This window comes from Stegastes partitus, unplaced genomic scaffold (genome assembly GCF_000690725.1).
Source record: "Stegastes partitus isolate 25-593 unplaced genomic scaffold, Stegastes_partitus-1.0.2 Scaffold609, whole genome shotgun sequence".
Lineage (NCBI taxonomy): Eukaryota > Metazoa > Chordata > Actinopteri > Pomacentridae > Stegastes > Stegastes partitus.
The window spans coordinates 204,084-274,829 of NW_007578340.1; the positions used below are offsets into that span (position 1 = coordinate 204,084).

At 40.9% G+C, this 70,746-nt stretch overlaps 4 protein-coding genes across 7 annotated transcripts in view; 3 read left to right on the forward strand and 1 right to left on the reverse strand.

Moving 5' to 3' along the window:
* Positions 1 to 19,451, forward strand: part of tmem94 (transmembrane protein 94) — a 51,142-nt gene extending 31,691 nt beyond the window's left edge. Inside the window, exons 13-32 of the mRNA XM_008289362.1 lie at positions 145 to 318; positions 1,308 to 1,529; positions 2,146 to 2,458; positions 2,896 to 3,069; positions 3,269 to 3,371; positions 3,493 to 3,701; positions 3,798 to 3,979; positions 4,618 to 4,750; positions 5,959 to 6,074; positions 7,835 to 7,934; positions 8,267 to 8,375; positions 9,814 to 10,003; positions 10,086 to 10,163; positions 12,678 to 12,763; positions 12,854 to 12,935; positions 13,579 to 13,742; positions 13,945 to 14,039; positions 14,126 to 14,219; positions 15,512 to 15,682; positions 15,974 to 19,451. Coding sequence (XP_008287584.1) covers positions 145 to 318; positions 1,308 to 1,529; positions 2,146 to 2,458; positions 2,896 to 3,069; positions 3,269 to 3,371; positions 3,493 to 3,701; positions 3,798 to 3,979; positions 4,618 to 4,750; positions 5,959 to 6,074; positions 7,835 to 7,934; positions 8,267 to 8,375; positions 9,814 to 10,003; positions 10,086 to 10,163; positions 12,678 to 12,763; positions 12,854 to 12,935; positions 13,579 to 13,742; positions 13,945 to 14,039; positions 14,126 to 14,219; positions 15,512 to 15,682; positions 15,974 to 16,046 — 2,868 coding nt within the window. The 3' untranslated portion in view covers positions 16,047 to 19,451. The remainder of the gene's footprint in view (positions 1 to 144; positions 319 to 1,307; positions 1,530 to 2,145; positions 2,459 to 2,895; positions 3,070 to 3,268; positions 3,372 to 3,492; positions 3,702 to 3,797; positions 3,980 to 4,617; positions 4,751 to 5,958; positions 6,075 to 7,834; positions 7,935 to 8,266; positions 8,376 to 9,813; positions 10,004 to 10,085; positions 10,164 to 12,677; positions 12,764 to 12,853; positions 12,936 to 13,578; positions 13,743 to 13,944; positions 14,040 to 14,125; positions 14,220 to 15,511; positions 15,683 to 15,973) is intronic.
* Positions 19,452 to 27,138: 7,687 nt separating this feature from the next.
* Positions 27,139 to 40,810, forward strand: tdrkh (tudor and KH domain containing). Of its 3 annotated transcripts, XM_008289364.1 has the most exons (14): positions 27,140 to 27,243; positions 28,585 to 28,745; positions 28,843 to 28,937; positions 30,726 to 30,927; positions 32,396 to 32,535; positions 32,622 to 32,946; positions 33,055 to 33,221; positions 33,332 to 33,507; positions 34,173 to 34,237; positions 34,377 to 34,528; positions 34,637 to 34,747; positions 35,231 to 35,285; positions 39,974 to 40,055; positions 40,176 to 40,810. In XM_008289364.1, exons 1-13 carry the CDS (start codon positions 27,179 to 27,181, stop codon positions 40,027 to 40,029), a joined length of 1,770 nt encoding a protein of 589 aa, XP_008287586.1. In that variant the 5' UTR covers positions 27,140 to 27,178; the 3' UTR covers positions 40,030 to 40,055; positions 40,176 to 40,810. The 3 variants fall into 3 exon arrangements, with proteins under 3 accessions (XP_008287585.1, XP_008287587.1, XP_008287586.1); XM_008289363.1 differs by having other exon boundaries at positions 27,139 to 27,243; positions 39,974 to 40,810; XM_008289365.1 differs by having other exon boundaries at positions 27,139 to 27,243; positions 28,846 to 28,937; positions 39,974 to 40,810.
* Positions 40,811 to 41,242: 432 nt separating this feature from the next.
* On the forward strand, positions 41,243 to 57,751 carry mbtd1 (mbt domain containing 1). Of its 2 annotated transcripts, XM_008289366.1 has the most exons (17): positions 41,243 to 41,344; positions 42,397 to 42,601; positions 42,747 to 42,880; positions 42,966 to 43,080; positions 43,176 to 43,258; positions 43,343 to 43,460; positions 45,464 to 45,598; positions 45,704 to 45,792; positions 46,230 to 46,464; positions 48,282 to 48,337; positions 49,985 to 50,089; positions 50,217 to 50,364; positions 50,515 to 50,597; positions 50,857 to 51,091; positions 55,391 to 55,462; positions 56,820 to 56,975; positions 57,470 to 57,751. In XM_008289366.1, exons 1-17 carry the CDS (start codon positions 41,324 to 41,326, stop codon positions 57,586 to 57,588), a joined length of 2,109 nt encoding a protein of 702 aa, XP_008287588.1. In that variant the 5' UTR covers positions 41,243 to 41,323; the 3' UTR covers positions 57,589 to 57,751. The 2 variants fall into 2 exon arrangements, with proteins under 2 accessions (XP_008287588.1, XP_008287589.1); XM_008289367.1 differs by lacking the exon at positions 56,820 to 56,975 and having other exon boundaries at positions 41,244 to 41,344.
* An 8,535-nt stretch (positions 57,752 to 66,286) lies between these two features.
* Positions 66,287 to 70,746, reverse strand: part of LOC103362858 (nucleoside diphosphate kinase A2-like) — a 4,833-nt gene continuing 373 nt past the window's right edge. Inside the window, exons 2-5 of the mRNA XM_008289369.1 lie at positions 69,065 to 69,197; positions 66,908 to 67,009; positions 66,610 to 66,722; positions 66,287 to 66,462 (exon numbers count right to left, since the gene is read on the reverse strand). Coding sequence (XP_008287591.1) covers positions 66,348 to 66,462; positions 66,610 to 66,722; positions 66,908 to 67,009; positions 69,065 to 69,193 — 459 coding nt within the window. The 5' untranslated portion in view covers positions 69,194 to 69,197 and the 3' untranslated portion in view covers positions 66,287 to 66,347. The remainder of the gene's footprint in view (positions 66,463 to 66,609; positions 66,723 to 66,907; positions 67,010 to 69,064; positions 69,198 to 70,746) is intronic.

Here is a 70,746-nt window from a genome sequence, read left to right on the forward strand (position 1 = left end):
GTAGAAAATGTAATTTAATGTCAGACAGTGACAAAAAAAGGTTGTGTCTTTTTATACAGTGTATGTGACCTGTAGCCATGTACTTAAAAACCATTTTATATACTAGTTGGTGTGTGTAGGCTCTAATCCTCTTTGCATGTGTAGGTCCTATGTTGTGTGGACAAGCAAGGTATCTTGTCGTGGCCTAACCCCAGTCCGGAGACTGTGCTGTTCTTTAGTGGACGAGTGGAACCCCCTCATAACAGCCAGGATGATCTCAGAGACGACCTGTCTGTCAACTCCTACTGCCGAATGGAGACGGATGATGATAGGGATGAGGTAAATATCTGTGTGTGTTCTCTTAAGTCATTTTTAGGCTCAACAGCGCTTTCTGTATCATTATTTTTCTTTAGAACGGTTTCTGGCTGATCTGACATGCATAGCTAAATCACACCAACATTACAACTAGTTTTTCTGGTTTGAGCAGTGTCATAGGTGAGTTGGTGTGCTCGTTCTACAGGTGAGCAAGGAGGGTGGGTGGAGATAGACCATAGACTGTACAAAAGATGGACGTAGCTACCATGACGTCACCCGTTGGTTTCTGCAGTGAGAAAATGAAGCCAGGGTTTTGCTACTTCCTGGTTGACATCTTGGATTTTTGGAGCCCGTGATGCAAAAATCGTCAGGGGGGCGGAGCCATAGGAGCAGCGATTGGTCAGACGGATTGAGAGGCGGGCCCTCTCTGCCCGTCCACATTTACCGCCTTCTGCTCGCTTCGTCTGTATGGTCGCTGCCGACTGTCAATCAAGCCAGCCACGCCCCTTGCCCCGCAAAATTTTGACGATTTTTTAAAAATTCTGTATTGATGTATTTTCAGATTGGCCACCCAATCTCTGAATTTGACTATGAAAACTAATAAGAAAAAAATCCTGAGCTGTAGGAATGCAGTATTTCGTGATCTGTGATCACTTCTTTTCCAATTCAAGTCTATGGGAGCCAGGGCTTTTTGGAGCCAGCAGCTAGCGGATGTAGGTTTTTGACACTTCCGGGTTGGCTTCATTTTTCAGGGCCGGTTGCTACGTCCATCTTTTATACAGTCTATGAGATAGACGCAGGGATCATCTTGTGTATTTAGGAATCCACAAAATTACATTAAGTCATTTTAAAGCTTGGAAGGAGTATTTTCAGGGAAGACAGCAAAACAACTAAGCTTGATGTATTGGCATTTTTTGGCTAGAAACTGCCCATGGCTAACTAAAACTCAGTTATTCATCACCTGATAATTCACAGTGTTGCATCCAGTCCTGACTATTGTACCTGCTGTACAGGCTCAGGAGGCAGAGGCTCTGCTCTGTCTACCAGCAGAGTCCTCCGCCCAGCTGGGGGAGGGACCCGAGCCCAGCGAGACGTCACATGACACAGCTCGTTCGTCTGACACACTCCGACTTCGGCGCTCCTGCCAGCCTGCACACACTCGCATCAAACACCACTCTGGATCCAATGTGAGCTTCAGCCACGACACAGAGGGAGGCGAGGACGAGCAGACACAGGTAAGAACTGGAAAGACAACTCAGGCCTATGTAGTAGTGATGTAAGATGGGAAAATGTTGTCTAAAGACCTCTTTACAATGTGGGGTTTTGGGTTGTTGATATGCAAGTTGACAGTCATGATAGAAATGTGGTAAAATCTATATTATACCAAAGTCCCTGAGCTGTGGTAACCAAAGACATGCTGCTTTACACAGAGACAGAATATTGTGTTTGAATTCTCACAATGGGACTGCTGCTGTGTGCCATGTCTCCATAGAAAGCAATTAGAGTACAACATAAGATGATGCAGAATACACTAAGCAGCACATTATGAATACAGTTTGGAAAATCAAAAACAACCAACATGGCAGAGGGTAAATGAGCAAAAAATGACTGACAAAAAGGAAAACCTGGCAGTGCTGCATCTTTAAAACATAAGTGTCGCAGCTATGTTTTACCACACATTTATTGTACACTCTGATGACCTCAAATAGATAGGGTCTGACACAGACTTAGAAGAAGCACAGTGTAAATTAAAATAATGTATTTAAAATATTGTTGTCATAAAGTCTAAAGGTCCCTTGAAATGATATTGACTTCACAGACTGTGCTGTGATGTTTGTCATTTGTCTCCAGGAGTTTGCGATGGGCTGCCCAGAAGCAGAGGCTGAGGACTTTGTGTGTGACTACCACCTGGAGATGCTGAGCCTCTCGCAGGACCAGCAGAACCCAGCCAGCATCCAGTTCGATGACCTTTCCTGGCAGTGCCACCTGCCCTCCCTCAAGCCTCTGGGCCTCAACATCATGCTGAACCTATGCAATGCCAGCGTCACCCAGCTGCTCTGCCGCTTCTCTGACCACCTGTCCAACTTGGCTTTGCAGGAGAGCCATGGCACGGTGTTGCCCGTATACGTCCCCTGGGGGCTCTGTGAGCTCTCCAGGCTCATAGGTGAGTGTGGACTGATGGCAATTCTATACCTTTTTGGTTTAAAGCTGCTGTTTTTATTCAGTGGCCTGGTTCGCCTCCTAGTTTAGACTTTTAGGTCATATGAGGACAGCAGTCAGACAGATCTTATTTTGCCTGGCACTTTAATTTCCACCTCGAAGTTTTCTTCAGACAAAAGCCTGACTGACTCATGTCACAGCTTATAATACAGACGAAGTTCTAGCCCTGAAGAAAGTCCTTAAATAAAACGAAGGTCTGAGCCTAGAGAGCAACGATCTACTCCTGACGTGGTTTTAAGAAAAAGTAAGACCACAAGTTGTTGTGTTGATGATACCGATACATTGGAATGAGAGAATTTCACCAGGCATCTCCCTGGACTGAACATAGTAAGGTGAAGGTTTAACAGTTTTTGTGTGTTTGTCTGTGTGTCTCTGTGTCAGGGTTCACTCCGGGTGCGAGGGAGCTGTTTAAACAGGAGAACCACTTGGCTCTATACCAGCTACCAACGGGAGAGAAAACCAAGGAGTTCACCTCTCGGCGCCTGCATTATTTCACCAAACGCCAGCCTCCCATCTCCCACCTCATCTCCCTGTTCGTACGAGACTCTTCTTCCAGTGAGTTGGCACACTGATTCCGTCAGTTTGTCTTTCCTTTCTATTTTGTCTTCCTTTCCAGTTTTTAACTACATTATTATACCTATCTTATGCATTTTGCTCTATGTGGTCCCATCTCCCTATCTTCTCTCTTTGCCCAAATATTCAAGGACAATTTTTTTGTTTTTGATGCTTACTAATGTTCTTCACGCTGTTGTAGATAATGTCCAGATGTTATCACATGGTTCAGCCGATCTTATCCTGGAGGCCTGCACTGACTTCTGGGATGGAACTGATATCTACCCCCTCTCAGGTTCAGACAGGTATCTATCAAACCCTTTTTATCTTGTTTTACATCATTAGTATCAAAGTACCTCTGTCATTACAGGTGAAATTCTTCCATTTAAACCTTTTTTATTTCAACATTCTGTTCACGTGTAACAGAAAAAAGGTTCTGGACTTCTACCAGCGTGCCTGTCTGTCAGGTTACTGCTCAGCCTTTGCCTACAAACCCATGCAAGTATCTCTGTCCTGCCAACTGAATGGAAAGTGTGTGGAGCTGGCCCCAGGTCCCTGCCTCTTCTCTGGGGTGGAGCTGCCCTCCACCACCCCTATTAAACACAACTCATGCAGGAACAGCTGGAGCTCAGACGGTACATATTCATAACAGAGGGATAAAAAGTTATAATGCAATAATACTGTAGTACTTTTATTGTTTCTCATCCTGTGTTTCCCTGGTCTGCCTGCAGAGGGTATAGGTGAGGGTGTAGAGCGTGAGGACTGTGTTCAGGCCCTGAGCGGGCAGATCTTCATGGGCATGGTGTCATCCCAGTTCCAGGCAAGGTTGGACACAGTCCGTCTCATTGATGCCCTGGTCACTGCTTGCATCCGCTTTGTTTACTTTTCCATGGAGGATGAACTCCGCAGCAAGGTGAACACATACAAGCGTATATGAACATTTGAAAGCTAGTTTATCTATTTAATGTGAATTTCCCAGTATGCAGTTGATTTTACGCCACAGTAGGTGAAAAAGCAGGCACACCTGCTTGTAATTATTGCTGTCATTTTAGTAGTGAATGTAATAAAGATGAAAGCTAATTTAGTATAGTTTGTACAGAATTAGTAGTAGAGCCATGTATCGTAGTTAAAATGCTCACATCCCATTCCATATACAACATAGTACTACTTAAAAAATGTGATCGCATTGAGAAACTGACATTTTTTCAGGCATGGTGTAAAAAAAAAACTGATGTCTTGCTGCGCGGTACATTTGTATAACAACAAAATGTTCTGGTGGTAAAATTGGAGGAAGAAATGAATTGATTGTAAATCAATCTTCTGTCATGCTAGCAGCAGCAGCAGCAGTAGTACATATTGGAGCAGAAAAATGCATAAATTATAATATAAAAGGTGCAATGTGAAAATGTGTACACAATGTCAAGTTCAGTATACTGCTATATACAGTATAGTATAATACAGTATGCTACTGTATTCCAACAGAAAAGTGTCTGTGGGGAATACTGGTTAAAAGAACTCATGCTGATGTGTGTAGTTTTTGTGCCTGCACAGGTGTTTGCAGAGAAGATGGGTTTAGAGACAGGCTGGAACTGTCACATCTCTCTGACTCCAAACGGAGACAGTCCCTGTGACGGAGCACCATCCAGCCCCAGCCAGGGCTCACTGCACGAAGACCTGAACCAAGGTACCTGTGCTTGTACAATCTTAGGTTATTGTTCATTTTATTGTTGTAGAGTGGTTGTTATTGTACCTTCGATTTAGGAGTAGAAACTTTGCATTTAAATTCAACAGTTCCTTTTTTCTATTCATGAAGGTCTACAGAAGGTTTAATCTTTTAATGCAATGCACTTCTGTCATCTTGCCATGGATTTCCTCCTCATTTTTCTGCATCACTTGGTAGCAAACTAACTGAATGTTGATACAGAATCGAAGCACCAAGCCCCAACTCACTTTATCCATTTCCAGTAAAAATTGCTCCAAAAGAAGAAGAAAGAAGATGCATCCTCAGTGAAAAAGAGAGAATGGTAGTGTTACTCTGTGCAAACTCAAACTGCACTGTTGTAATTGTCATTTAGATATAATTATGACTGTGCTGCACTCGTCTTAAAGGTTATCTGTCATTCAGAACCACCAACATGTGTCAGAGAGCAAAACAAATGGGCACAGCAGCCTCACTTCCCCCTCCCTTCCCTTTCATTTATAACCAGTAAGGTTGTTTACACAAGCGCCAACACAAAAATAATCCATCCACAACCACTAGCCCATGCTTGTATTGTAAAATACATGGTTGTAGCGTGTTGTTAGCTCGAGTAACATTGTCTTCAGCTCACCTGTCTCTCATTTTCTCTGCGTGTATCTGCTCAGCTCCATTTGTGTCAGCTTCTATACACAGGTCCGCTCTGGTCCGTCAAAGAGTAAACCCAGTCAATCCATAGCTTGCCTTTGCCCCGACTCTAGAAACAGACACATAAGGTAGCAGCAGAGAAGCAGAGTGGAGCCTCAAATTACCAAAAGGGACTATCATGCTGAGCTAAAATGAAACTAGTGCACAAAAATTAGGTAAATAACATTGGTAAACTACTTCAAATTCTTTGGAATTTTTGTGGCCCTGGCTGAACCCTGAACTGCACTTTTCCAGTGTGGTGTGAACAGTCGCTTTTGTTGTGTTTATGAATGCAAATATGTTACATAGCAGATAGCTGTTGCTGTGATCATAATCTACGTTTACGTTCATGCATATTGCACCTTGAATTGATACGAACTAAGGAACGCTCTTGAATGAGAGGAAAAATGTCTTTAAGAACCAGAAAGAGAAATCTAGTTGATTTTTACCGAAACTCTTAGGAAAAATTTTACAATGTGGAAGTTGTTCTTGTCTCTTGTCTAACATAGATTCTCGGGATGAAGCAGAAGGTCCGCTGCTGCCAGAGGAGGAAGCCCACTCGGATCTGGCCAGTTTCCAGCCCACAGACAGCGATGTGCCCAGCTTTCTGGAGGACTGCAACAGGGTAAATAAAGAAGCTACTGCTCTCCTCTCACTACAGTGGAGGAAGAATGTGAAGAAGTGTGTGTACCCAGATTTTTCAGTCTTTTGCTTTAAAATGATGTATTGCTTCTGTCTGGACTTTTAACTAGATCATTTTCTGTACTGCTCATAAATATTTATGTGGAACTTACAGTAATTTAATTTAGTATGAATACAGTCAGGTCCATAAATATTTGGACATTGACATAGTTTTCAGCATTTCGGTTCTGTACACCACCACAGTGGAGTTCAAATCCAGCCACACCTGGCCATGGAACACATGGAACTGTGTTATTCCCTCATTATTTCATTTACAAAGAGCGGATGAAAGGTTTAGAGTTTTTTTAAGCGTGGTATTTGCGTTTGGAATCTGGTGAGGTCAACTCTCAAAATGAAGCAAGCCAATATGCACCCTGACATCTCTACGGAAAAAAGTGATTATTTAAGTGATTTCTTGATTGAACAGGTCTGGAGGTAAACAGGCTTGGATGTGGTCAGTGAAATTGAACTCAACTTTCCAAAAAATGTGATTAGCCACAGTTAATTCATGATTTAACGAGGGGGACAATTACTTTCTCACACAGGGCCAGGTAGGTTTGCAGCTTTTTTCCCTTAAAACATTGAATCATCATTTAAAAACTGCATTTTGTGTTTGTTTTGGTTATCTTTGTCTGATGTTTAAATTTGTTTGATTGTCCTAAACATTTAAGTGGGGGAAATTGGAAAGAAAAAAAAAAAAAAGAATTTGAGAAGGGGGCAAGTACGTTTTCATGGCACTGTTAATACAGTCATGACTATGTCTGATAGCAAGACTGTCAGATTGTCAAGACGGACGTCGAGATACAAGGAGGGATTGATGAAGGGTAATTTGTTGTTGATATTTATTGTTTATAGTTGTTATAATAACTAGTGTATTGTTAGAACACTACGCATCGCTGGATTTCACGTCTAAATGACCGATGCGATTGTGCACATTACGGCCAATTCCATCCTGTCGGAGCACTCCTCCAGGGTGGAAGTGGCCGGAACGCACAGGCAGTACCTGACTGCTGATGCCAGTTTAGTTACTGATCACGGTTCTGTTTCCACCATTGGTGGCGGCGGCAGGGGAGTGGCGGGCAAGATACGCTCCATGTTACCATCCGTGTTTACTTCTGCAAGCACTGAGCGTGCTCGCTGCGTGTGAGGTCGTTGTGTCCTCTTCTGTGCATGTGGAACACTTTTGGGTCGTATGAAGTTCACACAGGAGATCACATGTAAGTCACATTTAATTGGAAATGTGAACGAACTCGCAAAAAATTAGATTTCACAAAAAAAATCTGAATTAAGCATTAAGTCCTGCAGCATGAATGTCGCCAATCTGTCGGATTAAGTCAGATAATACGCTGTTATCCTTATTTGTGACATAAGATGTCATGTCGAAGTCGAAATCCAAGGCTGTTGGTATGTTAAAGGCTATTTTTCATGGGTTCTGTTCGTTTTTCCTAAAAACCTGTCTGATAGCAAGGTTTTTGCATTTTTTTAAGGGTCGGTTTATCGAGTCACGACTGTACCCTCAAACTAAAGCTGAAAGTCTGCATTTTAAAGTACATCTTGATTTTTTCATTTCAAATCAATTGTTGGGGGTGTACAGAGCTGAAATGTTGAAAATTGTGCCAGTGTCCAAATATTTATGGCTCTGACTGTATGTTGTCATTGAATTTTTACGGTTCCTGTTATGCTGCTCCTCCTGCTGTATTCCAGGCCAAGTTACCTCGTGGGATCCACCAGGTTCGTCCTCATTTGAAGAATATTGATAATGTGCCTCTCTTGGTGCCACTCTTCACTGACTGCACCCCTGACAGTGAGTTTTTGTTATGTGTTTTTTATATACTTTAGTTAAGATGTCCTGTCTTTATCTGCCACTCAGGAGTAAAGCAGACTTCTAAGCAAAAATAACAAACAAGCAATAATTCATACAGTACCAGTCAAAAATTGGTCTTCTTCCTCTCTGAGTAGCCTTTCAGCACATGTCAGTAATCCTAACTGACCTAAAACAGGAAAAGTTTAGTCTGATTTAATGTCAGATGGTGAGAATAAAAGGTTATATGTCTTTTTATGCAGTGTGTGTAAAGTTCTAGTTTCAACTGTATTTAGGAGTGAAATTGACAATCACAGTGTTTTTTTTCTTGGCAGCCATGTGTGAGATGATGAAGATCATGCAGGAGAACAAGGAGGTGACCTGCTGTCTGGGAAGCTCTGCTAATTTCCGCAATAGTCGCCTGTTCGTACAGAGTGACCTCAGGTATACAGATAATAAGCCCTAAACATGTTTTTGATTTGTAAATTACAATAATTATAATTTGGGTTTGACCAGTGTTGTTTTGTAACTTCAATAGTAATTTAGTTTTTATCACCAAACATTAGCAGTACAAATTTTGATCCCTAATGTTGTGAGAAAGAATTATTAAAAGTTGCCTCTAGTGGTGTCTCCTCAAACAGTAGCAACAGAAACAATGATGCTGTTGCTGTCTGTTGTCCACCGCTAAATTCATGGTTCATATTTGCTGTTGTTTTTATAATATTATTCATATTTAGTATCTCCTGTTGCAACAGTCTGAAGAAAAAGCACAGATAACACTTTTAAAGGTGGTGGTGTATTGACTCGTGTTTTTACATGAGCTATATGCGTTGGAATACGAACCAAAACAACTTCAGGCATGCTAATGTATTCTTCTATTTTCCTGCATTAAGTACACAAAGACTATCTGTAAGCCTGGATTGTAGCAGAGGTAGGTGAGAAAATGAATTTTTGGAACTTGGATGTACTCACCCGAGTATTAACTTATCATATAATAATGTAATCACACAAACTGCTTCATATTTTCTATATGCACCTACTACAGACAGCATTCAGACTCCTTTACTTTTTGAACCCTTTACTGTGTTTCGAATAAAATTTTAATCCAAAATAAAACTTGCATTTTAATGACAAAGAGAAAGCTTTTTTTTTGTAAAGTTGTGATTTAAGTTATTAAAATTCTAAACTGAAATCTGTCATTCACAAATGTATTCAGACTCCACATTGTGGTCAGTTGTCTTCTGTTTTCTTTACTTGAGTTCAAGTCACTTCTTATGCATAAGTAGAGTGCCCCTGTGGACAGCTGGATGTGTTGGGCAGCTTATTCAAGTTCATACTTGTAAGCTATATAAGGTCCCACAATTGGCAATCCATGTCAGGACAAAAACCAAGTCCAAGATACTCTCTGTAGGTCTTCATAATGAAAGTGTTGTGAGGCATAGATTAGGGTAATATGTGTAAAACCATTTCTAAAGCTGTTATCAGGAACACAGTGGCATCCATCATTGTGATATGGAAGTACAAACCTACCAAAATTTCCTCTAGAGTTGGCATTCTGGCCAAATTGAGTAACCCAGCAAGAGGAGCTTTGGTCAGTGAGGTGATCCCAGCAGTCACTTTGACTCGTCGACTGTAAGATGCGGGCGTAAGCTACTGTTTATTTTAGGTGTTTTTTCCCTAATAATTTCTACCTCTGCAAGGTACTATATTAAGGTTCTGAGTACTTTCATGAATAACAATGTTTTTGTTTTGTTTTTTAAGTTTAATGCATGTATGGAAGTATGGAAAAACTGAAGGGATCTGAATACTTCCTGAAGAGGCAGTAACAACAGAATAATCCTAATTGGCCCAAATGTAAATTTTCAATCTCTTGGGTTCACAGCATTGCTTTGGACCCTCTGTACCCATCTCAGTGTTCATGGGAGACTTTTGGCTACGCCACCGGAGGAGGATTTAATGGAGATGCTGAGGGACTGTCTCCTCTGAGACTGTCCGGACAGCTCAACAGTATGGGCTGCTCTGTCACCTTCCACCAAGGAGAGAGCGTCAGCATAGTCAAGCTCATAGAGCAGGTTAGGTGCACAAGGCACTCATACACAAAGTGCAAGAGAGACGCTACTTTTCTTGATCTGTCTTTGTGTGATTGTGTTCCAGGCACGACACACAACCTACGGAATCCGCAAGTGCTTTCTCTTCCTGCTGCAGTGTCAACTGAGTCTGGTCATCATCCAGGTGAGAGAGGAAACTTCATAAGCTCTGAACTTATGGCTGTCTACAAGGTGTTTCAGAGAAGTTTCAGGACTGGTGATACAAAAGCTATGCATTCGGGACTTGAAAATCCAACCCATGACAATCCGAAAACCTTGCTATCCGACAGGTTTTTAGGAAAAATGAAAAGAATAGCCTTATCATATCGACAGCCTTGGATTCCAACTCCGACATGACATTTTATGTCACAAATAAGGATAACGTCGTATTATCTTACTTAACAATCCGACTGCAGGACTTAAAGCTCAATTCAGAATTTTTTGTAAAAGCCGATTTCTTTGCGAGTTCGTTCGCATTTCGTATGAACTTCATACGACCCCAAAAGTGTCCCACATGCGCAGAAGAGGACACAACGGCCTCACACGCAGCGAACCTGCTCAGTTTTTGCGGAAGTAAACACAGATGGTATCGGTGGAGCGTAACTGCCACTCCCCCGCCGCCGCCGCCACCACTGATGGTGGAAGCAGAACTGTAACCGCTAACTAAACTGGCATCAGCAGCCAAGTACTGCCTGTGCGTTCCCACCACTTCCACCCCATCGGAGCGCACCCCTGGGATGGGGGATATTCATCGTTAATTGGATCTGTGTTGTTCAGACTGTCATGAAAAGACCAGTTACAAGGCGCATTAGAGAAAAAAACAAAATCAGATTTGGGGCACTTCGACCTGCTGTCTGAATGTATTTACCTTTGATATCAACCGACCGGCCCGTACACAAGTGCACCAGTCAATCAGGCGTGAAATCAGCAATGCGTAGTGCTCTAACAATATACTAGTTACAGTGGGTTGCAAAAGTATTCACACCCATGACCAAAACTCAATTTCTCAGAACAGAACAAAGCAAAAGTGAGTTTCACCTGTTCATATGAAAGNGAGTCTGGTCATCATCCAGGTGAGAAAGGAGACTTCATAAGCTCTGAATTTATGGCTGTCTACAAGGTGTTTCAGAGAAGTTTCAGGACTGGTGACACAAAAGCTATACATTCGGGACTTGAAAATCCGACCCATGACAATCCGAAAACCTTGCTATCCAACAGGTTTTTAGGAAAAATGAAAAGAATAGCCTGATCATATCGACAGCCTTGGATTCCGACTCTGACATGACATTTTATGTCACAAATAAGGATAACGGCGTATTATCTGACTTAATAATCCGACTGCAGGACTTGATGCTCAATTTGAAAATTTTTTGTGAAATCCGATTTTTTTGCGCGTTCGTTCACATTTCGTATGTGATTCGCTGTGTAAACTTCATACGACCCCAAAAGTGTCCCATATGCGCAGAAGAGGACACAACGACCTCACACACAGCGAACCTGCTCAGTGTTTACGGAAGTAAACACAGATGGTAGCGATGGAGCGTAACTGCCGCTCCTCCGCTGCCGCCACCACCGATGGTGGAAACAGAACTGTGACCACTAACTAAACTGGCATTAGCAGCCAAGTACTGCCTGTGCGTTCTGGCCACTTCCACCCCATAGGAGCGCACCCCCGGGATGGAAGTGGTTCAGATATTCATCATTAATTGGATCTGTGTTGTTCAGACTGTCATGAAAAGACCAGATACAAGGCGCATTAGAGAAAAAAACAAAATCAGATTTGGGGCACTTCGACCTGCTGTCTGAATGTATTTACCTTCTGTGTCAACCGACCGGCCCGTACACAAGTGCACCAGTCAATCAGGCGTGAAATCAGCAATGCGTAGTGATCTAATAATATACTAGTTATTATGCTAACTATAAACAATAAATATTAACAAATTGCCCTTCAAGCATCAATCCCTCTTTGTATCTCGACCTCTGTTTTGACAAACCGAAGCCTTGCTATCCGACATGAAAAAAGGTTTTACATTTAGTGTTGGATAATTGAGTCACGACTGTTTTTCAAATCCAAACTACAAACCCAACTACAAGTTTTCCCCTTCGAAGTAATCCCTCTGGAGTCTAAGGCACTTTTCTAGCCTTCTCTGCCACGCCGCCATGCACTCTTAGAAGGATTCTTCCAGGATCCTCCTCAGCTCCGTCATCACAGCCATGTTGATGTCATCCACGTTTTCAAAAGGGTCCCCTTGATGACCCCCAAGAGGAAAAAATCCCATGGAGCCAGGTCAGTGAGTAGGGAGGTTGCTCCAGCACGACGATGTTTTTCTCAGCCAGGAACTGTCGGATGCTCAGGGCATTGTGAGTAGGCGCGTTGTCATGGTGAAGCAGCCACCACTTGTCCTGCCACAACTCTCACCTCTTCTTGCGCACTGCACGAAGCAAATGCCGCAGGATCTCTTTGTAGACGTGTTGATTGATCGTCTAAAGGGGAAAACTCCTAGTTTGTAGTTTGGGTTTGAAATATATCTTTCGTGACACCAGTCCTGAAACTTTTCGGACACATCTCAGACGTTGCCTATTACGCTGTCCTATTTTCTGCAACATAGAGACATTCATGACATTAACTAACTAAAGTGCCTCTGATGTTTGTGTGCAGTTCTTAGCCTGTCTAGCTCAGCTTCCTCCTCCCATGAATACCACTGACATCCTTTGGGTGTCCTGCTTCAGCTGCCCTCTACTAAGGTACACACATACTGTACAAACTGGAAATGCAGAAATTCATACTGTCCATTTTGGAGTTTGATTGTATGTGGGTTTGTATTGTGTTGGCAGTGTGTCACTGTTGGGGAAGCCACCTGACTGTTCTGTTATGACAGTTGCCACAGGGAAGAACCTGGATGCAATCCCAAGGAAGGTAGGGTCTCAGAATTGCAGGAGCTGTTACAGGATCATATCATACGAAATATACTTATTTAAACAGTGTAATACACTGCACACACTACGTAGTGTTAGAAAACTCTTTTTGTGTTTTTTTTTGTTTGTTTTGTTTTACCTGATTTGTGAAGTTTCACAATTCGATTGGTTGGTTCTATTCCATGTGGAGTCCTGATGCAGACATGCATATAGACACAGCTCATAGGTCCAAAACTGAGAAGGTTCTGCTATCATTTTATAACCATGTTCATTCATTTAGACTAGTTGGAAATCACAAGTGTACTTAGTTAACTTTAGTGATCCCTGGTCCATTCACCGTTGCTGCACTGAGTTTCTAATGTGGGGCCTGTATTTTCAAAAGAATTTGTTTTTTAAAGAGGAAACACTTGTCAGTTTAGAAGTACTGCAATTACTGAGGTGTTTGAATTTTCAGTCATTTGATACTTACGTGATATTGCACAGGAGGTGTACTTAGGAAGCATCTGAATGCACAGTACAACAATGTCATTGGTAGTAAGTAAATAATAAGTTTGTGTCATCACTGCATCTTTTTTAAAATTTTGACAAAAACTGCCTCTAGTTTTGATGAGCCTGACTGTTCTCATGTTGCTGTCTTTGACCAGACTCAGAACTACTTCCTTGGCTGTTTCCTGCTAAAGTTTGGTGTGACTGTGTGTGCCTACCTGTTGGCCTTTGGGTTCACCCTCCACGCCGTCTGCCCCCAAGGCACTAACTTGACCTTCACTGACAACACCACTGTCACCTGTAGCTGCATATTTACAACCAGGTATAACGAGCTCTGCCTGCAACAGTCCACCAGCTGGTCCATTCATAGGGTTATTTGGGACAGTAATTGCAACCTATCACTGTTAGTTTGACCAGGATGTTGTTGGCAAAATGACAGCAGGATAGTGCTCTCACTGATAAGAGAAATAGAGGGGAAAAGCCAGATTTCATGTTTCATTAATACTTCTTCTGTGTGAATGCAGTTCTTCAGATGAGGCTCTTCAATGGTTTAATGAGCTTTCTAATGGCCTGCTGCTCACTCAGAAGGTCATGGCAGGGTTCCTCGTCTTACACACAGGTGGGCACTTGTTCAGCATAAAGAGAAATCAGATTCCCATGCTTTGTTCTGAAAATCAAGCCTGTCATTGTTTTGTCTCGTTTCAGTGGTGATCTCTCTCAGCTATGTCCACCGTTCCCAGCCTCTGTGGAGAAAGAGCCCGTTCAGCAATACCTGGTGGTGTCTCACTGTACCTGTGGTGTAAGTTGTCACGTCCTTTGGATAGATACTATCGGTTGGTCTTTTGTATGCTCTACAGATTTACTGTTCACCTGTCTTTATCTCTGATATCATTGAAATCAACATAGATGCCTCGCAGCTGTTAGCAGCTGCTTCCCAAACAGAAAGACGCAGCTGTTTAAATGGTCTGCACTCATAGGCTGAGGCAGTGTTTACACTTGATGGATAACGGCAGTCTTGCTGTAGATATTGTACCTACAACAGGTTTATTTAGCACTTCTGTGACAGATTTAATCCACTGATCAAAGGATGCATAGTATGTTATCGTACTTAATTGTACTTTGATAGTGTGGTTTCATAGTGTACATTTGCCAGAGATCCAGTCATTCCTATGGGAGCCTCTGTGATCTAGCAAAGTCCCCCTTCTGTCTTTTTTTGCAGTCCTGAATATGCTTATTTTAAATATTTTATATTTGAATTAAAATATATATTTTTGGGCTGCAGGGTGGCGCAGTTGGTAGCACTGTTGCCTCGCAGCAAGAAGGTTGCCGGTTCGCGTCCCGGTGGGGACACCGGGATCTTTCTGCGTGGAGTTTGCATGTTCTCCCCGTGCAGCATGGGTTCTCTCCGGGTTCTCCAGCTTCCTCCCACACAGTCCAAAAACATGCCGAGGTTAATTGGTGATTCTAAATTGTCCGTAGGTGTGAATGTGAGTGTGCTTGGTTGTCTGTCTCTAAATGTAGCCCTGTGATAGACTGGCGACCTGTCCAGGGTGTCCCCTGCCTTCGCCCTAAGTCGGCTGGGATAGACTCCAGCCCCCCCGTGACCCTAATGAGGATTAAGCGGTGTATAGATGATGGATGGATGGATTTTTGAAGGCTATATGCCACGTTTTTTGTAATGCTTATATTTTGTCATGTATTTAATACTCCATGACATTTTATTATTTGCATTTTTTCCATGTATCAGACAGCTGGGCACTGCAGTAGAAATGCTGATGCCACTGTAGTCTGACTTGACGTATGCAGACTTCTGCTATAAGTCTGTCATTTCCTGTGCACATTTTGTGTCACTCTTTTCTCCGATTATACTGCCGCGCATCGTCCCCTCCAAACGCAGACTCTGAGCAAGGACAAACCTTGCATTGTTTTATCTGATGTTGTGGTATAGCGACTCATAAAATTTCATTGGCATGGGCACTGACGATCAGATTCTGGTATCGTGACATCCCCAGTTTATTCTAAAGTTAACTGCCTTACTGTTGGAGCTTTCCTGTTGTTTGTTACTGTTAACTCTTACTCTGTTCTCACCAGACTGCTCAGCCAGATTGTACAGGCCACCGTGGATTTTCAGTTATGGCGCAATCAGGACAGTCTCCTGAACTTTACCCTGGGAAACATCCCGCTGGAAGCCTGGCTGCTGGTCTCTCTGTCCCCTTTACTGGTGATGGTGGTCAATGAAGTGGTGAAGCTGCACGAAATTCGGTATGAAACAAAGAAAGCTGTTCTGGATGGACTAGTAGTGATGAAAGAGAGGAATATTTTAAATGGACATAACCCATGAGCATGCCAATGCTGGGCAAATGATAGAGAGAGGCACAAGCAGATATTGCAGTGAAAGCAGCTGGGAGCAATGTGGGATTATTTACAGGTCAGATCAGTCCTTGATTTTCTCTCATCTTCTGCAGAGCAGGGACGTATTGTGAAGCTGGAAAAACCCAGAAGACTGCATCTCTGTTTTAATCATGAGCTCTTATTTTATCCTTTTCATTACAGCGTGCGAGTTCGTTACCAGAAGAGACAGAAGCTGCAGTTTGAAACAAAGCTTGGGATGAACTCTCCGTTCTGAGGAATTCCCTCTAAGGAAGTTGGTGTCTTGGCAATACTGGGAACTAGTCGGGGCCCTTCAGGAAACCGTGAAAGGGCTGGGTGCACACGCTGTCGTACCAACTGTCACCACCTCAGCCCTCCTGCGCTGTAACTATGAGACGGAGCAAATGTCCAGCAGATGTTCCAGTGCGGGCTCGTGTTTACGCACCAGGGTGTATTTTCTTAAAGCTGTCCATCAGTTATGTGAAGGGCGGGGAAAAGGAAGATTCCAAAGCATTCATTTCCACTGAATAGAAAAAGAGCCAAAATAGGCAACTACTTGTTGACTGGTTTCAGTTTTACAGGCATGAGGAATGTTTCTAAAGAGATTGATTGCTTCCTCACTCGTCAATGCAGTTCTTCACCACTGAGAAAATTGTGCATGGTTTCTCTCATCTCCAGGATTGCCCCAGGTACCAAACAGTCCACAAAATACTGCTTCACTTTCAACTTATTTTGATGTGAAGTTAATTTTCATTTCATCCAAAGACATGATTGAATTGTGACATATAATCTAACCAGTCCAACGTTGACTCATTTAAACATAATGTCAATGTGTCTTCTTTAAAGGGAAACACATAGGGCTGAAAAGAAAAAGGCACTGTGTAACTATGGAACCCCAAAGTGTGCAATAATCCTGAAATATGTGTAGATACAGCATTCATTTGTGAAACAGCTTAAGAAGCACTTAAACTGTCTTACTGTTAGACATCTGAAAATAGCTTTGACATTTTCATAATAACAGAGTTAAAATGTCTTTTAATGATGGCACCCTGCTTCGCTTGAACTTGCAGCCTATCACATTGAGTCGATTAGCTCCTTTTAGCTAGAGTGTCTAGCATGTCTTTGTTTTCCACGAGCTTAAAAAGGCTGCATATGCTTCCTGACTTGCTCGGCAGGGTTCATTACTCAGTATCAAAATGAAGAAACAGCAGCCATTCACATTAGCTAAGTCAGCATTACCTTCGCTGTTGATCATAAAGATGTTCCTCAGAAATAAATAGTTGGCTGACTGACAGTTACTTGCTCTACCTAACAGGACTCGAAATCTGGTAGCAGTTGTTCAGCTTGCTGATGTAAGATAGGAAGGTGGCCGAAAGGTATGACAGGTAATGTTAGGCAATAAACAGGACATTTTTTATTTGCTAATGTTCTCTCTTTTCATCTAACGTTGCACATATTGTGGTTCCATATGTAACACAGGACAGGGTGTTAAAACTACCTCTGAAAAAAATGTGACAGAAGCTTTTCTGAGCGCTCTTTCTGTTCCTTTCTGTAATTCACCCCAAGCCACACTTTACTCTTCAGTATGGTAGCCTGTCAGACCAAGCTCAATATTTTATTTTACAATAAATGCTCTTTGTTATAACTCAATTCCTGAGCTAAGCCTGAGTCAGACCTACAGCAAAACAATAAGGAACGAAGAATTAAATTGGATCATTTTGTACGCACGCATCTCCAGTCGTCTTAGCAAGTCCTTTCCCAAGTGTTGGGCTTACTCATCTCCTAGGAAGAAACCTCCTTCTGGTTTGCTAACATAACAGGATCTTCTGAAAGGTGCTTTATATCATTCAGTTGCCTTCCTTCTTAGCCTTTGTGCTTCTTTCATCTGTCTAAATCTCAACAGATAGGAGCTCAGGATACTGTTTCAAGTAGAAAAGATTGAATGATTGAGTCGAGTTCTTCAACAGATTTGTTAAGATTACCCCAGATTTCATATTTGACCTGCTTGGCTGACCAACCTATCCTAGAGGTGTCACTCATAAACCTCTTTGAGTTTTCCAGCTAATCTGTGGCTATCTCTACATTTACTGTCAGACCTGTTGATTAATGTGGTTTGTGTGCAGCAGCAGATGTCTGTATCATTGATGATCAGTCAGACCAGCCTTGTGTGTTGTGCTGTCATTATTGCAGATGAATGCTTTTTTTAAAGATTGCAGCTGTACACTGGCAGTGCACTATTTCAGAACTAAATACCTACTTTTTCACATCAGGACAAGGAAAGTCATTCTGTCTTTCTTGTCAGGGCCACACTACCCTGCTTGGAGGCCTAGAGACCCGAAGTAATCAATTTCACAAATTATTTTCAGGAAGATGTATTACACCCATATATATAAAAATGAAATATTTTCTTTTTTCATCCTTAACATTTACATATTACATGTCACAGGTATTCATATATTTTTCAAATATTCTTCACTGTAAGAAGCAATTGTGACAGAGGATTTATCCACTATTTCTAAACCGATTTGCAGTCAGTCAGATGAACACAAACAGTTGCCCCAAAAGTTGTGAGTCGTGTTGGTAATCCAGCCTTATTTCCTGTCCACTTGTGGTGTCTCCTAATCTAAGACTGCATCAAACATGGCATCTGGGGTTTCACATCAGGGCTGTAGCTACCATTGATGACGCTGAGGTCTTGTCATTTATCTGGGAATTTTGAGGTTTTATCATTTTCATTCTGTTTTTGTACGTTTTGTTAATCCTTTTATTCTGTAGTTAAACACTGACTCTTGGGAGATACTTTACATGCTGACTTCACAGTAAGTGTGTTTAAATCTGACTGCTTTTAGGCCAACAATAAATAAATAAAAGGAAATCAGCATTTCCCCATCTGTTTCTCATGATGTGGAGAAGGCTTTAAAACTAAATATAAACACATTTATTTATGTATTTTTTTGTGTGTCAGCAGTGGGGGCTTGATTTATGACCTCAGCATCTAAAATCCTGGCTGCAGCCCTGCTCAACCTGTGCTTTCTTTTTACACATGTGCCTGTCTGTAGTTATTCCATAGCTAAAAAGGCTACTTCAGGTTCCATTTAAGGTGGGGGTGTATGTGAGTGGGTCAAAGTAATGATGTGCAAAAGCACAGTCTAATTTACTGGTTGTATGGCACTAAAGTAGTAGTGATCACTTGTGGATGGACAAAGTAGTCGGCATGAAACTACTGAGAATGGATTTAAGACAAACAATACAATGCAACAAGAAAATATACACGATTGCATTTTGTTTGGATTGCCCTGTTTTATACTTTGCTCTTTTCTATCATGACAAATGTATAGACTATGCTGCATGAATACGATCCTGTGAATGCTCTGTCTTGATCAATGTACACATTCTCTATAGTTCTACTGTTCGGTTCACAGCACAAATGAACTCAGTCAGCATGGACTTCATACTGTGTGTCAGCAGGCCTCTGGTTCAGTTACTGTCACGCACACGCTTGGTTTGCAGGTTCAGGGTGTGGGCTCATGGACAATGGTGTAGTTGTTCACACGACAAACAAATGGAAATTTTGTACTTTTTAAAGTCTGTATGTTCAGGACTTTTGACAGTTTTGTGTATTGATTGTCATGTTAATAAATATGCTCTTTTATTTATACAAGTATTGTGCCAGAAAAATAATTCTGGAAATTAAGTGCATTTACTCAACTGCTGTACTTTAGTACAACTTTAAGGTACTTGTGCTTGAAGAATTAAGTAATTTTCTACTTTCTTCTTCTACTTCATTACCTTTCAGAGTGAGACATCGTACTTTCTACGCCACTACATTTACCTGACAGCTGTTTTAAACCTGTGTTTTCCAACACTTTCACGTGCTTGCAAAGAACAGTGTGTCTGTATGATGCCTAGAAGGTATTACCCAAATAGTGATCCAATATCTCAGCAAAAAATCAAAGAATAGAGAAAAAAATGAAGCCAATCTGTGTCAGGTCTTAAGTTTCTTCTTTCCTCTTCCATTCATGATGTTGTATCAGAGTTATCTGCTGTCCTTGCATATAAAACTGAGTTTAAAGTAGTTTAAAGTAGCTCAACCTGCAGCAGCTGGTTCTTCATTACTCCTAATCAAATCATATTTATAATAATAGACCAAAGCAAGACCTTAAAAAATAAAAATGGCTTCCAGTTGCTGCCCGCATCAAATTTAAAACCCTGACACTTGCTTACAAAACCACAACGGGAACAGCTCCCTCCTACCTGAACTCTCTCATTCAGATCTACACTCCCTCTCGCTCATTATGCTCGACCAACAAAAACTGAGGTCGATAGCTAGACTCTTCCCCTCTGTGGAACGAGTTACCAAACTCTGTTCAATCTGCTGACTCCCTCTCAGTCTTAAGAAAAGACTAAAGACCCAGCTCTTCACTGAACACCTTTGCACTTGACTGCCCGAAAACAAGCATTAAACAAAAAAATCCTATTACTTCCCACACAGCCTGCTATTGGCATCAACGCCCTATTACACTCTATGGCACTTATCTAGATTGTTTTCTCCTGACTAGATCCTTGCTTGTGTTGTATCTGCTCTCAGATGTATGTCGCTTTGGATAAAAGCGTCTGCTAAATGAAATTGTAGAATTGTAGAAAAATATCAATTCAACTCTTTAACAACATTCTGCCAATTCTTTTACTGAAGTAGGATTTTTCAGGCAGGACTTTTACTGGTGGAGCTGCAAAGTGGATCGGTGGTTAACTCCGTTGCCTCACAGCTAGAAGATCCCCAGTTTGTCCCACTAGGATGCCTGGGATCTTTCTGTGTGGAGTCTCCATGTTCTCTCCGTGCAACGTGGGCTCTCTCCAGGTTCTCCGGCTTCCTCCCACAGTCCAGAAACATGCTGAGGTTAATTGGTGATTCCAAATTCTCCGTAGGGGAGAATGTGAGTGTGTTTGGTTGTCTATCTCGAAGTATAGCCCTGTGATAGACTGGCTACCTGTCCAGGTGAACCTGCCTGGGAGTCCAGTGATCTTAGAGCAGACCTTGAAAGTGGCCTGCAGGCGTGTCCTGTTTTCCAGGCTGATGGAGTGGAACCAGCAGGTGGTAGAGGCTGTAATGACACTACCAGTGAAGGAAAGGTAACAAGTCCTGAGGACGTTCCTGCGGACAGCAAAAGTGTTGAGCTTCCTCAGTAGATGCTGCCGCTGCTGACATTTTCTGAGGCTCTCCTCAGTGTTGGAGACACAGCTCCACGTTGAGCACCAGTGTGTGTTTCCATAGAGATGCGCCAACACTGTGGTGTTTTCCAGTGTGCTCAGTGTCTCTGTTATGTCTTAAGGGGGAGGCCATCAATGTGCAGCATGTCATTACTGTCCTTATTTAACCACGTTTACATAAATGCAGGAATTGAGGCAGTCCTATATTCTTGCATGTGGTTAACTACTGCGAAATGCAGCAGAAAGTCTCTGCTGTAGATGATTGAGTTCACTGTAGTTCTCCGATATATAAACTCCACAAAAATCCAAAACAGCAGTAAAAACAGCCGAGAACATTCCCAGTGGTCTAATGAGGGATGCACTGGTGAAAGTTGAAATTTCAAAATTCCGATAAAAAGAGAAAAAAAAGGCAGCTGGACACAAATGTTTGGTGTCCGGCTGAGAAAACATAGACACGGAACATACACAGATAGAAAACAAGGAGCTGCTCTAGGTGTCTGGTCAACTGGATTACTACATAGATAGATAGATGTGAAAAAGTTTGGGCACCCCTGACAATTTCCATTATTTCCATTTATAAATCACTGGTTGTTTGGAGGACTGCAAGGTGGATCAGTGGTTAGCACCGCTGCCTCGCAGCTAGAAGGTCGCCAGTTTGCGTCCCGGTCAGGACACCCGGGATCTTTGTCTGTCTCTAAGTGTGGCCCTGGGAAAGACTGGCAGCCTGTCCAATGTGTCCCCTACCTTCGCCCTAAGTCAGCTGGGATCGGCTCCAGCCCCCCATGACCCAAGTGAGGATTAAGTGGTGTATAGATGATGGATGGATGGATGGCTGTTTGGATCAGCAACTTAATTTTGATCTATCAAAAAACTGATGGACAGTAATATTTCAGTAGTGAAACTAGGTTTACTGGACAAGCAGAAGATGTGCAATATGCATCAAAACAAAATTAGACAGGTGCAAACATTTGGGGACCCTTGTCATTTTGTTGATTTGAATACCTGTAACTACTTAGTACTGATTAATTGAAAGACAAAATTGGCTTGGTGAGCTCATCAAGTCTTGAACTTCACAAACGAGAAAAGGTTTCGGTGGCCGATTGCATGTTGTGTTTCTCTTTGAATCTCCAGTGAAGAGTGGCAACATGGGGGGCCTCAAAACAACTCGCAAATGACCTGAAAGAAAAGATTGTTCAACATCATGGTTTAGGGGAAGGCTACAAAAAGCTATCTCAGAGATTTCAGCTGTCAGTTTCCACTGTGAGGAACATAGTGAGGAAATGGAAGACTGCAAACACAATTCTTGTTAAGGCCAGAAGTGGCAGGCCAAGAAAAAGGCAAAGGCGAAGGATGGTGAGAATGGTCAAAGATAGCCCACAGACCACCACCAAGGAACTACAACATCATCTTGCTGCAGATGGTGTCACTGTGCATTGCTCAACAATTCAGGGCACTTTGCACGAGGAGAAGCTGTACGGGAGAGTGATGCAGAAGAAGCCTTTTCTGCACACATGCCACAAACAGAATCACTTGAGGTATGCAAAAGCACATTTGGACAAGCTAGCTTCATTTTGGAATAAGGTGCTGTGGACTGATGAAACAAAGATTGAGTTATTTAGTCATAACAAGGGCCGTTATGCATGGTGGCGAAAGAACACAGCATTCCAAGAAAAACACTTGTAACCCACAATAAAATTTGGTGGAGGATCCATCATGCTGTGGGGCTGCGTGGCCAGTCCTGGTACTGGGGATCTTGTTAAAGTTGAGGGTTACATGGATTCCACTCAATATCAGCAAATTCTTGAGAATAACGTTCAACAATCAGTTACAAAATTGAAGTTATGCCGGAGCTGCTCAAAATCTAATCTGGCATTCATGCAAAGGAGCAAGTACAATGTTCTAGGATGTCCATCCCAGTCCCCAGACCTGAATATCTTTGAAAATCTGTGGGATTATTTGAAGCAGGCTGTCCATGCTGTGCAACCATCAAACTTAACTGAACTGGAGATGTTTTGTAATGAGGAATGGCCCAAAACACCTCCATCCAGAGTCCTGACACTTATTACAGGCTATAGGAAGTTTCTAGAAGCTGGTTTTATTTTTATTTTTATTTTTTTGGCTAAAGGAGCTCTACTAAATTTTGATATGATTTTTTTCTGTTGGGGTGTTTGCACCTGTCTAATTTTGTTTTGATGCATATTGCACATCGTCTGTTAGTCCAACAAACCTCGCTTTACTACTGAATTATTACTGTCTATCAGTTTTTTTGATAGATCAAAATGAAGTTGCTGATCCAAACACCCACTGATTTATAAATGGAGATAATGAGGCTGTCTGGAGGCAGCAGCCGCAGAGGACGAGCCTCCTGAATGAAGTGATGTAGGACCACAGAGGATGTCGTGACTGAAGTGTCAAGTTAAATGCAATGAATAGGCACACTTCCGTATGAGTGTACACATTAAAACCTTGTACTTAATGCTATTTAATCACTTGTAACTGCGTTTCAAGGTATTAAATTCCCCCACAGACTGTGTGCTGGATGTCAGTCGCCCTCCTGCTGCCCTCTCAGTGTCCCAACTGGAGAGCGTTTTAACAGGGACCTGTTCAACACATGTCGGTGGACTGACGTTTCCTCCGGCAGCTTGACGGTTGTTGCAGTCAGGGTCGAGCCAGAAGAAAGTCGGACTCTGTAAGTGTCATTTATTCTAATATGTGTTTACCATTAATTTTGAACCTCGTTACACCTTGAAAACATACAAAGGCTTGTAGTCCAGGTGTGCTACCTGGGAATGCTGAGTGGCCTGCATGTATGAACGGCAGCTAGCTTAGCTCATGCTAGCTTGTTTGGCTAGGTCAGAGGAGGAGTTCGCGGTCGTTTCAACAGCTCATCACAAATAATAAATATAGTCTGAACACTTCGAGTTTATTGTGTCTGGCGGCGTGTTGTCAGTAACGTCTGGGTCCACATGTGGCAGGAGGACACAAGGACAGAGGCAGGTTAGTTAGCTAGCTAGCGAGCTGGCTAGCTGGTTTCATCCCCGTCAGATGAGCACCGTTTGAATCTCTTCTGTTGAATTATGTCGTCTGTATGTGACGTGACTGGAGACTCGTAGGAGCAGAAACACTCTGTCATTCGGTTTAGTTTCAGTTCGGCTTAAATACTTTACAGCCACCTGAGTAGCTCTAAAATACAGCGTGTCTGTCAAAAACTCATTTCGCGCTTCCGGTTAAAGCTGCGTCCGGACCAGACAGAGCTGAGTCCGCAGAGACAGCCCGGTGTGTCTGCAGGGACAGTCCGGTGTGTGTCCGCAGGGACAGCCCGGTGTGTGTCCGCAGGGACAGCCCGGTGTGTCTGTAGGAACAGTCCGGTGTGTGTCTGCAGAGACAGTCCGGTGTGTCTGCAGGGACAGCCGGTGTGTCTGTAGGAACAGTCCGGTGTGTCTGCAGGGACAGTCCGGTGTGTCTGTAGGAACAGTCCGGTGTGTGTCTGCAGGGACAATCCAGTGTGTGTCTGCAGAGACAGTCCGGTGTGTGTCTACAGGGACAATCCAGTGTGTGTCTGCAGAGACAGCCCGGTGTGTCTGTGGGGACAGTCCGGTGTGTGTTACTAATAATTATAATATTAATAATAAATGTATTTTAAGTGTTTTCAGTCAAAGTGCTGGACATAAAGATAAATACAACTTGACAATGAAAACGTAAAAAATCCACAAACATATGCAAACATACTGAAACAAAAAAAGGGACATCAGTAACAAACAATTTAAGCCTCGTTCATAACAATAACAGGTGGGTCTTCAGCTTTGTTTTTAATACGTTCAACAGGTACACTGTTCCACAGTGTTGGTGCACTGAAAGAAAAAGCCACCCACCTTTCTCTGGACCTTTGGGACACCTAGAAGCCCAGTCCCCTTGGGAGCGCAGAACATGAGTGGGAACATATGGGTTCACCAAATTCAACAGATATGATGGGGCAATTCCATTTACAATTTAAACATCAGCAGTAGCACCTTAAAGTCTGCTGTAGCCTGAACAGGTAGCCAGTGCAGAGAGGCCAGCACAGTGTTCATGGAACTGGAATGTCTGTTGTGAATAATAATCCATCCATTATCTGTGCACCTTAATCCTCACTAGGGTCTTGGGGGGCTGAAGTCTATCCCAGCTGACTCAGGGTGAAGGCAGGTTCACCTGGACAGGGAACCAGTCTATCACAGGGCTACACTGAGGCCACGTTTACACATAGTCGGGTATTCACAAAAATAGATCTACGTTTTCAAAAATGACATTATTCACACCAAATCCTTTTCAAAAAAAATCTTTGTTTACACAAACCTGCATAAACACAACGTTAAGAGCTGCTATGAGCTGCCAAGCCTATAGGTGGCAGTGTAACGAGAAGCATAAAGCCATGCTCACCAATCAGAATCTGGAAAAAACACAACTACGTAAACTTCTTGTTACTTCAACGATAATTGCGCGAAGGTCGTTTGTTTGGACCGACAGAGAAGTGGAGCTACTCCTAAATGTGGTGTTAGAGTACAAAACAAGTAAAATTCTTGAAAACATTGACTGGGAAGCATGTCAGTCCAAGTATATGGACACAGCCAAACTGCAAACATGAGTTGCACACATATGACGCTGATGATGCTTGTGTCGCATACTGTGATGTCAGACTCCGTCTCCTCTTGTCTACATGCAAATGTAAAGCCAGAGTTTTTCCAAATCTCCACTTTGTCCGGAGTTTTCAGATATGACCGTTTTCGGTGACTTGTGGCTTTGTTAACGTGTAAACCAAATGCCCAAGAGCATTGAAATATCACCATTTTTGTTACATGTAAACGGGGCCTTAGAGACAGACAAATAAGCACACTCACATTCACACCTACACACAATTTAGAATCACCAATTACCCTAGAGTTATCAGACATGACATTTACGATTATTATGGACAATACACAATGCTGTCTCGGATGTTTAGATTGTATGTGGTTCAGTGTTTGTATTGAAAATAAAGAAATGATCCTATGGGATACAGTTTTTCTAATATAATCCTCATGAATGAAATCAAGTCATTGTGGTGCACTCAGAGCATTTTACACAACGTGGGAGCTGCAGTTACATTGTGGCACACAGGAAACAACATCATGAGCTGTACTGAAGCTGTTTCAACCTGTACAAGCTACTGGATTAGTAATAATAATAGTAATAGAAACAATAGTTATTATTATTATTAGTCCTCCATTATTAGTTATAATAGAGATGTCAGGGACCAAACAGTGAGGCAAAAGGAAACCACGAGTTAAATTGGACTTTATTCATGAAAAAAGTTGCAAAATAATGCAATTTAAAATTAATTTCTGAATTGATTTCTAGGCCTACAAAGGAGTCAATGAAATATAATTATCCTAACAAAACAGCAGCAAAAATGCAAACCAAACAAACTGACTACACGGTTTAACTGAACAATCTGTTCCCCAGAATGAAGAGCCAGGAGGGTGTATCTGCTGCAGGTGTTTGATTAGTGGATGAGTCACAGGTGAGCAGAACAGGCTGACAGCAGGAGGGAACTAGAAACCACACCCTGAAACATCACTGGCTTTTTATTGTGTGGCTGTGGCCATCACAGGAGGACACAGAGGAGGCAGGCGGTTTTTGCCAGAAAATCACTTTTTGGCACAACAGCTGCAAATACATTTGCATTATGTTGTTGGTGCAACCTACTACTAATTAACAAATTTAATAAACACCACAATGATCTAAACTTCTGAGCAAATACAGAAGAGCTTTACACCATGTTTATTTGTATACTTTTCGAAAAGAAATGCCACGTTAAATTGTGTGTTTTTTAAAAATAGAGTGTCGGTTCAGTGTGGTGCCGACAGGATTCACTCGAACAGAATTCTCAGCAATGATCAGTCAGCCTGCAGAGCTGCCTTATGTTGTGTATTGTTCCCACAGTGAGGTGTTGTATTAGATTTCTAATTATTTCTGATTACATGCTCTTCACAGCAGCCGTATCGGAGACATCAAAGTGCAATTGCTGTCATGTAGTGACTTGAAATGCTAAAACACTTTTTTTCCCTTTCACCTGTCTGCCAGTAGCCTTGAACTTGGATGTAAGGACAAAAACAAAACCGGGACTGGAGAAGATTTGTGTTTTATTGTCACGATTCTTCCAAGATGGATGTTGGAGTGTCCAAGTCCCATGTGTTTCTCAACTACAGCCCCAGAGCCCTCTTCTCCCAGTGAGACACGCATCTGCATGGTGGTGCTGTGTGCTCCTCGGTCCTGCGTGGTCACAATACTGGACGCAGTTGGCTTACCTCCAGTGCATTCGGTTTCATCGTATTAGTCTTACTATTAGCAGCTAAAAGCCTCACAATTGGATGCCAGTAATTAGTGATTAATGGAATGTCTGGAGGTCGCCCAACTTCAGTACATGGTATTCAACATGTGCAGCATCTCTCAATGCATTACATCCTGCAGTCAGGGTCAGGGCTGCTGCAGTTTGGCTTTACAGGAAACGCAGTGCTGTGTGTGTGTGTGTACACTAAATGTTTCATCATTTAGGGCACTAAAGAGTGTGTATGTGACTGCTTGTGCACGTTTTTGCAGGTTAATTATTTTGTCAAGTGATGTAGTCTGAGATGGCAAAAGGCTACATTGGAGCAATCTCCTGCAGTGCTTTTCAATGTGCGGTCAGGGGACCTTCAGGTGGTCTTTGACCAAAAATGAGGAAGAACAGTCCGCCATGGTTTTAGATAGGTGGGAATGATCTTGGATATTATAGAATACTGTAGCAGCTATTATACAATTGAGATAACAATCTCACCATGAGCTCCATTTAGTAGCTGCTCTGGGGCTTGCAGTTACATTTTACTTTTTTAAAAACTTTTTTGAAAACAGTTTCTCAACTACTGTCTCTGTCTGTCTGACTTTAAGAATGAACTGTGACCCTCAGCAACATGAACATCTTCAATTTTGTGGCATCTGATAAAGATAATATGATCTGACTCAGACGTAGCAGCTGCTTATAAATGGGTTGCTACTAAGAAACTCCTTTGTCTTCCAAGCTATTTTGTGTGGTATGTGGTTGAAAGCCATAAGTAAAAAAGGAATAGTAAGGAATAGTAATAGTTTTTAATCGTTTTCAATGTCAACAATGAAGCTTGACATCTAATTATTTATCTTGTGCATTTACTTCATTGTTCACCTCATATAATAAGTGGTTGACACTGTTAGTAATAAGGGTTTCACGTCACAGTCTGCAATATAATGCAGTTCTGCAATAATGTTTGAGGACACCTGATCTGGTTCACTTCAGGCTGGCTAATGCTTCAGTTCTTGTGCTGCATGACTGTACCGCTGCCCAGCGAGCCAATAATAGCGCTGACATTGTACTTGACACCAGCTAATGTCATCTGCATTGCAGTAAAGGTCATTTTTGCATTTTGCAAAAGCAAAAAGAAACCTGAGTTGTTGTAAAGACATTTCATCAACAGGAGCTGGTAAACCGCACTGGGAAGGTGCAACTGCAGGACAGTTGAGAACAGTCACAAGAAGACTTGTGTGATGTCTATGTTTAGGTGGAGCATCCCGCTGGGTGCACGGCGTGTCATGGATGCAGTGAAGGAGGGTCAAAAGAGCAGCCTGAGTTCAGGCAAAATGGTGGCTCTAGCTGCGGGTCTCTCTGTCGGGGCCACAGTGGGCTACATCGTCTATCGCCACTTCAGCAGCACCAACAACAGTAAGTATCTGCTATTCAACAGTAATTGTTAAAAGCCAAATTTGTGTATGATTGATAAATCCCATTTTTGTGTTATGCTCTGATGACCTTACCTTAGCAGGTCAGGGACTCCACACTGAAGTGTCCAAGATGACTCTTCCTGTAGAAGTCTATAGGAACATATCCAAATACCAGGCCAAGTTTTTAGACATGGTGAGTAGTTCAATACCCAATATAAGGACTATAATGAGACCTTCACCCTCTCTGTCTCTCTGTCAGTACAAACACTGGTGCAGGGGCCTTTAAATCACACCTGTTAAGAACATGTTGATTGCAGCTTGTAGCTTTCTCAGTAACCGCCCTTACAAACAAGTACCTTCACATTTGACACTGCTTCCTTGGGTCGTGATCAGTGCACCTGTAATACATAGTTGTATCCTCTACAGATGCTTGAGCCTATAAACCATTTGGAAGCAAAAGTTCACTGAAACATTTTAGCGACTCAGTGGAGTCAACGGCTCATGCAGAATGTTTGGACAAGCATACGCCCCAGATCTTACATACCTCATTAATATGACTTAAGGTGAAGTGGATCTGAACTATGTTGAGTATCATGGAGGTGGGAGAGCGAACACAATGCTGCACCTCCTCTAGGCTTGTCCTTTAAACCAAAGCACAGTGGATAAAGTTCTATCTAATCTATCTAATCTAATCTAATTCTCTGGCATGTTGACAGCTCCATCAGCAAACCATCTCCAATGTTTATCTCCAACATAAAGTAAACTCAACTTCTTTTTTGTGTTGCTTGCATTATATATATACTAGATGGCTGGACAGTTGATAGTTAGCTAAAGGTATGCAGTTGGAGTTTAGCCAAACCCAATGATGAGATCACACAATGGAGGTTGTGTCCAAGACAATGATGACGCAATTGAAAACTGTAAAAACTTGAATGTGCTGTCAACGCCTCCTTAAGACAAAGGACTGCCGAGGATGTCTTTGGCAATATATTGTTATGAAAAAGTAATGAAATTTTTTTTTTAAAGTGTTATAATATGAGGTCTGCTCATCCAAACAACTTCAGCATCACCCCTGCACTTTCTCAGGTCCCCAGCAATACTCCCACAAAGTCTGAAGCATATGGCATAAAATGTTGTCGAGAAAAGTGACAGACACCCACAGACAGAGACTCCTTCCTTTATAGTTAAGACTATTCACAATAGGGACCAAAATGTTCTTTTTTTTCAGGGCTGACACATAAGTAATTAATTCAATTCAAGAGAAAAAAAACACATAATAAATATCTTCATAAATACCTATCTAAATAAATTGCTCATATAAAGTGCAGTGCATTTCTGGAAGAGTCCAGCGATTTCGCGAAGAGAGAGAGAAAAGTCAATGTCCAAACATAGTTCAGTTCAGTTACTGAGAGTGGGGGGTATGGGGTTGGGGGGGTTGGGTGGACGTCAGCCAGGAGTCAGCTGGTCAACGATGGTTGAGCATTTAGGAAGACAACTCTGGGGACAGAAGTTGCTCTCCTCCTCTGAGTCAGGCAGCCTGGGCAGCAAAGGCAACATCCAGAGGGGAGCCACTCGAATGCAGAGAACAGTGGGTGTGATGGGTCCTGAAGGATCTTGCTGGCTTTCCTTAAGGTCTGTTGAGGGCTCTTACAGGGAGCCCGATGTTTTTGGAGCAGATCTTGACAACACTTAGTAGCCGGTTTTTACTTTCAGTTGATTTATCCCTGTGGAGATTTGATGTTGTCTCTATGGGGCTCCATTCTTGTGAAGATAAAGATGGCATACATAGAGGAAAATCCCACTTGTCATGCTTCATACATGTGTCTTAATTTAATGAAGACTTCATCCATCAATGTATATTTTACTAGATAGCAGTAAGTATCAAGGAATATGAAAATGTATCAGAGAGGTTTTTAAAGTGTATGTTTCTGAAATCCAACTCGTCATTCGTCTGCTTTTCTCTATCTGTCCTTCTGTTCAGGTGACCCAGAAGTCCGGGGCTCATGTGAGGGTTTTGTCTGATTCAGGGGAGCCTGGAAGTAAGACGGCTGTATGCTTCCTGCTGCAGGGCTCTGCAGAACAGGTCTTGCTGGCACGCTGTGTCCTGGAGAACCTGGTCACAGAATGTGAACCAGTATTGGAGGTTTTGGAAGTTCCTCAAACCTCCTTTGGACGTATAATAGGTAGCTTTATTCTTAGACCTTGCCCATTTGCGTCAGAACCTTTTTGCTTTCAACACTGGTGTCAAACTAAAGCTGCAGATTGATATTTTCTGAAGTTGCTGAAACCAGTTTTTTGCATCAGCATGCCTGCAGTTACATGTTACAAGCTGTAGTAATCTTTAATTTTTCATATAAATAATGTATCAGCTGCTTATTTGCAGCTTGAAATGTCTCACTTTACAGATGATAATGTCTATTTTACCTGCAATGTGTCATTTATAATCATGGTAAATGTTGAACAAAGTGTTCTGTGCTCAGCAGTACACACAACCAGACACAACAGTGAGCTGCTGAACACTTCTCAGCCTGTTTTTTCAGAAAGGCAGTTTCAAGATTCAGATAGCTGTCAAGTCCTGGTGTTGCCAGGCAGAATTTTAGTCAAGGATTTCAAAAATGTGAAATATCATCATTTATTTAAAATTATAATTTTATTTGGTCTGCAGTGATCATAGGGGAAGAAACAATAAAACATGCAACAACTGAAAACAATACAACATAACACAACTGAATAAACACTGTGCCCTGAGGAAAAAAAAAAAAGGATCCTGAATCCTGTCATGCTAATGTATGTCTAATCATACATTTGTGTTTTAGTGTTTTCAAACATTTAGTCTTCCTATGAAGTGTGCTACATGTTTGAACTGAAACACATGTTTTTTTGTGCTATTTTACAAAACATACAGTTTCTCTCAGATCACAATGTTTTCCTGTCATTTTAAATGACCTCTATGTGGTCAGGTGTTAAGTGATTTTTATCTCTATATGTGATTTAAACCATTTCGTACAACACATTTCTTGGAGTCTTTCATGCCATGAACAGGGAGTGTGTCAGTTCCTTGTACACAGTTTTCTATACAATTCTGATCTTTTGAAATATGAAAACTGAATTTGTTTTTGATTTATATTGAAGACCAACCCCAGACAGTGTGTTGGTGCATCTTTCAATATTTTCTGACTTCCCAGCTGTCTGTAGCTCTTTACCTCCAAGCTTTTTCTTTGGTGCCAAAGATGGAAATATTCACCTCACAAATACATACATTTATAGTTGCCGATTCTTTTTTTTTTTCTTCTTCAATGGCTCAGTCATTTCTTGAACCAGTGGCTCACTGTAGTTTGTAGGAAACATTACTCAAATCGCAAAAAATGGTGCATTTCTTAGGGACTGTTTTTAGCAGTAGTGTGTAGTTCTGGCAGCAAGACAGTGCATGTGGGACTGAGTCAAAAATAGCCAGGCTTTGGTGCACACAGTGCTTGCAATACGTGTCCATAGCTTTTTGTTGTTTTGTGTTTGTTTCTGTATAAACATTTAGAATATCACAGATATAACCTTTGTTGTTTGATTTTTTCTGTGTTAGATAAATGCCTCTCATGAACAGTTGGGGTGTAATAGTATGTGTGTCAGGACTTTGTGTGTGTGCTGCTTTTGCAGGCCGTGGTGGAGAAAGCTTGAAACTGATCACCAGGACCACAGGAGCCAAAGTGGCCTGTTCTAAAGAGAAGGCTCACGGTCCAGGGGCAAAGGGCAGTGTGACAATCACAGGGACCAGACAGGAGATCAACCAGGCCAAGGTGAAGTAGGATGGACTTGTTTGTTCATTCCTCCCATTTAAGCATTTTATTTAAAATGTGTGTCACTGCTTGTGATGTCCTTGCAGGAGCTGATTCTAGAAAAAGTCAGGGAAGACATGATGGTGAGGACGAAGATCTCACAGTCATCTGCCCTGCGCCAGAAACGTGGCCATAATGTTGTAAATGAGAAGCCTGAGAGCGTGGAGACAGAACCACCACTGGGCATTAACAACAACGGGCCCGTCTTCCAGACAGAGAAGAATGGACTTGTCCATGCCAACGGCACCACACAACCTGAAAATATTTTCGACAAGGTGGAGGAGCTGAAACTGAGCAACACAGTCAGAAAGGAGGAGGAGGAAGAGGAGAGTATTTCTACGGAGTCACTCTCTGAAGTGTCCAAGTTTGAAAGTTAGTTTGTGTCTCTCTCGTTTACTTTTGAAAAATTTTTAATCAAACTGCAACTCCCCTGTAATGTGTCTCTGAGCACTAAGATTTTATTTTCTCCCTGTGGTCCAGTTCCCAGCCCAGACCTGAGCTTCCAGCCAGATGAACACTTAGAAGTTTATCTTTCTGCCTCGGAGAACCCAAACCATTTCTGGATCCAGATCCTGGGGGTTCGCTCCCTCCAGCTGGACAAACTGACGGAGGAGATGAACCGCTTCTACAACAGTGGGAACCCCACAGTAAGGACATGTCCTTCTGCCTTCATGTTTGTGCTGTACTAGAAAAGTCTTTATGACAAAACCAGGGTTTTCAAAATGGAGGGAGACACAGCTGAGTTTCTGTTCTGTAGGAGCACAGGGTGGAGACCATTGTAGTGGGGGACATTGTGGCAGCGACGTACCGAGACCACGGCACATGGAACAGAGCAAGGGTGCTCGGAGTCCTTAACTCTGGACTGGTGGACCTTTACTATGTTGACTTTGGGGACAACGGGGAGCTGCCCAGAGACAGCCTCCGCCGCATGAGGTAGGAGAACTCCAGGGGAAAGGTGGAGCCAAATTCAGTGTCAGACATGATCGTAATAAATATTTTTTTTCCCCTCCCCCCCGATGTTTCTGTTGTGAAATTGTATCATACTTAATGATGAACAAACAGGTTACAAACATTTCAGAACATCAAATTTGAATAGTAGAATCACAGCAGTGACCACCACACACACTCCAACCTGACAGCAACGGCATTTAAAAATATTTCATTTAGGCTCTAATGCATACGACACAACTTTTCCCAACAGTTGACTGTTTCATGCATTACACACATGAAGCCACAAATCCACATGACTTCATGTAGAAAGCACTTTTCAAACACAACAAAGAGCTTTATATTGTTAATTTCTGCTAAAGCAATTCAGCACAAGGAAATAAAAGCCAAAAAAACAAACAATGGGTGCAGTAATCAGTAACAAAATATAAAACACATTGAAGACCGAAGTAAAGATGCTAACATAATAATAAAATGCTAATTTACCAAAGATATGTTTAAATGTCTAGAATAGGTTAAACACTCTGAATTAGGGTTTGTGCTGTGCTGTATTGCAGCTGGAGAGGTTATATTATTCTGTGTAGCGTGAGCCAAAAAAGGACACAGATATGTTACTAACAGCTTTTGCTTTTGCTGCATTAACGTTTCAGGAGTGACTTCCTCAGCTTACCATTCCAAGCTATTGAGTGCAACTTAGCAGGGGTGAGGCCAAAAGGTAAAGTGGTCTTCCCGATGATAACTTCATCTCACAGATACGTAGCTTAGAATAAGGTGGAGGTTGCTGATTGCCCATTGATATTTGGCCTTGTTCATAGTTTGTTTTCATCTTTTCCTGTCCTGCTGCTGTCTTTCAGTGGACGTGTGGACTGAGGAAGCCCTGGATGAGTTTGAGCGACTGACATATTGTGCCTCTTGGAGACCCCTGCAGGCCAAGCTCTGCAGCTACTCTCACTCTGAGATCTCCTCGTGGCCCAGTGTCAAGCTCTACGACAACAGTGAGGGCAAGGTCAGACAGCTGTTTATGTCTGTGTAGGCCTGTGTTTGGTTTGTCCCTTTACCTGCCTCTTCTTTTTGTGCACACATTAAGTTAAAAAAAAAAACCTGTCCATTGTAGACTGTGGATATTGGTGAAGAGCTCATACGGCTGGGTCATGCTGTCAGCTTCCAGGAGGTGTTGAATGGGAGGACTGAAGGTGACAATCTAGGCTGTCTGCAGAGGATGTTGGTGAGTCACTGCAAGCACACTGAATTTGGAAGGGTTTAACTCATTTGTAGAGAATGTGATCAGAGAGCTGTATCTAAGGCCAGCAGTTTATAGACTCTTTAATATCTTGAATCTAGATTTTCATTGCATAAACCAACCTTTAAAACCTTTAGAGCCTGGTTACTGAAAACCTCTGTTGTAAATATGCAGTCCAGCTAACTGCAAACTTTGATTATTCGTAGTTTGAGAGAGCACAAGTAGATGAGAGGCAGAGTTAATTGAACATTTTGGTAGAAAAGGGCTAGTAGCTCATGAGGTGACAGCTGACCCATCTCTGTGACAAATGAGCAAACTGCTTGTGCTGGTAAAGACTAGTATATGGTTTAAAGCTCTGGAAGTGGACTTCAAGTTTGAATCTGATGTGGAGGACACAGGTCTGCTATGTCAGTAGAATGTTGGAACAATTTGAAAATGTCCTCCAGTCACTTCTATTTCTTCTTGCAGGATGATGTAATAGGAGCATCGTCAGAGCTCAGCCTCTCCTGTATCAGTTTATCAGGTGAGTTCAAAGGCTGAACTGTAAAGTGAGATTTACTTAGTGTCTTTACATGGACATGGATCAAGATCGGCTTCATTGTCTGAATACGCACCCTAGTTAGTTATCCACAAAAACTATGACTGCTTCCTAGGTTGACTCTAGTAACGTTTCTGTATCACTTGCAACGCGGCACAACTCTGAACTGCATGCCGTCTCACAAACAGACAGGCATGCACAAGCAACAGTGCTTTGAGTTGGATAAGGCGATTTGGGGAAGTTTTTTTTCCATTTCAGCATCAATATTGGTCTAAAAACATCACAGAGACCAAAAGACACAGTTTAATGCCAAAGTTGCAACACACCTTTCTCATTCAATTTGCTCTACAATTTAAAATCTACTAGACTACAAACTGAAATGTCCTTAACAATAAAACTTTACTGCGATGAAAATAGATACTAGAAACTTAGATTATGAGATTTAACCTTGACTAATATTGTGTGTGTACCATGGTTCTCTCCATTACTATGGTGGGCATGTCTGCATGCAGCAGAGGGGAACATTAACAGAGAAGTGACCCCTGTCTAAATAACAGAATGCCTTCACTTTGAAGGACTGATGTCGCCAGCAATGTTACATATCTCATGTCTAAAAAAGGGCTGAAAAGTCTGTTTGCATCTACAATTCCTCTGTGTACACATACAGTTTCACCCACACTGAGAAAAACAGCAGCAGATGGTATGTTTGAACTATATGTTGGATAGTCAGATAGCTTTGGGATCCCCTCCCCTACATGTGTCAGTTGTTAAAAAGGGTGTGTCTGTGTCTTTCATTATCTTATCGTGTCTGACTGACTTAGAAAAAGTCATTGCAAATTTACATGCATTACTGTTATTTTTGGAGGGGGCTGTTAGTGAAAGGCCCTCTGCAACAAAATAAAGATTATTAACCTGGGTTCACATTGTTCTCATTGTCATCTCCATGTTCGCCACTCATCCTGAGATTAGTGGATCAGAACGACTGTCCCTCCTCTCATTCACAGCACACAGCTTGTCCTTTCAACCTCAACTGAATTGATTCACATTGTTGAGTCATCCCCCACACACCATCAGCCGAGCTGGTGCTGATGTCTCTGTACTAATGCTGCGGCTCACAACCTCACTTACCTGCTTCCTCCACTTCATGTTAGCTGAGTTCCCAGTCACGAGATGATTGTAGTTCACACTCTGCTAGAGTGAAGTAGTTTCAGTGAAGACACAGAAAACCAAAAGTCCACTCTAAGGAGTACCACGGAAAGCTTTTACACCAAGGAGGACAGTATAGTAAATAGCTGCATCAGCACAACATCCACATCTACCTACTTACAAAGTCCAGGTGCCCTAATTTATCATCAGTGTGTACGCACAGATGTGTTCGTAATGAGTGCGTACCAACATTTCCACGTAAAGTATTGAACTTATCAACTTGTACTTATACTTAGGAATGTGCGTAAATATACACACAACTCTGATCGTGCTTACACATATAATCTAGCGGTAGAATAGTGAAACTACAAATAGAAAGCATTCAGGGATGTTGACCACCATTCCAGCATGAGGTTGGAGACACATGCGGCATTAGAATAGAATAGAATAGAATAGAATAGAATAGAACTTTATTGATCCCTTTGGTGCAAACCTCAGGGAAATTGTTGAGCAGGATCATGCCGGCAGTGTTGGATGCCATAACTCCCCTGGCCCCAGCCTACATCCAGCTCCCTTACAGCCATCACCAACAAGCCCAAATCAAACGAGGACTTCACACCGTCGCTGGATTCACAAAAATAATTGGAACCATAGACTGCACCCACATCGCAATCAAAGCAGCATCACTGAACGAAATTAATTATGTTAATAGAAAAGGTTCTCATTCAGTTAACGTACAAATAATTTGTGATGCACATTTGTCGCTATCAAACGTTGTTGCCCAGTGGCCTGAAGGAACGCAGGACTCATTCATTGAGCAGAACAGGGGTCCGTTTCCCGAAGCAGGTTCAACAAACTCTGTCTAATCCTGAACTCTGAGTTGATCTACTTTTAGATAGGAAACTCTGAGTTTTGGGTTCAGAACAGCGGATTTGAGTTAGTTTAATCAACTTGGAGTAGTTTCACCTGGAGTTAAGCGTGTGCACCACAACTATAAAAAGCCAGCATCAATGGAGCCCTGATTCGACGAGTCCCCATGGCAACGGAGAAGCAGAGGGCTGCGTTTTTCACCACACTAGAATTGGAAATCTTAATGCGCTCACACAGTGAGTGTGGATAACGTTGGTGCTCGGGTCAATGCGTAAGTTTAAATGTTGTCCTTTGCAATTACAATAATATAACAGGAAAAACTGCTTGAATGGCAGTCTATTAATTTATTTCATTTAGGTGCAATCCCGCAGGGGAGAAGCCCACTTGGCAGCAGCTTTAGATGAAATATAAAAACATTGTTCGGGTAAGAGGTTGCAGCACAATGTCATTAACAGAATATAATTTAAATTAATTTAACAGATCTCTACGGCATTCACCTGCAATCCTGTGGAACTCCTCCTTGATGGCTCTGACAGGTTTATGTCCAGGGAAAACAACAAAGATGGGTTAAAGCCGGTTCAGGGCGAGGCACACTTTTCTGACCGCCCTGCATACAGTTGCCTTACTCAGGTGCTCTGGAAATGCTAGAACATCTGTGCGCAGTCTAATAACCATCTCCAGACGAATATTTAATTCTCGGCGCAGTAATGCTGCACCTTCATCCACGAGATCATTATCAAAAGGACATGCCATGTTAGTGGAAAAAGTTGCCGCCTAATGAACTACTAATACAGCCTACTGACTGATTTTTTAAAATAATTTTTGACAGACAGCAGAACTAGGCTACGCCAAACTCGCCTGCTGACTGAATGAATGAATGAGGAAATCAAATAGCGTGTGTGGCAGAAAGAGGGCGGAGACAGAGAGAAACTCAAGGTTCACTGAGAAAAACCTGATCCCGACCAGGTTAAGTTCATAGAGTCCGTTACTATGGTAACTGACCGAGGTCTTAAGTTACCTCTCTCTGTGAAATAGGCTAGAGCTACCCCTGTTCCTCTGGTTTGAGTTACTTCCCTTTGTGAAACGGAAAACTCTGAGTTTCCCTCATTTCAGGGTTAACCGACTCAGAGTTTTGACTAAACCTGCTTTGTGAAACGGACTCCAGCTCTGTGGAGCTGTTGAAGATGGCTAGTTTATCAGTGAGTGGTACAGAGTGTGGACATGTTTTTGCTGGACTTAGTATGATTATTAGAACATCTCATCTGTCGGTGATCAGGCTTATCCACTGGGTGAACGTTGGGTGTTCATTTCCTCCAGTTGCAGTCATTTCTCTTCTATCGGCTGTGACGCGTTTTTTGGTGTCAAACCACTTTTTACATTTTTTTAAATTTCTGCCAGTGATCTCTCCCCTGACCCAACAGTAATAAAGTGATTATCTTGTCCCATGCAGTATTTTTTTTCTTTTGTTGCCTATCCCAACATTTCATGCACCAAACAATACTTTCTGGTTAGCTTCAACTTTGCTGACAAGTACCTTAATTTCGGTTTCTGAAAGGTTCCTCTTTGTCGCCCACTATGTCATGGTGATGAAAGCTGAGGGGGAAAATTTTTTCTTTTTCTTTTTATAAAGAGACGTGTTGTTGCCGTATATGGTCAATTGGAGGCGTTTCTGAAGGCAAATGATCCCGAAAGTGCACGAGCATAGAAGTTAAGAACAAGTGGGATTTACCAACACTGATGACTTACTGATGTGCATATGACCTATATACGCATGTTTGATAAATACAGATTTTTTTGTACTCACACACTCTCTAAATTTCATTCATAAGACAGAATTTAGAACCTTTTCTACGCATTAATGATAAATGATTCCCCAGGAGCCAAGTACAGTCACAAATATTGGCAGGATATCTGTGATGTGACTCTGTTGAGTGATTGCAGCTTCCTTACTGACAGCAGCAGCCACACCAGTGATATTATGTACATGAGACTCACTGTTGGCCTTGGAGCTATAACAATGCTGACCCACTGTAATGCAGCAAGTAGAACCACAAGATATAATGGATTGTTTAACAGACTGTGCAGCAAAAATGTGGAACCTTAAGAGAAAAAGGAGGAAGCGAGACAGACAATATATCGACACTTGTCCTTATACAGCAAATTATACACGTACAGACTAATGCTCTTTAGCATCTTATGTATTCTCACACAGATGTGATGATGTGAGAATATTGTTCAATGTGCTTTCTCCAATTCCTATTCTGAAATGGCCAGTCAGTCATCTGACCTTAATCCAACTTTGCATGTAAGACCCACAAACAAGCAGGAACTAAGGGTGGCTGCAGTAAAAGCCTGGTACAACGTCTCACAGGGGGAACTTCAGCAATTTGCTCACATTCCTGAGTTCCAGACTCTAGCCATTCATGAGCTGCAAATGATAATTCTATTTTTTGAGCCTGTTAAACTGAAAGGACTATGAAAAATGTGCTTATTGGGAATCTAATTGTATTGCATTTCTGTTAAATTTGAGGGACTTAGTAATATGCTGTGATTCTCTTAGAAGCGTCTACGCTGTAGTGGATAAACAGAAAATCCAGGCTGATGTTTAATGATAATGATAATCTAGCTAATCTGAGTGTTTCCTTTTTGTTTCACAGAAGCTGCCTCAATCTCAGGGAGCGTTGATGATGTCATAGAGGATGAGCTGCTGTGAGACCAGAGACGTACATAAATATAAAGGTATTGTGTCATGGCTTAATGACATAGTGAATCTGAGCTTTTCTTGTAAAATGCATCTGTAAGTCTGTTGAAATGATTACTTCGCCTCCTTGTACCTCCCGCCACTGACCATCATCTCAGCATCAGTCCAAATGAGATGAAGAGGAGGTCTCTTTGTCTGATCCAAACACAACCGCATAAATCCTCATCGTGAAGCCTTACCCACTTGACGAGCGTGCAACAGTTCTTCCAGCCATATTCATTGTTGTTGTTACTTCAGTAATGTTGGGTTATGTTTTCCCTTTTTGATGTCCTGTTCTGTACCCAATGCTGCTTTACTTAAATGTGTTGCTACGACATACCTGAGTTCAAGAAATGAGGAGTGGAACAAAAACAGAATGCCAGTATTATTATTGTTGTTGTTTTTGTCGTTGTTGTTATTATTGTTATTATAAAAATAATACTGACAATAATGATAACAAAAAGCACTGTGATATGAATCACTGGAACCAGAAGGCAGCTGGTTAGTGGCTAGTAATGACTAGTTTATTTCTCTTACTTGTATGTATATTGAAAATTAATGACATATGTATTGGGCTTCACAAGTTGTTATCTTTTTGAAAACATACAGTATTATTGAATGTGGTCCTCAGATTCTGTTTTGGGTGAAAATGTGGCATCAAATACATCTTTAGCTAAGCAGAGAAGAAAGTTAAACTTGAGAGGTGTAATAGAATGCACTATATTATAATAAAGGATTTATTTTACTTCACAAATATTGTTTGTGTCCCTTATTTTGAAATGCTTGTCATACTATAACTGCATAGTTTAAAACAAACGCCTTTCCTGTGAACTCAGATCTTACCTACCTTTAATGTAAATCTTCATTGATCAAAGTGCTAGTATTCTTTGCAAACCGAATGAAACCGGCGGTTGTGACTTAAGTGTATAACTACTAGTTTGGCAAGAATTAGTCCATTTATATACATCTGTGTTGGTTTGACACAAGTAGTGGTATGGTGTGGAGAGCTTTTATTCATTCATTCATCTCTGCACAGTTCACTGTTTTGTTTCTGCTTCGGTCGATGACCTCCATTCGGGATTGACCAATCGCATGAAAGTAGGTTACGCTCGCTCATGCGCAGAAGCAGCAGAGTAATTTGTTGATATCCTGCTTGGTAGTATTCATTTAGACGTTAGTGTTTCACAGCCAAATTTATCCCCAGCGTAGAGGCTGTATTTGCATTGGACAGCACAGATAACTAGTACGTTATCTATATGAAGGGCTGATGGAAGACACAAGGGATTTGGTGAGTGAGTTTGAAACATTTTAGGGCCGCGAGGCTCCGACTCCAGAGGATTTGCTCAAGCTAGCGCTCCTCCTTTGTTGTTATCTGTTTATGGCAGCTAGCTAGTGGTTCAGCCAGCGTTAAATACTAGAACGCTCCCAAAAAACTCAAAAGTAGAAATTAAACAGGCTTAAATTTTTTTCAACTATACACGGGAAGATGTAACTTTGCTTCTCGAATGAATAATGCGTGTGCTTTTGTGAATAAAAACGGGTAAAAAACAGGTTTTCCGCTAGCTTGCTGTGCTAGCGCTAGTTAGCATAAGGTGCTATTTTTGTAAGGCCGCCCCTTTTTCAGCATATATATTAGTTAGCTTTTTCATTTTGTTTATTTAAAATGTCATTTGGAACGTACTTGTTGGCGGATACACAGTTTTTTTCTTTCAACATTCTAGTTTGCTAAATAACTAACGTAAGCGCTGCCAGTTCAAGTTTCACCTGAGATGCTCTAAAGAGGAAGTAAGCAGATTGTGACAGCACTGAACATTTAACATTGTTCCGGATCCTGTAATACTACTGAGCAAGACTTGCAGATATTCACATTTTCATTATACATCATAGCTCGAGTTACCTTATCTTTTAATAGTAATTCCTTAGTAGCTTCCACGACCAACTCACCAGGTCAGATTCCAAAACAGATAAGATTATAAAAAAGACTGTAAATGATCTGCTGTGGAAAACTGAAAGTAATTGGAGGGCAAAATTAGAACAGAAAATCTTCCCTAAGATGCTTTTGAAAAGTATTTTAGAGCTGCAACGAAAAGTCAATTGTTTAATTAATTACGAGAAAAAAAACCATGCGATGCTCTTGACAATGACATTTTTATTGTTATTTTTATTTGTTTTTAAGGGAAAAATTCAGCAAAATTAGTTTTGGTTTCTGCAAACACTTGCTGGTTTCCCTAGGCTTATATCTTTGTGCTTAGGGATGCTGCTTGAACACAACAAGACGTCCAAAGATGTTAGTGGTTCATTCATTAAGTCTCTGTTTTTATTGTTTTCCTGTCTGTAAAGGCTGAACGCACTCCACGTTCAGAGCGTAAGCGTCGAGACTCGTTCGGGATGTTTGATGGCTATGACAGCTGCAGCGAGGAATCTACCAGCAGCTCCAGCTCAGAGGATAGTGAGGATGAGGTGGTGCCCTCCATCCCTGCTAGCCTGCCTATCATAAAGAACAATGGTCAAGTCTACACCTACCCTGATGGCAAGGCTGGAATGGGTTAGTACATGGAAATATATTTGAAACCAATATGTGTTGCTAAAATATAATTCTGTGAGAAAGCAACATAGGAATTTGTCAGCTTGTAGTAGTCTGATGACTTTAACCTTTTATCTGTTTTGATCTTGTGCTCCCTTCTTTGCAGCCACCTGTGAAATGTGTGGGATGGTCGGAGTCCGAGATGCTTTTTACTCCAAAACCAAGCGCTTCTGCAGTGTGTCCTGTTCCAGGAGTTATTCCTCAAATTCTAAAAAAGCTAGCATCTTGGCAAGACTCCAGGTGAATACATTATAAGACTACCCTTCCAGTTTTCTATGATATTATGCAGCTCCACAAACATTGATGTCTGCTTTGATTTTACTAGGGCAAACCACCAACAAAAAAGGCAAAAGTCTTACAAAAACAGCCTCTCATGGCAAAGTTGGCAGCTTATGCCCAGTACCAAGCAAGTCAGCAGAACCAGGCCAAATCAAAAGCCGGTAGGTTATCAGAAGCAGTCATGATAGTTAATGGGGTAATACTGCTGCTTTGTTAAGAAAAACTCCACCATTACACTGTTTGTTGTCTTTGTCAGTGGTCCCTACGGAGAGCTTTGACTGGGGGAGGTATATCTGTAGCAATAACACAGTTGGAGCTCCAGTCAGCTGTTTCAAGCACGTGAGTACAGGTTTGAGTTGAGTAGATTGTGTCCACTTGTTGTATGATTTCATTAATAACATTACTTTTTCTTCTTTGGCTCAGGCCCCTATGGGGACATGCTGGGAAGACATAGAGGAAGGAGTGAGGATTGAAGTGCTCAACTCAGATACCAACCTCTCCACTAAGGTGTACTGGATAGCAGAAATTATAAAGCTAGCAGGTAAGACGAAACTTAATCAAAGCAAAAATCATCTCAAAGTCTTGGTTATGTCAGTCTCATTTTTCTGGGTCCTTTTGTTTGGATTTTTTATTCATTTATTTATTTATTTTTTTTATCAGACTTTGGGTATTAATAAGTATGTTTTCCCCATCTAATGTCACAGCAACAAATGTATGCAAATTTTATGCAAGATGAACACATTGATGTTCTGCACAATGCATTCTGTGTCACTTTTAAGGATGATACAAGTCAAAACTCTTCCACTGTGTAGCACAAATCCTTCATCCACTAGTATTATTTAGTCTTAGTGAACATATTTTTAGAATCATTAAAGTATAGCCTAAAATTGTAAATAGTGAAGTTTTCAAGGTCTTATTACAATACTCATATATGCACATTGAATATTAATGACAGGTTAGTGATTCTGCCTGCCAATAGTGAAACAGTCCTTTCTTTGTGTAAAAATGCAGTCTGAAGTTCAACTGAAACTAATATTAGGCATTAGAAGTGTGAGTTGTGTGCTGTTGTCCTGGATGTCGTATATGTATATAGTTGTTCTGACAACAGCCCTACACATGACAACCTATACCAGTCATATCCCTCCACCACGGCTCAAAATATGTGGATAGCTTTGGAAGATACACACTTTGTATTTCAAACTCAAGTTGCTTAATCCCTATTTTACCATTAGCTGCACTTTTGGCTTTGTCTGTGTTGGTCAACAGAAACTGATCTGGTAATTATGAATTCTGTTCAGTTCAATTTTACAACATATGTCATCTCACAGCACTTCATATAGTACAGTGAACACTCTCCAGATTTTAAACAGAGAAGCCAACAAATCCAAAGCTCACTTTGGGCAAGCATTTGGCAACAGTGAGAAGGAACCAAAAAACCTCCCGTTTACCAGGAAGGAAATAAAAAACCTCAGACAGAATCAGGCTCAGGGGGGACGGCCATCTGCCTCTACTGGTTGGGGTGAGAGTGGGAATGAGGGGCTCGGGGAGAATGAGCAAAGTATTGCGCAACAACAAGATGATTTACAACAGCCTAATGGGACACTTACTGTCATCAGTATTATAAGATTAAGGACTACAGTTTTTTTTTCAAAGGTAAACTAAATGATAAAGAGATTTTATTCCAATACAATGTCCAAGTCAGTGTATATCTCCACATGGTCAGCTCACTGTCAGTCCTGTGCGTGCATTTAAAAATAGAACCTAGTGTTTTTTCACAGTCCTGTCTTTGTAAATAAGAAACAAAGCGTCTCGGACCAATTCTTATAACACTATGACAGCGTGCTCTGTGCTTGTTTGACCTTATGGACATCAGAGGGGGAACAGAAGGGGAGGTCAGAAGATGTATTATATTTTCTTGTTCATGTTTTCTTGTTTATGCATTCTCTGTTTCTATTCCTAACATGTTGTATAGCACTCTGGCCAATATTTGCTATTTTCAGATATCTTCTATAAATATATTTGGCTTCATTAATGATCATCAGTATCTAATACAATAATCAAATGGTTCAGTTTACTTGTCATTACATCCAATGCCACATGGGAAAAAAGGAGCTTTGGTGTACTTACATTTCCAAACTGTAACTAAACATAGGCTAAAAAATGGCACTGTATCCATGCCAACATTTTACTTGCTCTGTATTGAAGTGTCTTTACCAAAGTGAGCACATTAAATGTAACACTTCTTGTAGCACTTTCCAAAAATACTTTAATAAAACAATTTTATTCATATTTAAGTACTTAAACAAGGAAGAACATAAAAGCTTGTAAAATCAGATGATGCCTGTGTCTCCTCATGTAGTGATGACTGATAACCACCTTAACCTCTTCTGGAATTGTGAAATAGTAAGTCAAGTCAGAAGGGAGCAAGCAAGCCGACCTTGAATGGTGTTTGTTTTATCAATCTGCTGCTTCCAAGGAGTGGAGGAGGAAATTGGCCACCTCGACAGGGTTTTATTTATTTATTTATTTTTTGTCACTCTGCAGGGTTCAAGGCTCTTCTGCGGTATGAGGGCTTTGACAACGACAACAGTAAAGACTTCTGGTGTAATCTCTGCATCCCCGAGGTGCACCCAGTGGGATGGTGTGCTTCGAATGGCAAACCCCTTGTACCTCCAAAAAGTGAGTGTTGTGCCAAACTTGTTCGGAGTTTTGTTATTGAAGCTGCTGATGTTCTGAGATGTTGGCGATAATTGTTGCCGTTATTTCTGTAATCTCCTTTTGCAGGCATACAGCATAAGTACTCTAACTGGAAAGCTTTTCTTGTGAAGCGTCTCACTGGAGCTAAAACACTGCCACCTGACTTTAATACCAAGGTGAGGCATACGGCTGGCTGGACTTGCAGGCCGGCACTGTAAAGTTTATATACTGATTAAAAATTGACAACTTCCAAGTCCAGAAGTTATGACATGAGATTACTGGCAAGTTTTAATCATCACGGTTCAGGTGGTAGAGCAGGTTGTTTACTAACTTGGCAAGGTTGTGGGTTCGATCCCTTCTAAGTGCTGAAGCATCCCTGGGCAACCCCCAGTTGCTCTCAGTAGCAGCTCTGCAACTATTGGCGTGTGAGTGTGTATGTGTGAATGGGTGAAAAAGAAGTGCTTTGGAAACTAAGGTGAAAAAAAAGTGCTATGTAGATGCAGACCAGTTACCCTTTTGTCTTTTGAAATTTCTGCCATACTGAACTTGAAGCCTCTTTTTTCCCTCTTGTATGATTTTTCACATTTGTTTTATCACAAATCTTTCACTGTAGGTACACGAGAACATGCAGTTCCCCTTTAAGAAGCTAATGCGGGTAGAGGTAGTGGATAAGAACTACCTGTGCCGGACACGGGTGGCGTTAGTGGAGCAGGTTATTGGAGGTCGTCTCAGGCTGGTCTATGAGGAAAGCCAGGATGGGTCAGATGACTTCTGGTGCCACATGTACAGCCCCCTCATCCATAATATCGGCTGGTCACGAAGCATTGGTCACCGCTTCAAACGATCAGGTAGGTTCAGAAAAATCTGGCAACCCTTTATTTCCTTTTGATGCCCTGTATGTGGCATAAATTCTGGGATAAACAGAATATTATGATCACTGACTGTTTTGGATTCTGGATTCCATGCAGTGGATTCTGGATTCCAGGTACTGTATTCCAGTCTTTGTCAGTGGAACTTGGGTTCTGGATTTCAATCATTAGTGGGATTCTGGATTCCTTGAGTTGTATTCCAGATTCCAAAGCATAAGATTCCAGATTCCACGAGCAAAATTTTCATGAACTCTGGAATCCGGATTCCCTCACATGGGGCAAATGATTGACCAATACACCAGTTTAATCAGTTGTTTTATTAAAATAAAACAATTAAAAAAACAATTGATCTTTCTTGAAGGACAATATTTTACTCCAAATAAAGCACAATGCTTTAGGCAAATAGCTATTTCCTTACCCTCCTCGTCAAACAAACCGACATGACCAAGTATCAGCTCTCTCTCAGAGGCTACGCATGATTGTGCTGTTTGCAGTTTTCTCAAGTGCACCTTTGTGCGCCACCTGAAAAGATTTGGTTAAATTCTTATAGCAGGAGAGCTTTATACTTTTGATCAATTTTTGGGCAATTTTTGGTCATTTTTGTAAAAAAAAAAAAAAAAAAAAAACAAGGGGGTGACCAACTCCCCCTGGTTTTGACCAAATTGCCTTAAACTTAGACTGAAGTAGTTTTGGGTGGACCCCTTTAAACTGGCCAAGTTTCATCGAAATCGGTGAGATGGCTTGTGCTGCCTCTGCCTGGTCCTATCGTGGATGCACTCTTAAGTCTGCATTGTTACTGTTGTGTAGTTAGGTGGTAGTTTTTGATGTTTGTGAGATTTGAATTTTGTAGCCAGTTTTGATTCATAAGATAGCAAGGCTTTAAAGGATAAGCTGGATATTCTATAATTTTTCTTATTGTTAAGAAGTTCTGCAAGAAGTCCAAAACAAGTGTCTTGCTCGTACATTTTGATGTTCCAAACCTGTTTGCGGCTCTCAGCTCCATGCCCATTCATATCAACCCCAATTTGATCTATTATTTGATAGTCTTTGTGTTAGAAATCTCTATTTTTATGTTAATTTTCTTTCAATAATATGCCATTTCCAAACCAAGATAACCTCAGGAACATCATTAAATCTTTTCTTGAATTTGACAAAGCAAAAGATTTCACAGAGTCATGTATTATTCACTGGTAATGATCAATAAGCTGCTTCTGGTGTGCAAAGGAAGTGAAATGCCATATTTAAATGTTGTGTATGGTGATTATACCATATATGTACATGCTGATTACCCTTGGTTATTCTGTCAATAAAGGACAATTGTTTGCATAAAAGGAGCAAATCTCCCATTTAAGAATTACATTTTACAGTTAAGTGTAGCAGTTTGTGCACACTGTCACAGATAAATAGTTAAAAACAAATGAGTGCAGCACAATTTTCAAACAGCACTCTATAGTTCAGAGCAGCAGAAATGTTGGGAAGTGCAACATACTAATTCTGTATGAGGTAATCATAAATGATAAAGAACCTTATTGGTTGTTTTTATTAACAGGTGTGCTATGCCTAATTCAGTGAAATGTAGCTGTATCTGAATGTTTCTCTCCTCTTCTTAGAAAATCAAATCATTTTTTTTTTGTCAGTCAATGTGACCCGAAGCCCAGCTCTTCCTCAGCTCCACCTGTCTGTAATTTTATCCTGCTTTGAGCTCACGCGAATAAAGCTCTTTTTTTGGGCTATATGTTTCTGTAGCATCGTTACCTCAGGAATAAATCTCTTTGATGTGTCAATTTATTTTACAGATATTACAAAGAAAACTGAAGGTCAGGCTGACGCTCCTGCACAGCTCTTTCAGAAGGTAATGCAACAAAATTGTATTATTACTCTCCACAGTGGTGATATGGAAAAACATGTCTTTCACATGTGGTTTGACTTTTTCAGTTCAAATCAATTGTATTTATATAGTGCAATTCACAACATGTCATGTCACATAGTAAGGTAACGGACATTGTTCATTTTTAATTTTATACTTGATGTGTAAGACTGCAGATCTGTGCCCTGTTTGTTGTAAACGTCCATCCATTCATCTTCTGTACAACATTTAATCCTCACTAGGGTCATGGGGGACAGGTAACCAGTCTATCACAGGGCTACACATAGAGACAACCAAGCACACTCACATTCACACCTACAGACAATTTAGAATCACCAATTAACGTGTTTCTGGACTGTGGGAGGTAGGTGGAGAACCTGTAGAGAACCCACGCTGCGCAGGGAGAACATGGAGACTCCACACAGAAAGATCCCAGGTGTCCTAACAGGACGAACAGGGGAGCTTCTAGCTGTGGGGCGACGGTGCTAACCACCGAGCCACCGTGCCACCCTTGTTGTAAACAAGTTATTTAAATTTCTGATTAAACATGAGTCTAGATTTTTTTTTTTACCCTATTTCCTTTTTTTGGATCAAGAACTAATGGCAACGCAACAAGCCCTTAATCCCAAACATAAAAAAGTTTAGCTTACTGACAGCCGGGTCATAAGCAATCCTTGTTAAATGCAAATCACCCATTATGTTAGTTTATACTGAAAGACTGTTGATTTAATTACTATTTGAGATAAGAGCATGAAGGTTGTCAAGAAATTATTATATGTGGATTTTAATTCTAAGAATTTTAACATGGCAAGCTCACTTCTGATTATTTAAATGTGAGCAAGGACAGCAATATGGAGCAAAATAATAGAGGGCCTTGTGTCTTTAGTCTTTGCACTTTTTCCAGGACATAGCAGCTGGTTACAGGTTAGGCTATAGCACCACGTTGTTATTTCATGGCACTCACCACGAGGGTGAGTGCCATGAAATATCCAACAGCTGGATTTGGCTGCCTTCTGTCCCAAGCACAGTGTGCGGACATGGCACAGGATTTCTGGAGAATTTGGAACTCTGACTGTTTGTAGACCGTCGGCATCAAGCATGTACAAATTCTAGAAGCGAGACCACTTTAATGACAGCTCTTTTAAGGATGACTTATAAAGTCCTCACACAGTCTCCCCTCATAACAAACATTTGTTTTGGTGAATTTGCCATCAGTACAGCTTGCAATACATACAGTCTACACGGTGGACATCCACAGAGGGGTACCGAGAGCGTCATGGGCAAGGACTGATGATGACATTTACCTCGCATAGACTTTTGCGGATGCAGAACATGTCAACTGGCCTTAAGGCTTAGTAGACTTTCATATCTAATGTTGAATAATGATTAATGCGTCTGTATGACTGGTTTTCAAAACACCTTAGAAACCTCTCAAAGTCACAGTGTTCAAACATCCATCCATCCATCCGTTATCAATACACCGCTTAATCCTCATTAGGGTCGCGGGGGGGCTGGAGCCTATCCCAGCCGACTTTAGGGCGAAGACGGGTGTTCAAACATGTCTGATGATAATAAAAATAATGATAATAATCAGTAATTTGGTGTTTCTTCCTACCTGCATGTTTTTTTCAGGTGAAAGATGTGGACCAGAGTGGGGATTGGTTTAGAGATGGGATGAAGTTGGAAGCCATTGACCCCCTCAACCTCTCAGCTATATGTGTAGCCACTGTAAGAAAGGTAAGTGTACACATTAATGTCATGTGACACGTGTGTGTAAAAGAAGAATTACTACGTGTTTTGTTATTTTACAATGCTGTCATTTCAAACTGTTCCACAATATCTTAAGTCATTCTCTGCTGTCTAGGTTTTGGCAGACGGGTACCTCATGATCGGGATCGACGGTTCGGAGGCAGTGGATGGATCAGACTGGTTCTGCTACCATGGCACCTCCCCCTCCATCTTTCCAGTCGGCTTTTGTGAAATCAACAGCATTGAACTCACACCCCCAAGAGGTACTGTATACTAACTATAATGTTCTTTTTCATTTAGCCCTTTGGAAATGTAGTTGAGCGACTGTTCCCATTGGATGATTACAGAGCCTAAGCTATTGGTTGGATTTGGTTTGCCTATGTTTTGGTCTGAACACTGACTCTGTTCCCCAGGGTACACTAAACTGCCATTTAAATGGTTCGACTACCTCAGAGAAACAGGTTCAATAGCTGCTCCTGTCAGGCTCTTTAACAAGGTAGGTTTTTATTTCGGTTCATCAACTTTATTTGTGAGTCAGCTTAACGTTCTGTGAGATATGATGTCTTTTTTTTTCTGGTGATGTCATTGGTAACTGTCATCTTATAAATAATAGGATCCGGGATTTATAGGTGCCTCACAGTGTTTGGTGATAGTTATAAGACCTAGTAGTTCAATATTATTTTTTTTCTGGTGTTGTTTTTTTTTTTTTGTATGTATATTAGTATAAAAAGATCCGCTATCCTTGCACCTTCTAGGAGGTTCCCAATCATGGTTTCCGGCAAGGCATGAAGCTGGAGGCTGTTGATCTCATGGAACCGCGGCTGGTGTGTGTTGCCACAGTGACGAGAATTGTGCACCGGCTACTGAGGATACACTTTGACGGCTGGGAAGACGAATATGATCAGTGGGTGGACTGCGAGTCACCTGACCTTTACCCCGTGGGCTGGTGTCAGCTGACAGGCTACCAGCTCCAACCCCCTGCCTCTCAAAGTAAGAACATAATGCACTTCATCCTCCTGCTTCTCGTGCTACCATCAAGGCAAAATGTCAGCTTATGTCATTATTTAAATGACACAGAACATCATCATCACAACAGAATTTGTGGTGAGCTTGAACAGCGTTCCATTCATGCTGCTTGTTTAGATATAACGCTGGGATGTAAGCCCCGTTTTGTGTGGTTCATTTAGGCTGATGTAACAGCTCACGCTCCAACTCTGATGTGGATGAAACAAGTAAGCCAAAACGTCCTGAAAAGGAGAGCCTGTTTGTGTGGAAGAAAGGTTCAGTGTTGTATTTTTGTGGTCTGATAGCAAATATACCAACCACAGGAGTTTATGATAAAGAGATATGTGATCACACAGGTTTTTCTAAATATAATTATGAACATCTGCTGATTGTCGACTGTCGACAAAGTAAACCTATCAAGAGTACATTTTTGGTTTGGTAGCCAGGTATGAGGGTGTAATGGAAAGTTTTTTTGGTCCTGAATCATTTGGTACATGGTGTTCAGTTCTTTATGGGACTTAATGTCAGAAATTCATTTATGTTGACGTACTTGTGCTCCCAGAACATTTTGGCAGTGTACCAGTTGTTGACAGACACTGTGTCAGTTTTATTTAACAAGTGTAATATATTATCTCACACTATACATAGAGTTTTAATCAGCCTTCTTGTACAGCCAGAACCTGTGACTTCTTCACACTGTGTGGGTCAATCAACCGGGCGGCCACCATGTGGAGCTCCAGGAGCTCCCTGAGCTGCTTTTGTCTGTTTTCAGACAAATGGCTGTGAAAGAAAGGCAGCATTACTGGGTGCCATTTGTAAAGCTGAAATTGCTCTGCTGGTTAATGGTTAACTGAAGTTAGTTATGAATATGTTGTACTTTTTGTAAAGGTTCCATATCGTGCCACTTTTCAGCTAATTAATCAAAAGTCTCACGTGTCACCTTTGTGTGTCTTCGAGTTTTTCACCTCAAAATACTACAAAGATGGTTCATTTCACTATGACTATATAACCCCTTGATTTAGGGCTGTTTTAAAGTAACTGTTGTGCTCTGAAAGGCAATGAACTGCTGTTATTCTCAGCCCTTTCAGGAAGGGCACACTGTGTTTGAGCTGGACGGCTATTGGTTTAGGTATATATGATGGAATTGTTACTTGCTTGTAATCAGAATCAGAATCAGAATCAAAAATACTTTATTGATCCCCGAGGGGAAATTGCTTTTAGTTGCAGATGCTCCCAATCAGTAAAGCTGATAACCTAACTAGTTGTGGGGAGGGCTGAAGGAGTGGCAGAAGATGATATATAGGCACAAAACTCCGCTTTCTACCACATGGGACCTTTTAATGGTCATTTTATTTATTTTTTTGATACTGGGGAGTAAACAATTCAGTCTTATCTTAAGGACTGTATGGAGTATTTAAATTCCTTAATTACAGCAAGAATTATGTCCTGTAAGGCATTTTTTTTATACTTTCATTTTGCTTCGTTGATGGAAGTACATACACACACACACACACACACACGCGGATGAAGACATAGTGTGCAACAGGTCAGATTCATTACACTCACCAATGATAATCCAGGTTTTGACAAAATATCAACAGGAGCTTAAGTTTAGTTTGTTGCTTTCAGGTGCTTGTATGTTTTCTCACCTTCCCTTTGACTTGACTGCTGCAGAATCTATATGAGCATCTCCGAAGCAAGAAAGTTAAGACATTTAAATATTAACAAAATAGAAGAGAGGATTAGTCAGGCTCTAATGGTAAATTACAGTGTACTTTTGTTCACCTCAGACAGGTGAGCTGTCACACAGTCACATATTATTAGCGGCAATCGTAATCATTTGTTAGTCATTATAATAGCAGCTGTCCTTAGGTTGACTCCAGAGCTTCATCGAAGCGGTTTAGATATCATCTTTTAAAGCCTGATCTGTTTACTCAAGTCAAGATATTCACTGTATATTAACTCTTTTGCTGTCACATCAGGTTTTTCCGTTAGTTTTTCAGTTTCACAGTCTTGCAACATGTTGTCTGTAGTAGTAGTGTGTTACTGGATAATGGAATGTGATCTTTTTAGTCCTTAAACTCCAGTGAGCCTGGTACTAATAGAAGTAAAGTTTATTGTAGCATAGGTACTTTAGTTGCTTTGCCAATGGGTGAACTTTTTACCACTCAAACGCACAGCCAATTTTATTCTCCTTGGGCAATATTGTAGAAACAGTCACCCAAATTCAGTTTGATTTGCACAAGCGGAACACTGCTTTGACAGCAAAGTTTACCTATGAATGTGTGTGTGCCCTCCAGCGCTCACCAACTGGAAACTCTCTTGTGTGTGGTGGCAGCTTTATGCGCTTCTGCTTAGTTGTATACATACGGATGCTGTTCTTTATCTCTCACTATGTTTTGTTTCTTGCTTACAACCTGTACCTCTGTAAGTGAATTTGTGTGCGAGGACAAACATTGCTGAAGTGGCAATTAATACCTGCCCCTGTACAAACCAGTAGTCTTAATTTGCTTGTGTGCATGTCATACATCTGACACCAGAAAGCCTTGTGTTTGAATGTACTTCATTGGAGTTGCCATTGAACATAGCAAATAAAGCCTCAGTACTTACATTCAGTGTGAGCTCCTTGGTTTAGATTAAATAAACTAAACTACATGTCAGTTGTGAAATGTCCCAAGTCTTCAAGCTAGGTTTTTGTATAAGCTGTAATGGCAGCAAAAGTGGTAAAAGAATTATATGGGTTAAAACCTGCCGTCTTAGTATATTCTAGCAATACCTGAGCACTGTCAGTTTGTGTTACCTCCAAATACCTCAGGAAGATCTATAATCATCAGTGAGAAAGTTGGTTCTGAGACACAGTTGGGTATTCCAGCAAAACATTGCCCCCAAATACCCATCAAAAGGGATAAAGAAATGACTAAATTAGTATACAATGAAGGTTTTAGACTGGCTTCCACAAACTCCTGACGTAACCCTGTCAAGAACCCGTGGACTGTGAGGAAGAAACAAGTCTGTGTCGCATAGCCAACAAATTCAGTTTAACTTCACCAATGCTGTCGAGAAGTGATCAAAGATACAACCAGAAGCTTGCCTGAAGTTTGTGGATGGTTACCAAAAGCACCTAGTTGAGGTGAAAATGGTCAAGGGACGTTACACTAGATATTAGCTTTGCTGTATGTATGTATGTATGTATGTATGACTGTCCCCGGCCATTGTCAACTCAGATATCCATAAAAGTGATACTAACAGTGCGTATTTATATCGTACAAAGTGCGGTAGATTTGTTGATGCTGTCTTTGGTAAAACGTTTTGTTACAATTTTGTTCATATTTTGGTTTTAGGAGATGCACTGTGAAAAAGGACCAGTGTTAGTCTGATGCAAAGATTTATCATTAGCAGAAATGCAACATGGTAGTGCAAGTCCATTAAAATATTTGCTCCAAATATCAGTAAATAATCGTGATCTCAACATTGATCAAAATGGCTGTCAATATAGCCAATATTTATTTGTTTTCTGTTTAATTTTGCAGGGACAGTATCCAGATAAGTGAAACTGCACCAGAGCTAGCTAGCAGCTAATTTACATTTGTTGGCTCTGAGCAGGAATACAAAAAATAACCACAGAACAACAGTACAATACATAAAACTGAATATGTAAAAGCCTGTCAGTGTGAGATAATAAATGAATCAGTAAATAAGTAAATACCAATGAGGTATTTGTAGAAATTTTACTTGTTTTCTTCTTTTTTTTCTTTTTTTTTTTAAATTGTGAAATTGTGATGATGATGACCTCTTGGCTTTTTTAAAATTTTTATTAAGTACTAGGATTTATTTATGGAGTGAGCATGCAGTTGCACTGGCCTATGAACAGGTAGTTTTGCAGTAGGACATGTGGGGAAAAAAAGTGCTTTGAGGCAAACAGTGTGTCTGATGCTGTTTTACATATTGTCCTGGTATTTTAAAGCTTGGTAGTTTTCCTTCATAAACTGGAAGCTGATATTCTGGATACATTCTAGTTTTGTGTGGGGATGCCGAACACAAGGCCACTCACTGAATCTAACTGTTAGTAGAAACAATTAATTTTACAATGAGATTGCTGAAGAAACTGTAGAAAGGTTCTATAATGGCTCATACAAAGGTACCAATACTAGGACTGATCATCCTACAGTTGATGCAGTTGTCGGTGGTTTTAAGATGCATTTGTTCACTGGGCTTGTACCTCACTGTGTACACTTCCTAAGTGTGAGACGCTTATGGTTTGCTGTATTATGGTTTGATTTTCAGGTAACAGAGAATTGCCCCAGTCTGCACCCAAGCAGAAGAAAAAGGCCCAACAGTACAAAGGACAAAAGAAAAGTGAGTAATCTTGCTGCCTTTTTTTCCTGCTGTTTGTTTCTCTTCGGTCCTTCCATCCTCTCCTGTTTCTGTTCTTCTTACTGTCACTGGCCACACTTGTGGTGGGAACTCTGCTGCTCTCTGATTGGTCACCTGTTTGGTGTCTCCGGAGCTATTTCATCAGACACCTTGTGTCACATGGGTGCAGCGTGCTGTGAAAGGATGAAAGTAGCATCTTTTTCCTTTGAGTAGGAAAGTTTTCAACACATAGCCGGCACTCTTGGACAAAATAGTGTTTGAGATTTTGTTTTAGTGTTTGAGGTACTTGAAGAAAGGCCTGGTGTTACACCTTTATTTAGTTACAGATCACAAAAGCAGATGCTAGTGCTAAATTGGTACTCCTTTTGCTGAACATTTTAAAGAGCTTTTTATGGAAGTCAGTGGTTTACAATATTAAAATGAAATCCCCCTTTTTTTAAAAAAATAAAATGGTAGTTTCCATTTGTGTGCACATAATGTGTGTCAAAAATCCAAATTAAAATTGCAAAATCCATTTTTGATTTCAGTGGTTGAAAATGCAGCTACTGCCAAAGTGCAATTTTAATTTAAGTTTGTTGTCATGACAGTGAACATTTTTGTAACAGAACATTTTTTCCCATAAGTCATTTGGAAAAATGTGTCTCTGTTTTTTTATTGTAATATTAACTGTTATTATTATTATTATTATTATTATTATTATTATTATTATTATTATTATTATTATTATTATTATTATTAAGCGCTATGTGATGACAAATGCTGTAAACTGCGCTTTACAAATAAAACTGAATTGAATCGAATTGAAAATTATGAAAATATCCATTGAAAACAGCCATTTCAGGGTTAATTTAGGGTTGGAAAGTAGCCAAACTCAAGACAAATGAAAATGAAAATTCTTTATCTTACATGCTTTTGTTGTAATTATGGTATGGTGTAATTCTTAGGCGCACACTACAAAAATCATTACATTGTAAATTTCTATTTTGCCAGACATCATGGACAGCACAAATGGAAAAATGGTTTCATTTAAACATTGGCATTCACAGACTTCCATCTGGTTGATAACGCCGCTGTAGCTTTGATCTTGGTAGCTAACAGTGCATCTGCTTACTTGGGTCTGGCAGTCTGAGTATAGCTTACCAGGGGCTTATTCAGATGAGTATATCACTGCAAATAACAGCAATGTGAAGCTAAATTACAAATTTCATCCTCTAAGCTCTAACCTTTTAAACTTTTCTTCCTTATACGTAATCTCTTATGGAGAACACGATCCACTTGAATTGACCCAGTGTGTGTAATAAGCCCCTGGTAGCTTACCTGAGTCTGGCTTGGTGTTTAGAGAGGAAGATTCCAGTTGGTCGACGGCCCTTCAGTCAGGCAGGCAGGAGGAGGAGCAGCTTCTCTGGGGACGAAGAGCAGAGTCCACCCCCTTACCCTGTCCAGGGGCCCGCTCGGCCCCGGCCCCGAACCCACCTCCACCAAACCCACAAATCAGGTAATGTCATACTAACGACTCCAACCAGCCTCCGGCGGCTCAGTGGCGTTTCTAACAGGGGACAGTCCTCTGAGTCACAGGGCCTCACGGTGGAGCTGCAAACTGCTGATGCTGCATGTTCTGCTGTTGAATCAACCTTTGTTTGTACATGTTCATTATCATTGTTCTCACGTGTTATTTCTTTATGACAGTGAAGGACTGGAGTGATACTGTACCGTTCATTTTATTCTCTAGGATTACAGTTTTGGCATTCCGAGTGTTTTGTCTCCACTTTGAAGGAACCACAGAGCATGTTTGCTTCATTCGATTTTTTTAAATGTTTTTTTTTTATTTTTATAAGTGGTTCTCTTGATGCTTGTCATGCATGGGGAGTTAACATCACCACATGGAACAAAGACAAAGATTCCTTCTGTATTTTGCTTAAGTTGCATGAACACAAGTGGCTCATCTATGCCGCTGTTCTCTCTCTTATCTGTCTCTGTCCCAACCTGTAGAGTCTCTCCTGCGAATGAAGGAGGAGACAGCTGAGGTGGACGAATTTACCTTCTCACAAGGCACCTCAGACCAAGAGAGCAACGGCTCAGGCAGCTACTACATCAAACAGGAGCCCTGAGGTCACAAGACCAGGACAGAGGAGAAGGATCGGGACAGGATACACCTCTGGAAGACCCCAGCAAGGATCAGCAATGTGGGAAGTCAAACTAGCTTCGACTTACACTCACAGACCAATGCCTCAGGCTGCCTGTGGAGTCAGTACAGGAGATGGTGATAATGAAGAGGAAGGCTGGTTTCATGCTTCGTAAAAAAAAAAAATTCTGAAGGGAACATCCTTCTGAACAATCTTCTAACCTTGTAGCTGTATGTGCACATGATCGCTCACGAAAACCTGTCTGATTTAGGGGTTGGAAAGCACCCAGAGTCGGGCCTGGGTTTTAGATGTTTGGGCATTCTCTTTCATACCACCTGCGGCTTTCTCTCTCTCCTGTCTGATCCATCCAACCAGACAAGGATGGATAAAAACAACAACAACCCTTTTTCCACAGAATGCAAGTCAGCATCAGCCCATCCTGCCTCTGCCATAATCTGCTCCGCACACAGAGACCTGTAGAAACTGTGAGAACCATTTATTGAGCCAGGTCTTCAGTTTTTTTTTTTTTTTTGTTTGTTGTTTTTGTTTGTTTTCAGGTCAGAGAGTCGGCCACTGAATGGCCTGGACAAGAAGAGAAGCTGGCAAAGAAGCAGAGTTGTGTATATTTTATTTTCTTCTGAACAATATTGCCAGGTGGACTTTTACTTTGTTAATAGTACTTGAAGTTTTTTTGTTGTTGTTGTTATTGTTGTTGTTGTTTTGGTTTTTTTTTTTTATATAATGATTTTGGGGTTGTTTTTGTCTTAATGTGCTTATTTTGCATTTACATTTTTTTGGTGGCTGTGTGGGAAATGTGATGTTCATTGTTTCATAAAGTGATTATATTCATATAGTATGTGGAGACCTATTCAAATAGAAGTGCAGAGTATAGATATTAAGGATTGTGATTTGAAGAGAGATCTTAATACAGAGCTGCTCAGCATAACTATCCTGGTCTTTATGCTTCAGCCAGATGATTTCCACAGCTGCATTTATTCCTGATTCTATCATTACAGAACCAAAATCTAGTTTTAACTCAACAAAAGATCTTTTTGTCAAATTTACCAAAATCTTGGACTGGCACAAAAATATTTTCTTATTGGAGAGAATCAAAGGTTGCATTTTGTCTTGTCCCACCAACAGTCCCAAAACTCAAAGTAGGGATGTCACAGTACCAGAATAATAAGCCCTCGTCACAATAAACCATTTCATTCGATTAACACATGGCGCGCACGTAGTGTGCTCGTGAGCACAAACACATGCACAACATTATATTTTGATAGACTGACCAGAAGCCTGCAAATATTATTAGCAGCACCCACCTCAAGTTGCAAGCCACGGTAAAGTTAGTGTATACACGTGTACTTTAGCCTTTGGGAACATGATGTAGCGTTGGTCTCTTTGTTCCAAAAGCTCTGTGACACCATTTGCATTCTTGCTTTTGGTCGTCTAACTTGTCTTTGGTCATCCAGCTCAAACACTGAGGCCACGTTTACACGTAGCTGGATATTTACAAAAACACTTGTCCACTGCCGTCAGCATCCACAGCATCTTGAGTACCTTAGAATAATAAGTGCTGTCACGCTATCAGAGTTTTGGTGTTGACTTGATACCAAAGGAACAGTTCTCGTGACATCCCTTTCTCGGAGTACACTGATATAAAACAGAACGTTTTACTCATGACCCTATTATAATTGTTGATAGATTTTCTAATTAAGCATTTAATTAACCACTTTTTCACCTGGCCCCTTCAGAAAAGTTTTGTTTTCATTTTTGTACATTTCCATTTTTCCACTCTATGCAGCTTTAAATGACGACAGCACGTTGTCTTGCCCTCACTATTGTTTTTTCCATATTAATGACAGAAAAACTCTTTCACATTCCAGTCAGTTTTCTTTAATACTGTACGCTCTGTACATCACGTACAATAGCTCTATCAAGTGGTTACTCTGGGAATATCTGTTTTTTTTGTCAGAAATACCGTCATGTCCTCATTCTGAGCTGTACAACCCCTGAGCACTGTGGCTTTTACCAAATGTTTTCTTCACGGTCCAGCTAGTAACCCTGCTCGTGGTTATTATATATTACATTAGCCAAGATAAGCTTCATCCAGAGAGCACATATCTAATAAAGTAACAGTGTCGGGTGGTTTTGAAAGCTTGATGTGGAGCTTTAGGGACCTATCACCCTAACCAGAAATGCCACAATACCACTAACTGTGGATCAGTAGTTGCTGATGAGCCCAAGGAAATTTATATAATATTAAAAATAACAGAAATGCAGATTGTGAATATTTGAGGGTATTTGTGCTGTAATGTTAAACAGGAATGATAAAGCTGTGGAGATTTAAAAAGAAGAAAAGCAACTTTTTAAAAATAAAAATATCTCCTTCATTTTAAACAGAGAAGAACATTGGCATAGCGTGACTATAAGTGAGCAGCAGGGTATGTTTAATAGAAGAGAAACCTTACTGGTATGATAGGGTGCACTCTGACATGATATTCCCACTGTCCAGCCCTACAGTATGTACTTCCACCTTTACATTTTGGATGTCGCTGCTGTCAGGGAGGAACTTAAAGTCTTATCAGAAGTGGACGACACACTGACTAACCATACAGCATGTTCAACTGCTGTGGCTGCGTCGCTGACACACTGTCAGCGATGGCACTGCAGCAGTGATTCAGATACAGGTGTTTCTGTGTGTTTTGGACCATGTCTGCTGTATTTGTACCAAGAGGAGGAGAAACACTTAAAGCTGGAACTCCTCTTTATTCATATGGAGTCTGCAGTGTGCCATCAGAATAATGGTGATTCAGCGTTAAGGTATTATCAAGTAGTACGCTTTAAAATAATGCATACAAAAATAAATATACATATTTATAGAAGTCCTTATTCCAGCTTTAATCATAATAAAATTAAAGCAGAATAGTACGTTTGTCTGACGTACAACAACAACCCACAAAGAAGGGCCTTTCATTCGCCAGCTGTCCCATGTTCGTAGGCTCTGACCAATCAGATGGCTGTTGCCTCTTTGTGATTTGGAGCGAATGTGATGTTTCAGTTTAATGGATTGTTATAAATACTTAAACAAAAAGTGGAACTAAAAATCCTTTTTAAAAAACTGGCATTTCTACTTTGAAATGCAATTATTAATAAATTCAGTGATGTTAGATACACATAATGTAAGACTAAGGAAATACAGTAATGACTAAGCAGATTTGCTCATTTTTATTTTACTTGTAGTTTTTTTTTCTTTATTATTGTATTAATGGAATATATGTGGCACACTTAGGACTCCATACAGGCAGCATTTGTAGCATCAAATTCAGCTTCTGTCATTGAACATATGAGGCTGGACTCCTGTCATGTTAAGAGAATATTTAGAGAATTGGGTAAACAATCTCATGATTGATCAGTTTGTTTTTTTTTACTCTCAAAATATTTTATTTGGGTAATATGCAAAACATTTGTGGGGTTTTTGTGCTTCGGTTGTTCTCATGTCAGAGCCATATGTATGCAAGCTAGTTTATATTCACCTGAGCCACAGAAAGACAGGCTTTTGCTGTTAATAATGAAACATAAAACAATGCACTGCTTTTCCAGTAGTCTCTGTGGGAAGCATTCACATAAGACGACAGAATCTAAATGTGGCAAAAATACATATATTCTATATATATATCCATATATATATATTCTTCATAACTATGATGGTATGGAGTAACAAATCCTCATTAGTCAGAAATGGACAAGACAAGACTCCTTTCATTCTTTGTAGAGCTAGATTTTTGCAGCTGTTTATATACTACCTCCTGATGCTAGCCACGTTTAGCTAAAACAAGAGTGTGAAATAGACTGGCAGTGTGTTAGCATATGCAAATAAATATCGATTACCTAAAAAATGATCCACTTGAAGACTAGACACCAAACCTGGAAGAATTTTATCACAGCACATGAGGTAGTCTTCTAATTTGAATGTTATGCAATAATCATAGAGCCCATATTATTTTACTATGTTAAAGTAAAATTTATAGCACCCACAAATGTCATCATCACTACATTAATAGAATTAACATATAAGATAATTTAACAAAATGGTATTGTATAACTGTGATTTTTGTGAGCAAAGGATTCATACACAATACTCACTGTATGGCCAAAGGCTGTATTCAAATGAAGAGCAGATTTAAACTTCTCAGTGACGGTAAAAGATGCATAATTTCTCTTTATACCAGTAAGGTTCATGATTCAATTCTCAGGAAGTTTGTGTTTCTTTTTATGGTCATAAAGGTTGTAATTACTAGTCTGAATCGGCCGGGTTTGAAAAGCTCAAAGGCATTGTCATCATGTGCATTTATCTAGTTAAGGAGTGCTGTAGTAACTACAATTTTTGAAGCAGCTGAAGAAGTGTTTGTGAAATATAACCACTGTTGAATGCTTGGTGCTGAAACACAAACAATGAATTAATGTCACTTAATATATGACTTTTATCTTAGGTGGATAGAATCTGGAAATTTGACAAAAATTCCCATAATGTCAAGTGGTACAATATCGATATAATTTGTTTCAATTGTATGTTTGTTTTTTATAGAAAAAATCAGATATTGTAACTGTACTAATTATGAAATTTCAAAATAGATTTATAAATATTTTTTAATTTGACTTTGGGAATTGAATACAAGAATTAAAATCACAGAACCTCACATTTTTAGGGTTTACAAAGTCAAATTTTTCTGTCTTCCTTTCAAAAAAAAGTATTGTCATTACTTATTTTGAATTTTGTGCAGACAATTTATTATGTATACCATTCACCTAATATATCTTTTTAATTACAGGGTCTTCGCAAATCATTTAAACTGATTTAACAAATCAAGTCAGAGAGTTCTCTCTGAAATTGACCTCGTAACATACAGACTGAATTCAAGTTTTAGTTTTTTAAAAAGTTGACACATTTTCTGTGCCAATTACAAAAAACAAACCACACACAAATACAAAAATTGTAGTTGTATAAATACAAATTGATGTTTGCAATGACAGTGAAATTTCAACACAAGTGCTAAGTTGTTAGATTTTACACATCAGGTGCTTTTTAAATTCTAATTATTATGGCACTTAACAGTTTCCATATGTTCAAACAGCAAAGGTCTTATGTCACTAATCATTTTGTGTATTTTTGTCCATATTTTGTTGGTTGTTTAATCTTTATTCATGTTCAATTCACCATTTTGAGTAATGATAAAAAAAAAACAACTATTCTCATTTAAGCTGCTTTTTGTACTTTTCCTTTTGATTTCCTAACAGGATGCAAGATTGTTTAGCGTTTTTTTTTTGTTGTTGTTTTTTTTTCTACCAATTTCCTTTCCAGTTAGTCTCCTAATCAGATTGGACACACAGTAAGCTTTTAAATGAGCAATAAAAGGCAGTGTTTCACAATCATTTGAAGCAGACAGGTTTCAGGTTACGGCCTTTCACTGGGGTTATTTTCTAATGTTGTAGGGCAGAAAGAAGCATTAAAGTACTTCATGACCAAACTGCATTAATATCTTAGTACAAAAAAAAGAGACTGTTCTAAGGACTAACTGCTGCTACCCTCCTCTAGATTAACCTGAAATAATCAAATGCACAATCAACACTGTTTTGAATCTTTAGTTTGTCACCCCTCCTTGTAGAGATAAAACTTTGTTTTTTCACCGTAATCCCCAAAACTCAATCTATGGTAGCTGTGCATTTTGAACGTTTGGGCATCAGTAGCTGGAGATGAGTTGTTTTGGGTTTAGGTGCACTGATCAACTGAATGCATGTAACTGAACACTTTGTGCCGATGTTGTGTAGAGCATGTTTTTTTGTTTGTTTGTTTGTTTGTTTGGGGTTTTTTGTAGTTGTCATTGGTTCTTCAGTCTGTCTGTATTCCCTCTTCTGCTGTGATCAGAAAAGTATGGAAGACCATTTACGCCAAGAAAGGGGGGGCAACCCACATGATCAATTAGACAACATCAAAGTACAATTATGGGATTCCAACCACATGATGTGTTGTTTTATGTTCTGTTTCAGTTTTGAAGCAGAAAGAATGCATTTTGTGTTTGACTTTTAATGTTGACTTAACTTTGGTTTATCATAATTCTAACTTATTTCAGAATATTTACTTAGTATTTCATAAATTTGGCTTGGTGAATCAAAACGTTGAAATTATCCTGATGAATTTTACTTGGGTAAAAATTTTGACTACTAATTTTGGCTGAGGAAATAATTTATTTACAATGTTGACTACTGTCACAATTTTGGATAAGTCAGATTTGCAACTTAACTGTAATTTTGGTCACATTCATACTTGCTATCTTCACAGTTTTGATTAGTTTGGATTGCTAAAGTAAGTCAAAAAACTAAACAAAAAGAACCCCAGAAACACACACACTAAGTCAAAGGTCAAACTGACTGACTTAAATTGCAGTTTCAAAAATTTAAATGACCTTTTGTAACATTATTGTTTCATCCTTTTCTGGTACTGATGGGTTTCCATAGCAGGACTGAGTTGTGGTTGCATAAGTGTTCTTTTGCACCTGAACTTGTTCTGCTAGACGTGTGCAGTGATGGGGAGCGTGCTGGAGTGGAGTTTGATGTTTGGTTTTGTTTTTTCTTCTTGGATACTAACACGGGTCTTTTGTATGTGATAGCCCCTCACCCCTGATTATATTAAACCATTATATTGTGGTGCTATATATATTTGATAAAAATGACTTAATGTATTGGAGTTACTATTGTCTGAAAATAATTGTGAATTAAGAGGGTTATGGTGCAAAATTTATTTTGGATACAAATGAAAAAAGTCTATGTTAATAGTTATAAATCTATTGATATTAACACTGACCCTTGAGGTACATTATTAGATTGCAGTTTAAAGTTTGTACATCTTTTTGATAGTGTATACCAGTTTCCTTTCATATGGTAAATTTGTGCTGTGATCAAGCTTTGATAGACTTTGTAAATAAAGCCAAATGTTTGGATCATCATACTGGTTGTAATGGATGGCTTCTTTGTTTACAGGCGTTGCAAACTGTTTCCGCATGGCTGTGAAAGTTTTCCTGGTGATTTTTGTATGATCTGACTTTTACACTGAATAAAAAGGCTTATGACTTCAAACACTTTGGAAAATCTTGTCAGCTTCAGCACTTGTTGCCTGGATTAAAGCCAGTTTACCTGTGATCAAAGATATTTGGAGGACCACAGCAATGTGTTGGCATGCATCTGCCTCTTTACCACATCTCAGCCATATTTTGCATTCTTAAAGACACGGTACCACTTTTAGATTCTATGCAGCAAGCCTCTGAGCTCATCCATAGTTCAGTGTCCCAGCTGCAAACATCACACCCTCAGTCTCTGATCATCATCTCAGGAGACTTTAATCATACATCAGTCAGTCTGTGGACTTCCCATCCAGAGACGGTGGGGCCTTGGACCTGCTGTGTGCGGACACCAGGACGCATATTACTTAGTTATTATTTTCTTGTACTTTCTAGATTTTTGGATGCTGCTGTGGAGTGTGAATTTCCCCCAATGGGGGATCAATAAAAATGATTGTATACTACATTCACTATGAAAGTAAACAAGCTTGCAAAATGTTTAAGTCTCCACAGTAAATATGGATTCACTTTGATCAGTTGCTGGACAGTAGTTTTTGTAAAACGACCTGTACTAGGTGGGACATGATTGGTTCATTTTGTGCAGAGGTCACATGGCACATTCAATGTGAAGAGAGTCTCAATAAGAAAACTTGGTCAACAAAGATAAGTTTCTAACCACCATCTGATACTCATGTCTCCAACTGGGGCTTGAGGTTTTGTCAAGCTGGTTTACACAAATAAAGCCTGACTTTGAGGGCTGTACTACCGAGTAAGTCTGACAGACACTTTAATATGCAAAACACTAATAACACAGGAAGATTATCTGGAGCACCAGTTCTGTAGACAAGTGATCCTCATATTTGGTGCATAATGTACAGCTGTACGCAGAAACATTACTTTGAGGTGAACTGCTGCAGGGCACAAAAATTAGCAGAGTGTCAGTGAGTTAGGTTTATCTGAACCCAACATCAGGTTTGTGCAGTTTTCCCATGAGGTGGTACGATAAGATTTTTTTATTTAAAAAAAAAAAGAAAAAAAAAAGCATTTTTACCTAAGAGCCATCTTTGATGTATGCATGCAAGTACTTAAAGTGAGACACAGGCCCCATTAGCCAGCTGGATGTCAAAGCATTTAATCTGAGATTATGCCCCCCGCTTTAATCCGGCCTAGTAGTTGATATGGACCACCACATTAGTGCATCATAACTAATCTTTCTTAGAGTTAGGCAGATCACCACAGGATCATATGTACATTAGTGATGTTAGTATTCTGACCAATGACAGAAGACTGTTGGTATTGTGTATTTTATTGGAAAGCAGAACATCTTTAACAAAACTGACAGTCAAAGACAAGGTTCAAGTCATTAACTGTACATTCAAGGATTTGGATGGAATGTTTCTAAAGGAATGGAGCTAAGGAATGAATCTGGATTTGAAACAGACCTCCGCAGAGACAAAGTACAGTATGGTGATGAGTGGTGGGCTGGGGGTGTGTGAAGATGTGGGGACAAGAACAGCATCACATCAGTTTTTCTCCCCTCTAAGTTACGGGCAAAAACAAGAAATCTGAGGCAAGTATTTCACTAGTCTCCAACTAGTGTGTGAGAGCTGTGGCAGCACCTGGAGCAGCTCAGTAGAGCCAGCTGAAGGCACAGCTAGTGTAGCTGGCCAGCTCGTCGTCTTTGAACCACAGGGAAATTTCTTTGTTGGCACTGTCCACTGAGTCACTGCCATGGATGATATTTCTGAAAAAAGGACAGCGGCAAAAACAATCAGAATCCACTCAGAACAAACTAATTTCACATTTATAACAAGGCAAACGACAGTCACAAACAGCTGTATTTAGTCTTCAGGGACCATTAACATTTCTATGGCAGCATGTAAACACTTACTTGCTAACATCAATGCAGAAGTCTCCTCTGATGGTTCCGGGCTTGGACTCTGCAGGGTTGGTCTCACCCAGCATTACCCTGCCCGTCTTCACCACACCTTTTCCTTCCCACACCTGGAATACACAGAGCGACAGTTGAAGTGAAACATTTCACTACTCAAAATGAAACCATGTCTACAGCAGCTGACACACTGGCTGCTCCGTTTTCACAGCGTGTCAGCAGAGCAGGCTTCAGGTCCTGCTGTGTCTACAGGCCCCTCTTGTTCAACAGACAGTCTTGAATTGTTGAATTTTCTTACCATGGCAACCACTGGACCAGAACTCATATAGTTGATGAGGGTAGGGAAGAATGGTCTGTCCTTCAAGTCGATGTAGTGCTGCATCAGAAGGTCCTCGGAAGCCTGCAGCGGGAAAATAAATATCATTTTCGGCGTATTCTTACACATTCCAATTTGTAGTCTTTGCACCAGGTCAGACCACATCAGTCTCCCTGTGTGGATTCTCTACAGCTTACTATATCTGCATACTGTTTGGAACAACAGTTTGGTGCTGGACCTGATATTTCATGCAATGAAGTCAAACTTCAGCCTGTATTGCAGCAAAGAGACTTTCACTTTCACAGTCCTGACAGGTAGTGAATGCCTTTATAGAGTCTGCTCTGGTCGTGTGCTCATTAATCAGTAATCAGGATTGAATTTATACCAGCATCACCCTAGTGTGATTGGTCCAATGTAGTTTTTTTTTTTTTTTTTTTAACATTTAGAAAGTTACGGTTTCAGTTATGTGTGGCTTACATTTCCGGGATTTCAAATAGAACCATTTTGTACAAATGCAGACTTAGAATATCTGAATCCATCCTCTGTCCTCACTCATTTCAAAGGGCTGGTTTTCTTGTTTTCTACATTCAGTTTCTTGAAAGGGATTAATTACTAACAAGCTCAGCTCATCTATAAAATCAAAATCAATTATTTTAGAAATGAGGTTACATTTTGACTTTCATCAAGAGAGACCAAATCGCTTCGTCTTAGATTATTGTTATGAAAGAACTGAGAATCTGAACTGTCTTTCATCAGAGACATGCTGATTGTGCCTTTTGATTCACTTGTGCTGAAAAACAATACCATGGAAGGGCAGTCTTGCAGGTGAAACACAGCTTGATAAAGTAAAAACATCAAACATCTGAGTAAACTGATGCAGAAGATTAATGAACAGATGTCTGTTAACTGAGAACCTGAGATGTCTTCATGGCAGACAACTACCTAGAGATCCACCAGTCACGTCATCTCAGCAAAGACAACAGCCAAGTGTGACTCATGGCAAATATTTCTTTGCCAGTGTCGAAGCTCATTGTTTTCACCATCACTTAACCTCCTTTAATCACAGTGCGCTGTCCACCCTGGCACCACGCTGCCACTGGGATCGACACATTTTACTTTTGGGATAATTGATGTGTGATGAGTATCCCACATCAGCAGCTATCCTGATGTTTATCTATAGAGGAAACATCACTTGGTCCAGCTGCATCATGACCATAAGTCAAGCACTCCATGTATAATACCTGCACCCATGTCCTTGACAGCACTCAAGTCCCATCCTGGACGTGCTACATAGCCTCAGTCTGTTGCAACAAAAAGCTTATAAGGAGGAAGCACCCACCTCCTAAGTACTACATGCTGCCATGTACAGGTCACGCAACAACCTTACAATACACCAGGTCACATGGTCAGTGAAGCCCCCTCTGATGTTAAGGCTCCAGCCACACGTTGAATAACTAGAACTCTTGTAAGCCGATGTCTAGAGCAATGTGACACTGCATGACAGACCAGAGGTCATTCCACTGCTGCTCACTGCAGTGAGCACTGTACAGGCCAGTCAAGGAAAACACGTTAAACTTAAGATTCTGTTTACTGACATTTTGGCCTTTGTCTCCTTGACATGGCCATTTAGCTTTTGAACATGTCAGCAAGACAACCGTAAATACAAAGTGGAAATGTTAGTACTGGCAGCCTTCCAGTGACCTAGTGCAGCATCCTGCACTGCTGATTCAGACTATATTTGCTCCCATTTGGATTTTACCTCTGGCATGTCAATAACCACACAGACACAACCAGGATTTCAATTTCAGCAGCATGGCCTAATCATCACCTCACTGACCCACAACAGGACATTTCTTAAATTCACTGACTGATTTTCTTTTCAAAACAAGTTCTTGCATAATGCAGGTATATAAACGAACCATGCTTCATGACAAACTTAAGCAGCATCCCATTCAGTCTCAGATCATAGGATCAGGAGACCTCGACTCTCAGTGCTAATCGGTTATGCTAACGTCAGGAATAGACCTAATCAGCTCACTAGCGGTCTTAAGTACCCACACACACACACACACACTACACAGTCATCTTCCCTGAATGTACATGTAGTTTACAGCATTGTAGTGTTCATTCTTTACTTACCTGGATCATTTTCATGCCCACAAGTTTGAAGCCCTTCATCTCGAACCTTTTGATGATCTCTCCAATGATGCCCCTCTGCACACCGTCGGGCTTGATGGCAATGAAGGTACGTTCCTTGAGCTCAGCCATGATTCTGAAACAAAGCAGCAAGAAGAAGAGTATAAAATCAAACTACAAGAGAGCTGCAGGAAGAACAAGCCTGCAGAGTCACTCACGTCTCTTTCTTGCATTTGGCACAGTCAGTGGTGGGGCCAGTTGCAGAGGGCACCGACCCCATTGCACAGAAACCACTTGAACACCACACAGCCTGGATTAGCATCTGACAGTGTGATCCCTGACGTGGACTAGTGTGCTTTTTGGCCCAGTGCCCCGCCCACACGGCCACATCTTTATCCTCACTGTTAGTACAGTGCAGACTCTAATGTCAGGTTAACTGCTCTGCTTGAAGCTTGACAACATTACAACAATTAATATCATATCCCTGAATCAAAGCAAATCTAAGGTAATGCTTTACAAATCTTTCCATTTCCTACAAGTCTCTTGAGGACTTATGGGATTTCATGACAAATAAAGTCCACCTTCCAATTAAAGCAACACAAGTGAAATTTGCTGAAAGTGCAATCACTCTACTGTTTAGGCTAATTTCCAAGTTTTCAACCTTGCTTCACAGCCAAATGCAATCTCTGATGTCCACCAGCATCACCTCACATGAGTTAGTGATTATTCCCAAAGGAAAAAACCATTAATAACCGCATTAATTCTGCAGGCCAACAGAACATCTACTTCAGTAATCAAGCTCTTTGAGAACTGACTTGATTTTTTTAAAACTGCAACTTCATACAGACACTCAAATGAGCACGTCTGCAAAACCAGAACCACATAATTCTGCTGAGGGCCGGTTCCTGCTCACTCCTTCATTTACAGCAGGTATCCAAATTTAAAAGCCACGTCTGAACCATGCAGGGATGAGCAACACTTGTGACTGTCAGAACAGATTCAACCTGCTAAGGACAGGAGTAGCTTTTAAAAACAAACAACTGCAAGCAAATTGCAATTTTCCACCTGTCAGGAAGTGACGCAGCCCTGCACCGTGGCTGACACGTAAATGCATCACAATGACTTGGTGTCATTTGTGGAAGTTATGTTGCTGCAGAACACGTCTGAGTTTCATAAAGACACGATCGCTAGAAGTCTCCTGTGAACTTTCGGCGGCTGCAGACAAATAAACCCGAACAACAGCCACCTTTCGGAAGATAATGACTTTTTGTGTCTTGACGGAGCGGGAGGCCGTCAGGGTGAGCAGGGGCACTCAGAACCGACTGACAGATTCTGCTGCTGTCAGAGCTCATTTCAGCCATGAACAACGTTTCAAGGTCCCGTGTGCCGAATCAAAATGTCTGACGTGGAAAGTTCAGAGCAGCAGCAGCAGCCTGATGACGCCTTCACGGACTTTGGCACAGTCTGTTCCCTGCCGACACGCGCTCTACGCCCCGTCACCACCGGCTCCACCGGCACCCACCGGGTCCCACCGGCACCACTAGAAATGGCTTTCACACGTACACAAGCCTTCACCGTCAGCACCGAGCGGCTGGAGTACCGAGGCCCGGCCCGCGGCTCCAGGCCTCCACCCGGCCACATGGTGTCTTTGTCTGTGCCGCGGCGGTGAGTCGGCTCCATGGCAG

Coding starts and splice junctions, on each gene's coding strand:
- mbtd1 (XM_008289366.1), top strand. CDS start 41,324: ATGGAAGACACAAGGGATTTG. Junction 42,881..42,965: donor GCATCTTGGCAAGACTCCAG/GTGAATACATTA, acceptor TGATTTTACTAG/GGCAAACCACCAACAAAAAA. Junction 48,338..49,984: donor CTGCACAGCTCTTTCAGAAG/GTAATGCAACAA, acceptor TGTTTTTTTCAG/GTGAAAGATGTGGACCAGAG.
- tdrkh (XM_008289363.1), top strand. CDS start 27,179: ATGGATGTTGGAGTGTCCAAGTCCCATGTGTTTCTCAACTACAGCCCC. Junction 27,244..28,584: donor CCCAGAGCCCTCTTCTCCCA/GTGAGACACGCA, acceptor GTCTATGTTTAG/GTGGAGCATCCCGCTGGGTG. Junction 34,748..35,230: donor GCTGTCTGCAGAGGATGTTG/GTGAGTCACTGC, acceptor TTCTTCTTGCAG/GATGATGTAATAGGAGCATC.